This window comes from Homarus americanus, unplaced genomic scaffold, assembly GCF_018991925.1.
Source record: "Homarus americanus isolate GMGI-L3 unplaced genomic scaffold, GMGI_Hamer_2.0 scaffold19318, whole genome shotgun sequence".
NCBI lineage: Eukaryota > Metazoa > Arthropoda > Malacostraca > Decapoda > Nephropidae > Homarus > Homarus americanus.
In genome coordinates this window covers 3976481-4048569 of record NW_024732238.1, presented here as the reverse complement: position 1 = coordinate 4048569, position 72089 = coordinate 3976481, and the positions used below count along the sequence as shown (strand labels likewise).

The following is a 72089-nucleotide window of genomic DNA, read 5'->3' as shown; positions in this document are numbered from 1 at the left end:
ACACTGTATATGGTGCCATTACGCTGTTTATAGTACCATAACAACAATGAAAATAATACACTAATAAAAATAAAAACGACAATAATAATAATAACAATGATAACAAATAACAATAACAATAACAACAACCACAATAACAACACCACCAATAACAACACCACCAATAACAACACCACCAATAACAACACCACCAATAACAACACCACCAATAACAACACCACCAATAACCAGGCATCTTGCTCAATATAAATACCACCTACCTCAGTGTTCACGAAAGATGCTCCCAGTTCCCGCCTGACCAATGGACGCCATACATTCACCCGCTTGCTTTATCGCCTCGTAAAACCGAATTAAACCCACTTTGTTGGAAGGTAGGAAGAGGCGCCAACAGCAAATGGTGAAAGTATGTAGGTGTAGAAAGCGCAGGAAAATAGAAAGGAGGAGAAGTTAGGTGTTTAATGGGTGTAGTTAAGGTTGATGGAGGAGCAGGGGGAGGTATTGTGAGGCTGGTGTGGTAGTGGTGTGGTGTGTGGGGGGTGTTGGTGTGTGTGTTGGTGGGTGTGTGTGTTGGTGTGGTGTGGTGTGGTGGGTGTTGTGGTGTGGTGTGTGGGAGTGTGGTGTTGGTGTGGTGTATTAGATCCCTTAAGGCTGTCAGGCTCGTCTAGATGTCCTCACTAATATCAGAATAATCTTCGTCTTTGTCAAATTCTAGATATTATTATCACAGTGATTTTAGGTTAGATTAAATGTCGAAATTCTTGTTTTTTTTTCTTCAAATTTTAAGTGTTATTTACGTAGCTCTCTCTCTCTCTCTCTCTCTCTCTCTCTCTCTCTCTCTCTCTCTCTCGCCTCCTTCAGCAGGACAAACGGCAGGACGTTGAAGCTAAGAGGACTATAATGGCCCTCTAATTGTGCTCGGGATTTACACTAACGACGTCTCTAAATTAGATTGTGTTCTATAAACCTCTGACGGGGCCGAGTCTGCCTCCTGTCACCCCGCGCGAAAAATAATACCGATAAGGAATAGAATGTCTTATCGGTGTGTGTGTGTGTGTGTGTGTGTGTGTGTGTGTGTGTGTGTGTGTGTAAGGGAAGTTTTAGCTAGTGAGGTTCTGTTCATTTGATTACGGTAGAATTTTGTCCAATGCGATTTTGTCCGCTGGGAATCTGTTCTCAGACTGATTAAGATTTAATTCCCTTTGAAAATCCAGCATCTGTCTAACCCCATCTGCTCCAACGAGACGATCCTCTAAGTCCCTCCACCCGGCCAACACCGACTCGAAACACACACCGAAACCTGAACGAATTTAAGTGAAAGAAACGGAAAAAAAATTAAGAGAAACATCCGCTCACTTCATCGTAAAGGCTATGACTCCCATCCTAACATTGTCGGTAATGTTGTTATCGGCTCATGTAACCCCGCAGGGACGTGTTTCTAATCTAGGAACCGTTTGTCTACAGCGCGTCAACAGATGGCCGCCATCAGCCAGTCACAGAAAACGGGCGCGTCTGGTGAATAGAGAGAGGGGGGGGGTGACTATGGTAAAAGTCCGCTTAACGCTAGTTTGTCGCAGGGGATGAGTAGGAGGGAGAGACTAGAGGGTAAGAGGGCGACTAATGGACGGTAGATAGAGGGATGGGTGGGAAAAGGGGAGTGAGGATAGTATGGGATGAGAGAGAGAGAGAGAGAGAGAGAGAGAGAGAGAGAGAGAGAGAGAGAGAGAGAGAGAGAGAGAGAGAGAGAGAGAGAGAGAGAGAGAAAGAGAGAGAGAGGGAGAGAGAGAGAGAGAGGACATTAGATACAGTTAATTTGAGTGTTGGAGGGTCTAGTTGGAAAAGTCATTTGGTGTGTAGTCAAGTAGGAGAATGTTCGTGTGTCTTATTTTATCTAACTATCTATCTATCTATCTCACAAATTAATCAGTTTTAATGATACATACATACATACATACATACATACATACATACATACTACATACATACATACATACATACATACATACATACATACATACATTACAGTAACTATTTGTAGGGTCACTGTAATTGAGTCCGAACAATATTATTAGCCTTGAAAATGTAATTAAAATGATCTAAACGTCATTACGACCACTAATAACCCCGCAATTGAATCGTGGACCTATACTGAGATTTTCAACAAGATTTTAAGGGCTTTAACTAATTAAGTACTTCTAAAATAACACAAAAACAGCCAAAATCTCACCTCGGGAATTCATAGTTGGCGAGTACTGTAATTAGCATTGAAAAATATGTCATTAATCATCACGTGAAATAATCTGGTGCGTTTATCTTCAGGTTCTTCGATTAACGTAAGACTCAAGGAGACTTCATGTTCGTGGTAGAGGAGGAGGAGGAGGGGAGGGGGTGGGAGGGAGGTGGGAGGTGGAGGTGGAGGTGGAGGAGGAGGAGGTGGAGGTGGAGGAGGAGGAGGGAGGGGAGGAGGAGGGGGAATAGGACGTGGAGGTTAGATGGAAGTAATGGAGGAGGTTAGGTGTAGGTAGAGGCAGCTTGGAGGAGATGGAGGCAGAGATAAAGGTGGAGGTGATGGAGGCGAGAGGAACACACATGTGGTTCAAGGACCCCCAGTGAGCAGTCCAAGGAGGACATTAAACGAAAGGAGTGTCTGGGAAGGAAGAGAACCAGGGGAGACCTTGACTTAAACCACTCTTTCTTTCTCTCTCTCTTTGCTTCTTTCACTCTCGCTCGTTTGCTTCTTCCACTCTCTTTTGCTTCTTCTGCCTATCTCTCTTTCTCGCTTTCTCTGCCCCCTACTCTTCTTCTTTTCTCTCTCAAGAACATCGCTCCATTGAGAGCTTCACTTCACCAAAAGAAAATCGCCTTTCTGTAAGATTCTTTACCTTGGTGAAATATATTTAAATATAAATATATCTCCTGAAGGAGGGAGATTCTCCTCTCCACCTTGAACACACTCCTCCGCCGTCCAGAGCTGCACGAGCGAGTGAGTGAGTGAAGCCACCCAGGTCAAGAGGTTCGTTCAGTCAGTGAGTTGGAGAATGAGTGGGCGCCTCCAACCAGCAACCATCTTCTTTCTTTCGTCTCGAGCAATTAGTGTCGACTATTGTGTCGAAGAGTTCGTCTCGAGTCTTTCAAGATGAATAGTTTGTTCTGAGTTGATCTTCTTGAACAATTCGTATCGACCCTCTTTTGTCGTCTCAAAAAGTTCATTTGGACTCTTAACTATTCCCCTCGACAATTTGTTAAAAAAAAAAAATCGCGAATAATTTCTTTCGACATTTTCGTCTCATTCAGTACATTTCGTCTCAAACTGTTCTCTTAATTCTTGTAAATGTAACAGATAATTCTGAGTCCTTCATCCGATGGTCCAGATCATGAACAGCTTGTACAGGGCGTTTCCTTTACCAGTGACCAACAAACTATCTCACAGTGTCAAAGACTCATTATCAACCTGAGATTCTGGGAAATTCACTTGACTCTCCCTTATGATGTTTATACCACAACTAGACCAGATATATTCTTCCATAGGTTAAATTTGGTCACAATGGCAATATTTTGTGAGTTTACTGATAAAAACAAACTTGTCCATAACTGATTCACCGAAGAAAAGATATGAAGGATGCGATTAAAACCTAGACGAAAGTGTGCCGACAAACTACTGTAGCGAGATGAACTATTTTAGTCACTCGAGTAAACTATTAGCAGACATCTTGTAGAATATTGACTCCTGGATCCTGATATTTAACGAATGTTACGTTATTCTCCCATAAAATTATAATCTTAATGCCAGTCTGACGCTTTAACAAGTCCAGATGAATTTGTCTTTATCTTACGAACCTTTGAGAATCCTGATACCACGATATAAGACAAACAGGATATTACATGACAGAAGGATACCCCGAGGGAGGTCCTACTAACACGGGGGAGGGAGGGGGAAGAGGGGAATTTAACTCCTACGTAACAAATATTCACAATTGCTCAGGAAAAAAAATACACACAACAACAACGGAGGAATCTTTTGAGAATTCAGGCAAGGTATCGCGGGTAAGGACTCACTTGGGGGAGGGAGTATGTTGCATTAGAAGGATACTTTGGGTAGGTTCCTTTGAGCTCCGGGGGAAGTTTTAGCCTAGCTGGCAAGTGGGTCCTCTGTGAACAAGTTAGTTGGCGGAAGCTTGGGTTAACTTCTCCAGTCGTTTCATATGCGGGGGTCGTCCTCGTCGTAGTCGTCAGGAGAAGAGGAGGAGCTGGATGTATCGGGTCAGGAGGGGGGGGGAGAGACAGGGAGTAGGGAAGGAATGTAAGGAAGAAGGGAGAAAAGACTGACGGATGAAGAAGAAGAGGTGGTAGGGACATTAATAATCACCAGAACACTCAGCATTACCATCCTCGTCAACGTTTTACTGCCAGACAATAAACTCTCTAGACCTTACGAACCTATAAATGCCTGAGAACTCGAATAAGAACGCCTAAGAATCCATTAAAAACATCCCTCAACTCACAAGAACGCCCGAGAACTCACAAGAACGCCCGAGAACTCACTAGAACGCCCGAGAACTCACAACAACGCCTGAGAATTCACAAGAATGCTTAACAACACAGAGTAAAGGCTGGGGACGAGGGAGGGAGAGGGGTCATCTCACGAGGCCGCGTTCTTATGTGGGTGTAGTTTTAGTGTCTTAATTATCATGCGAAAGGAGACGAGCTGGCAGAGATCTTAATGGAAAAGGACAAAAATGAGGTGGAAAAAAGCAGAGAGAGAGAGAGAGAGAGAGAGAGAGAGAGAGAGAGAGAGAGAGAGAGAGAGAGATTATCACGTAAGTAATCGGCAATGTATGTGTCTGTGTGTGTGTCTGTGTAGGTATGTTTATGTTAATCGATGTAGATATGCCTGAATGTGTGTGTCTATATATGTGACTGTATGTATACGTACGAGTCTGGTATGTACATATTCATACACGCCTACACATGTATATATTATCCACCCCTACTCTCGTATGCACTAACAAACTCCCATCAAAATAAACAAACTGGGCGACACTGCAGTATTTCATCCGCGTCACCATTTCTCTCAACACCCAGACATTTAATTTACACAGTAAGAGCATTTTTCTCCCGACCATCAACTCCACACTCAAAAAGATACGGTGACCTTCATGTCTCTCTTTATCCAGGGAAAACTTCACTCGGGGGATACGAACCAACGATCTCTGAATAAAAAGAAGAAAAAAATCGTCGATGAGAAACAGGTATTGAGCCATTTTGTCGGACCCCAGTTATGATTTGCATATAAAGATGTGTCAACACCCTGAAATCATCTCTCCCGTTCTCTGCTTCCTCTTGTGTATATGGAGGGACAAGGGGACGACTGTACATTTTTCTCCCCTTCCTATTTGTCGTACGATCTCTCTAACCCCGCAAAAATCGCTTTTATTTTTAGGCTTAGCAGTCGAAAAGAAAATTGTGTGCTTTCCCTTATTTCCATGCAATCAGGAGCGTTCGACTGTAACGGCTGGAGAATCTAATGTTATTTAACTTGATTCAAAACACTTTCAAATATTAACAAAACATCCTGGTTGATTTCTCATATCATTCCAGACAGATGTGTTCCATTACTTGGATATATTACATCACAGAACGAATAAAATCTTGACCAACATGGAGCTTATGCGGGAAATCGGACAAGTGACCTCGGCTCCAGGCTAGAGACGCGTCACACCAGTTTGCCGTCAGATGGGGAGAGTTTCACCATGTTTCGCCTTTCCCACCGCTATGTAGACGTGTTGACATTTGGTATATTTTGTTTTAATATTCATTTAAGTTAGCCTTTAACTTATCATGAAAGAAAAACATGAATAAAATTTTAAATGTTTTGATGGTCAAGGGATGATCTATGTACAGTTAGTTCAACATTGACGGGAGATTAATACGTATCGTTGAGTGTATTTTGTTGATCCATTTCATTTTGTTAGCCGATACTCTACAAGCCTCCCACCGCCTCTCACATTTTGATCTACATACAGAGTCTAATACGCCCATGCCTTCTCTGACACAAGCCTACGGTCTCTCATACGCCCTCGCTGACACACCCCAACGATATTTGACACACACGCCCATGCTCTTTCTGACACTTTCATTGCTCACAGTCTGACACGAGACTAACACTCTGACACACGCCCGCACCCCGGACACACGCCCACATCCCTCCACCCACTCCCCAGTACACGCCCGCACCACGTCCCGCGCCTTTATCAGGTCGTGTAATGAACCATCCCACCCATCGTCTAGTTCGGGCAAATTTGCAATTTTTATGTTGATCATTGCGTGAATACCAGGTGGGGGGGTAGGGGTGAGGGGGGGGGGCTATGCAGGATGTGTGGGGCTGTGTTCGGATAGGTGAGGGAGAGTGTATGTACATATGTTTTACACACACACACACACCTCACCCCTTCTTCCCATTTTCTAACACATGTATGACTCGTCTATTATTTTTCTCTCTCCCTCCCTCTACCCTCAAGTGAGACCCCGACACACCGATGTACTACAATTCTCTCCCCATCTCCCCTATTCCCTCTACCTTAACTCCCCCCCCCCTCCCCTCTCCCGGTTTTTTGGAGGGTGTTTCAAACTGGATTTACAGCGACGCCCCACAACCCACTCCCCATCTACTAACGTTGTTTATCAATATGGATGACTATTGTATTTTTTTTTACTCTTCTTCGTTTTCCTGAAGTGAAATAGAAATACCGATTTATTCCCCACATTTCCCTTTCTTGTGTGTGTGTGTGTGTGTGTGTGTGTGTGTGTGTGTGTGTGTGTGTGTGTGTGTGTGTCATTAATCTCTTCAATCTATCGCGCTTATTTTTTTTTTGTCTCGTGAAACTTATATCATTAGCGACATCAATTAACTTCAAAGACTGAAGGATAAGATTAACACACACAGACACACACACACACACACACACACACTAGTTAATTCCTTTTACATATATTTACTAGATATGTAAAAAAAAAGTAAAATGTATATATCTCAATGATAAAAACTGATACATGAATTACAGTACAAAATTAAAAGGGAAACTGTGATATATTTCATGAATTTCCACCGTTTTGCCACTGCATATTTTCCCCGACTCATGACTCAAAAAATAAAAAAAATCCTGAAATCACACAGCTCATAAAATAACACTGCTATAACACAACTGAAAAAAATAACAAAAATAACGTCTAACTCACAAAAATAACGTCTAACTCAGAAATATAACGTCTTAACTCACAAAAATAACGTCTAACTCACAAAAATAATGTCTTAACTCACAAAAATAACGTCTAACTCACAAATATAACGTCTAAACCCACAAAAATAACGTCTAACTCACAAATATTACGTCTAAACCCACAAAAATAACGTCTAACTCACAAAAATAACGTCTAAACTCACAAAAATAACGTCTAAACTCACAAAAATAACGTCTAACTCACAAAAATAACGTCTAACTCACAAAAGTAACGTCTAAACCCACAAAAATAACGTCTAATTCACAAAAGTAACGTCTAAACCCACAAAAATAACGTCTAACTCACAAATATAACGTCTAAACCCACAAAAATAACGTCTAACTCACAAATATAACGTCTAAACCCACAAAAATAACGTCTAATTCACAAATATAACGTCTAAACCCACAAAAATAACGTCTAATTCACAAAAGTAACGTCTAAACCCACAAAAATAACGTCTAATTCACAAAAGTAACGTCTAAACCCACAAAAATAACGTCTAACTCACAAATATAACGTCTAAACCCACAAAAATAACGTCTAATTCACAAATATAACGTCTAAACCCACAAAAATAACGTCTAATTCACAAAAGTAACGTCTAAACCCACAAAAATAACGTCTAACTCACAAATATAACGTCTAAACCCACAAAAATAACGTCTAATTCACAAATATAACGTCTAAACCCACAAAAATAACGTCTAACTCACAAAAATAACGTCTAACTCACAAATATAACGTCTAAACCCACAAATATAACGTCTAAACCCACAAAAATAACGTCTAACTCACAAAAATAACGTCTAACTCACAAAAATATCGTCTAACTCCTTCATTCGTTGCTATCTTCCTCCTCTTCCTCGTCATCATCATCCTCCTCCTCTTCGTCTTTTTCTTCATCTTCTACGTCTTCAACTTCTTGTTCGTCTCCACCTCCTCCTTCTTCTTGTTCGTCTCCCCCTCCTTCTTCTACTTCTTGTTCTCCTTCTTCTCCGTCTTCCTTCAATCATCATCTTTTTTCTCATACCCAATAATCAATTCATCGTCTTTCCTTCAATTTAGGATCAACTAATCAAGCAATGACGTATTGTTGAACTGCTTGTTGTTGACCTCTTGTTATTGTTGTTATTATCGTTATTAATCGTTATTATAGTATTTAATCGTTATTATCGTATTTAATCGTTATTATCGTTATTATCGTTATCGTTATTATCGTTATCGTTATTATCGTTATTATTGTGAGTTTTTGTCGTTATCGTTATTATTTTATTATTATTACTTTTTTTTGGTATTTCCATTCACTTATCATCATGGGTGGACTATATTGGTCGCGGGGTCAAACAAATCCACTTACCGTTTCAAAACAACTGAATGCCATTTTAAAAACTAAATTTTCCCCGCATCAATGAACTGTGTGCTGTCGTGTGGATATTTTTATGACTAATTTATACTAGTGAGTGTTTTGAAAAGTTTGGTGCTGGCGTTAAATGGCTTGTAAAGTATATACTGTAATAAACTAGAAATATGGCGCGAAAAAAAAAATTTCGTTTGTATAAGATTTTACGCATGAATAAGTTAAAAGTTATTATATCTCCTTAGTGAATGATGTAAAAAAATTCTGTGCATACTAAATATACACACAAAATATAATGTATAAATATATGCAAAACGTTCATACAGCTCAATTAAGAACTCCCCAAAATCATTTAATGAAGAACAACTTGTATAAAACATTTGTTGATGTCGCATGTTTAGTGTGACGTGTAATCAGCTGATTTATGTCAACAACGAAACACCCAAATCTATGTACATAATTTTTTTCCCCATCGCTCACACAATTAAGGTCAAGTTGCAATACATAATTTTAATGCAGGAGCAATTAGTAGGTATTGATAGAAGCCCAGGCCTCACATTGTCCCTAAACGAGCGTGCAATGTGTCAACAACGGGGCGCTTACAACACAATGCTCGCGGGAATACCAATACTTTATTTTTTTTTAATGACGGGAAATTAAATGTGGCCTGAAAGTCTCTCTTACTAAAAAAAAAATCCTTAATGGGTAAAAATTTTAAAGTATCGTATAGGATAAATCCCCAACATATTATATTCGCGTTTGTTACCAACTTACCACCATTAGTTCGGTTGTCCTTTTGAGGTGAGGTAAAAATAATGCTTTGGAACAGTGAGTTATATCAGCCCTTTGTGGACGATAGTTTTACCCTTTGTGGACGATAGTTTTACCCTTTGTGGACGATAGTTTTACCCTTTGTGGACGATAGTTTTACCCTTTCTGGACGATAGTTTTACCCTTTGTGGACGATAGTTTTACCCTTTGTGGACGATAGTTTTACCCTTTGAGGACGATAGTTTTACCCTTTGTGGACGATAGTTTTACTTTTTGAGGATGATAGTCTTACCCTCTGTAGGCGATAGTTTTACCCTTTGTGGACGATAGTTTTACCCTTTGTGGACGATAGTTTTACCCTTTGTGGACGATAGTTTTACCCTTTGTGGACGAAATTTTTACCCTTTGACGATTATGGCTTTAAATATTCTTTTCTATGAGTTACAGAGAAGCGAAATTAAACCAACAAATCTCAGACTGGTTTCTAAATCTGTTTCTGCTTTTACTTAATAATTCTGCTTCACTGGTTCGTCTGTTACTGCTGGTCTCTGAGTCTATTTAACCTATCTCTCTTAGTCTGCTGGTGTCCGACTCCTCTCCCTTCCTACCCCTCCCTTCCTTCCCCTCCCGTCCTCTCCCGTCCCTCTCGCCTCAGCTGTTGGTCGGTGTTGTGGCCCCCTGGGACAGCAGAACCAGTAGTAATACCCTCAAGACAATAAATCCTGGTTATCGAGGCCAGAGGTACAAGTACATCCACGATTTGTCCGTGTGTGTGTGTGAGGGAGGCAGCCGTGACCACTGGCCACCTCCGCAATGAAGACAGACCGACCCGACCAGCCAACACCAAGATGTTTTTATTAATATTGCAGTTGGCTTGTTTTCTTCCCACAAAGATTCTTACGATGAAATATTCCTCGTAAGTGATGAGGTAAAATATACACTTGATTGGTTGACTTAAGACGAACATCACAACTACACCGAGACTCTACGTAGATACATTCCCTTATTATTTGTGTTGTAAGCGACCATTTAACGCGTAATTCCTTCCTCATTGATAAGATAAAACGATACTTTAACAATATCTTACGAACCTAACCTAACCTAACCATATATGTATTAAGTCATATTGAAGTCTTGAACGTGAATACTAGACTGAAGTTAATGCATGAAATAATTATCAATGGGATGTCACTAAAGATCAAAATATAATCACTAATTATGACAAAATTCTATAACCAGGTAAAGATTAATCTTCCATCTTGTTTTTATTTTTAATATTTAGTTCTATTTTATTAACAAGACCGAAATTAATTAACGAACGAAACTTTCTGAAAAAAATACATAAGACTTAAGCTTATTCTGGCTGTGAGTTATTAGAGTATTATAATGTTATGAATCTTTTATGTATTTATTTATTCAACAAACGCACGAGAATAAATGATGTCAGTGGACGGCCATAATGATCAGCACTGTATGATGTTACAGCGATCGTCTTTTGTTTTTTAAGGAGGTACAGCAATCGTCTTTTGTTTTTCAAGGTGGCATAGCGATCATCATTTGTTTTTTAAGGAGGTACAGTGATCGTCTTTTGTTTAAATCTTCTTTTCAGTGAGTTTTTGTCCTGCCTCTTGGTACACCCTACAACAGTATGCTTCCCTTATAACATCCCTCCAACATTTCAAAACAACTTCCTTCAAAATATCTCCAAACCACTCAGCAGAAGGCTCCTCGGTGAGTGTATCTGACAAAAGACACTCGCTTGACCTCTCCTTATGCGATATTGGTTAAAATACTGTAAGTCAAACGTGGTGAAAAATGTGCTCTCTCTCTCTCTCTCTCTCTCTCTCTCTCTCTCTCTCTCTCCGTTTGGTTTTATACGTGTCCTCTGTGGTCAACTTTTAAGCCTGTCTGTGTGCGTGTGTGTGTGTGTGTGTGTGTTCGATGCCCCTTGACCTCTGACAGTTGAAGTACTATATAGACTCGAATATAACACCACAACAGTAACACCACCAACAATACCACCACAACTAACAATAACACCACTGACCACCATCGACACCACCTACAATGACAACAACAGAGAGAGAGAGAGAGAGAGAGAGAGAGAGAGAGGGGTGGTAAGGGAATAAGACGGATATAATAATAGACTATAGGTCCGTATTCCTCGTAAACACTGATGAATGAGGTCAGCAAGAGAGGGTTAAAAGACGTCATTACTCGGATCACCTGATGAACGTAAACAAACCAACAACACGTCCAACATATGATCACCAGATGCGTAAAATTTCCACATCAACCAAAAAAAAAATCTTAGGGTAAAAATTTCCTCCCAAACTGTAATATTTCGACGCATTTCATTGTTTGAGTTACTGTATGAAAAGTGAGTGAAAATGGCGTCGAAATCATCCTGAGACTGTAACTAGATGCGTTTTGTGATCTTCAGTTAGAGAGGAACAAAAAATATATGAACGAATCTCTTTTTTTTTTTCCCCTCGTGAGGTCTGTCTGGCTCCTGGTTACTCGTGTCATCATCAACTGATCCCAACCGGCCGCCCAGCTGATCCGGCCAGGGGGAAGGAAGAGAGAGGGGGAGGGGGATGGAGAGCGGTCATTACAGAGGGAAGGGGAAGGAGTAGGGAAGAGGAAGGAGAGGAAGAGGGGAGGGAGGAGGGGGGTTGAAGAGGGTCATCGGGGAGGTGAGTGGGGAGGAGAGGAAGAAGGAGAAGAGACCTATAAGTATGAAGGAAAAAGAGAAGCCCATGGGGGAGTGAGGAGAGGTAGTGAGGGGAGGGGGGGGGCAAGGAAGGTTATGGAAGGAGGGGTAAAAGGCAGAGGTTAAGGAGGAAGGGAGGAAAGGTTTGGGGTGAGAATTGGAGGAAAAGGGGTTGAGGTCTGTGTAAGTCAGAAGTGGGGTGGCGTGATGGAGGAATGAAGGAAAGGTGAGGGAAGGAGGAAGAGATGAGGGAATGGGGAAAGGTGATGGAAGGGGGGGGGGAAGAAGGAAAAAGTAGAGTAAGGGACCAAAAGTGAAGAAGGAGGAAGGGAAGAGAGAGGAAGAGAAGCCCTGCTGACGGTCGGTGGGCCCTTCTCCTCCTCCTCCTCCTCCTCTCCAGACAACTATGAGCTGCTGCACAGAATTAATGGATAAACTTTTCTGGTGTTTAGCTGTAAGAAGTGTGTTTTATTGGGGTGGTCAGGGGGGAGCCTCGGCCAGCCCTGCTTCAATTACACCAGCAGGAATGGTGCTTGTGGAGCCGCCCGTGTCGTCACCAGGAAAGACACCACCACATCTGGGCTGGTGGATATTGACTATAAAAACACCCGCTTGTTAAGACGTTTCCAGGAAGATGTATACAGACATATTGGTGCGGGTTACGAATGTTTTTGGAAGATCTGTATAAACGTGTTTTGTGTTAAGACCATTTTCAAAAGATGTTTGTTCGGACTTAAACGCTTCCTCAACTTGTGTGAGGACCTGTTTGTGTTAAGAGCGTATTTTAAAAGATGTTTGTCCTGGTTAAGACGTATATAGACACTCTGTTTGGGTTAAAAAGTTCTCGGATTAGACTATGCAGTTACTTGTGTTGAGGACGTCTATTTTCTTAAGAGATGTTTACAGTATTCGGGTTGAAACATTTTCTTTGGATTAAAACGTTTTCGAAGACGTATACGTACAAGGCTGGTGAATTATGACCTATTCTAAACATATAAAGAATTAATTTTAAGTACTAGAACAACGAGCGGTGGCTGATTAATACAATTTATATATTGGGTTGAAGAATTACCCTGAAAAGATCCAACTTTCACCTGATATTCGATATTGTAGAAACAAAAACATAAAATATAAAGCTACACCCCAAGAAAATACATTAGCCCTACTGACCATCCCATATATCTCCTCCACAACACCAGAGAGACATAATGACAAAATGTAGACGAACAGCAGATCGACAGAGTAACTTATAAGCACTAGTTAAGTCTCCCCTGGGCCCATAGATCCTCGTTTTCTACAGTACAGCTGATGACCCCCTAGCGGCCGGCCCTTACACTATTATACGGCTCAATGATTCCTGCCCATTGTTGTCGTCCTGTGTGTCATATTCTACGAGGGTCGTAAGGTGAATATTCCTCGTAAATGGAGTTAGCTCCTGCTTCACTACTCACTTGGTTAGCTAATGGCTAAAATTGGTCGAAAATGACTCACTGTTTACTATTGTTTGCCTGCACTGTCTAGGTATATTGTCTGTCTGCTCGCATTGTCCAGGTATATTGTCCCTATACCTGCATTGTCTGCATATTGTATACTTGCATTGTCTTAATAGGATCCATGCTGAATGTAAATCTATATAATGATTTTACTGAAGAACTATCTATCTACCCATCTGTATACATTTTTGGCACGATTTACATCTAAAGTCGCTTGAAAAAGGTATTATGCTTGGATCATTTTTATCCCAGAACTGCTGTCGAGTTGTAAATTTAAGAATATGAATAATGGGGAGAAAATAAGAATCACCAAACAAAACAGAGAGCGCAAAGAAAATGAGCATTAAAGAAAATCTAAGAAGAAAATGGAGACTCGCCGATGAGTGAAGGGGATACTCAGCTATATATTACGAATAAGGAAGCAACAGACTCATAGTATATTGTACGTGCTGGTGTTGTGTATGTAATAGAGAGTCCTACTTCCTACACCTCCCCAGCCCTCCACACTCCATCACCAACAGAACCAATTCCTGATACTGTGGTGGTAGTGGTGATATACCGGGCTGGACCTGTTTCAATCCTCCGTTTCGATTATTCTGAAGCTCTTTGATGCTGTGTTTTTCGTAATTACTTGTCCCTATCTGTTTTGTGTTTGACATCGAGGCCTCGGGGGCATGTGTGTGTTTTTTAAACCTTTGAGGACATGAAAAAACACCATCGTCCTCAAAGGGTTAGTTAAGCTATCATCCTAAAAGGGTTAAACCATTGTCCTAAAACGGTTAAATCATGGACCTATTTTTTTTAAATCTTTGTCCACAAGGGGTTAAACCACCATCCTCATTCAAAAGGGTTAAACCATAGCCCTAAAACGAGTTAAATCGTCGTCCTCAAAAGGTTTAAACTTGTCATCAGAGTTAAACCTTTATCACCAGAAGCTTTAAACCAGTCATCAGAGGGTTAAAACATCACCATAAGAAATAAACCATCATAATCAAAAGGTTAAACCAAATTCCTCAAAAGGGTTAAACCATGGTCATTAAAGCATTGAAAAAAACCTCAAATGGTTTAACCTCCACATTCAAAGGGTTAAACCATCGTACTCAAAGGGGTTAAAACGTTTGATGTTATCTCCATTATTTCAGGGTATCACTTTAAATGTTTGTTTGTTTGTTTGTTTGTTTGGGTTACGTGATACTGTAGTTTTTATGTTTGTTTATTTATGTATACAGTAATGTCTTTGGTGTTTTTGTTTCGATGCTGCCCGTGTGCGTATGTATGTGTGTGTGTGTTGTTGTGGACACGTGTATGTATACATGTACGTAAGTGTGGACAAAAGTATGTATTGTATGCATGAGTGTATGTATGATTTTATGTATGTATGGTGTTTGTGTAAGGTCCCCCCACAACAGTCTTTTCGTTACAATACCAGACACAATAATCATCGCTCGTGGCCACTCATCTGTCGCCATGGCAACTCGCCTCTACAGTAACTGGCCCAGGTATTGTGTTGTCAATGGATATACAATTTTCATCTATACAGCGCAAAAAACAGCAATTTTCTGGTCTCTTTGTTGTCATAGAGACTCACTGACCGTTATTTTATGGCTTTGTTGTCAGGCATTAACGATCGATGCTGTTCTTTTAGGTTTATTTTTGAAAGAAATATATATATATGTATATAAATATATATATATGTATATAAATATATATATATGTATATATATATATATCCTTACTCCATTATATCCTTACTCCATTATATCCTTACTTCATGTTATATTTGGTTGAATAAATCAGAGTCTTTCCTAACGTTCACTCGATCGCCAATTTGCAATCAGTGAACGTTTTGCGGGTCCTGGAGGAGAGAGGAGGAGTGGGGGGAAGGTAGAGGGGTGGGGAAGGAGTAGAATTGGGGGGAAGGGGGAGAGGGGAAGGGAGAAGAAGAAGGGGAAGGGAGAGGAAGAAAGGGAGGGAGAGGAGGGAAGGGAGAAGAAGAAGGGGAAGGGAGAAGAAGAAGGGGAAGGGAGAGGAAGAAAGGGAGGGAGAGGAGTAGGAAAGGTAGAAAGATCTCAACTCTCCCTCTCTCCTCACCTTTCTCACTTACCTCCCATCTTCTCTCTCTCCCTATTCACCTTTTCTTTCTTTCTGTCAGAGCTAGAAGGCGGTGGGCAGGCGAGGCGGGGTGGGGCAGGCTAGGCGGTGGGCAGGGCGAGGCGGGGTGAGACAGGGTGAGGCGAGGGACAGAGGCGGTAAGAAGAGCAAAGGTGACAGGTGAGGCGAGGTGGCCAGGCGAGGTGGGGTGGGGCCAGGCGAGGCGAGGTGGTGGTAGGTGAGGCAAGGGGACAGGAGTGAGGCGAGTGTGGGACAGGCGGAGGGGTGGGACAGGTGAGGCGAGGGGTGTGAGGCGCGGGGCGACGGGGCAGGTGAGTGCGGTGGGGCGAGGTGGGGGCGAGCTAGTGGGGCGGGTAAGGAGCTGGGGTGGGGCGAGCTGTGGGGCAGGGTGTGGGTGACCAGACAGGGTGGGGATAGGTCTGAGTGTCAGAGGACGTCACCTTAAGAGAGATTTCTGACAGCGAAAAATAAATAAATAGAAAATATTTATTCCTCGGCGAAGGTGACCACCGCACTGCCCCCATTAGTGAGGGGCGGTGCTGACGAGTCGTGTGTGTCGTTTAGTGGGTGAGAGGCGGTGAGGGGTGGGGTGAGGGGTGGGGCGGGTGAGAGGTGAGGGCGGGGTGAGGTGTGTGAGGGGCGGGGTAGCCTGTAGGTGAGGCGTGGGTGAGGGGCGTGGGTGAGAGGCGTGGGTGAGGGGTGTGGGTGAGGGGCGTGGTAGTTGCGGGATAGTTGGTAGTATTAAATGGAGCAGTTAGGCCATTAACACGGTTGAACTACCTTCACTTCTTCCTCCGTAATGTTTCCGGACACATTCTCAGCTGGATGGTCTAGAGGCGCCTCGGACAAGAACCAACGACCTCTAGGATAGGAAGCGACGCCTCTATCCACTCCGCCACCACTTCCCTAATGAAGAGAGAGAGAGAGAGAGAGAGAGAGAGAGAGAGAGAGATTAGAATACAAGTACAGTGAAGTAGGAAGTGATAGTAGTAATAAAGATAAGGAGCAAATAAAGGTAAAGGAGAATAATAAACTTGAATAAATATGTAACTAAGGAATAATGGATGATAATATACTATTAAAAAATGGGGTAAAAGAGTAAGAGGAAACAATGAAGAGATGAGAGAGGCAAAGAGAAGAGAGAGAGAGAGAGAGAGAGAGAGAGAGAGAGAGAGAGTCTAGCTAGCTTCAGACTCTAGTTGGTTGGTACTGGCGCTGCTGCTGGTGGTGGTGGTGGTGGTGGTGGTGGAGGAGGCTGTAAAATGTTGCCAATTCGGCGTGTGTGCCCCAGGGGTCCCGTAAGTCGTGGCTGGCCCGGGCCTAGGGAGCGCCGGGCTAATGTAATTTTTCACTGACTTTTGGCTACACACACACACACACACACACACACACACACACACGGTAGCTGCTGAGGGAAGGGGAAGGGGAAGGGGGTTGATAAAGGGGATAAATAGATTAATGTGTGGCTTGGTGAGGGTTCGAGCCCCCACAGGTTATATGGGGTTTTCATGTAGCGAGACAAAGAAGACTAGTTTTTATTTATATTTTTCATTTATATATTCATGGCTAGGACGTACTCATCTGCTGAGGAGGAGGAAGAGGAGAGGAAGAGGAGGAGAAGAGGAGGGTGTGCTGTGATTCTGTGTTCGTGGCAGCGGGTGATCTTGTTGTGGGATTTGATACGTGTATGTGTATGAATTATGGAATGGTTCTTTCCTATTATTTCTACCCTCTGTGTTGCTTGTGTATGGTTATGTGGGAAGGGAGGGGGGGTGAGGAGGAGAGGAAAGGTAGGGGGAGAAGAGGAAGGAGAGGGGGGCGCAGGGAGAGAAAGAAGACTGCAGGGGGGAAGGGAGGGGAGGGAGGAAAAGGGAGGAAAGATAAGGAGAGGAAGGGAGGGGGAGATGAGGGTAGGGTAGGTAAGGGCAGGGGAGGAAGGGCAGGGGAGAGAAGGAGAGGGGCCAAAAAGGAAAAGGAAAGGCAGGAAGGGAAAGTGAGGGGAGGGGAAGAAAAAGGCAGTGGAAGAGAAAGTTGTTTACTAATATTTTAACCAGTTTAAGAGTGCTTGAGATACTTAGTCCAAGCTCATATACATCTCAGTAAGTAAACAAGTAACACGTATTATTTCTCAGTGTGTTTCTTATCTATGTACAATTCTATGCATTTCTTTGTCAATTTGGTGTGACTTCTAACTTTGCCAGACAATTTAAGAACAGGACTCCTTCAAATAACTTTCTGTAAACACTCATGAAACAAAAGACAAACAGCATATACTTCCACTTATATCCGAAAACAAAAGACAATCTACATATGCTTCCTCTTATACCCTGAAAGAAAACAGCTGAGCATCACATAGTCGGCTGAATGCGAGAGGTGACCGAGGTGCTGCAGGGAGTTGGACCCCACACAGCGCTCCACTTGTCTCGCTTTTAAATGTTGCGAATAGATTTTAACGCTGTTTCCGCTCTGTGAAATCGAGTTTAAACTTCTATTCTTGTTAGCTGATGTTGTTCTCTAGCCTGTGTGATTGGAGACCTTGTTGTGAGTGTGTATGTGTGTGTTTGCGCTTGCGTGTGGGTTGATTGTGTGTTAGTGCTTTTGTGTGAGTCGTGTGTTTGTGTGGTGGACGGAAGAGTTGTGTGATAGTGATTGTGGTTAATATTGTCCTTCTCTCACTCCTACACAACACCACAAGTCCATCCCTCACTCCTACACAATACTGCAAGTCCTTCCCTCACTCCCACACAACAGAGCAAGTCCATCCCTAATACCTACACAATACTACAAGTCCATCCCTCACTCCTACACAATACTTCAAGTCCTTCCCTCACTCCTACACAATACTACAAGTCCATCCCTCACTCTTACACAACATACCAAGTCCATCCCTCACTCTTACACAACATACCAAGTCCTTCTCCCACTCCTACACAACATACCAAGTCCTTCCCTCACTCCTACACAACATACCAAATCCTTCCTTCACTCCTACACAACATACCAAGTCCTTCCCTTACTCCTACACAACATACCAAGTCCTTCCCTCACTCCTAAACAACATACCAAGTCCTTCCCTCACTCCTACACAACATACCAAGTCCTTCCCTGCAGAGTTAATCACCATCTATTAAATCTGATTCTTGTTTTTCATTCGACTTCTGAACTGTAATAAATTATGGTCACTGTAAACTCCAATTCTCTGGTAGGTGTTGCCAAGATATATGTTAAACTTTTCCAGTGCCATAAGCACAGCCACAGCTTCTTTCTCTATTGTAGAGTAATTCCATTGCACCAGCCTCAACATCACTGGTAAAACATAAATTTTACTTACGAACCATTCAAAATCCTGTGTCTGCCTCATCCAGTTCAACACGACTTTAGTCCATCTGGCAGCCGAACCGGAGGCCTCCATCATCCACAACAGGTACCTTGCCAGTGAGCCACCATACTGTGTTGAATACAATATACACCAGTGTCAACATTAGATCGGGTCAAAAAGGGCATACATATTTTAAATTGCAATTTAGAATTTGTAATAGTCTACAAAAGTTGCTCCTATATAAAGTTTATCAAACTCCAACGTATGGTATTAGTCTTGTATTATTACAGTAAAAGATGGCACCAATTTGCAGCCCTTTACTAATACTATGTAGATCTATCCATACTGTTAATACTGAAATGTGCTCCTTAATTTGGGTGTACAACAGTTTACATTACCCATCATCATCTCTGACGTTTGCCTCGAGCTGCTGGAGGCTGCCCACCATCCCTGCCTCCTCACTCGCCTATTTTATTTTTCTAAGTCGCTCATTTTCACCTATTAAGGCGCCAATTCATGATATAAGTGTTAACAAATTATGTTTGATGAATATTGTTTACTTCTTTGATAACTGCCCTGTTCACACGGCACGAGAGATGAAGCGCTGGTCAGAGGAATGGTCGAATGAAATTGACCTTTTGGACTGGCCATCTAAATCTCCAGGTCCATATTCAATAAGTTTCTTTCAGTTAAACAATACAACTTTTCCTTTACCCAATAGAATAATAATGTTGTATTTTTATTGAAACCTTTAATATCACAAATATAATATTGTATAGGGTCATTGCTTGTGTTAAGCGATTAATATGACTGTTTGTGAGTGCTTCCGAGACCTCAACCCTATACAGTAGAGACCATTTGGACCCAGATAGTGAACGCGTGGGAACCTGAAGACAAGCTAAACACTGGTCCCGACTCCTCCTACACACCCAGGACGAGTGTGAGCAGTTTGTGAGGACCAACTACCTATATAACCTTGTGTCTCAGTCCCAAGAAGGCTCCAGGGGGCTATATAAAAGGGAGGCCATTGGACAGGAAGAAGTAGATGGTTTCTGCCCCTTGCTTGTCTGCTGCGATTCCAGGTCTGCTCTCGACGGGATCGCATTTGGATCAGGGGAAAATAAGGACCTCATCCTCCGAATACGAGGGTTAACATCCACACTTCAGGATGCAGGCCGTCCTGTGACATTCCTATGGATACCCAGTCATGTCGGTATCTTGGGGAATGAGGCAGCAGATGTCCTTGCCAAGACTGGCTGCAACAAGGCCACACCTGACTACGTTGTTCCTCGAACACTTTTACAGCTCAGGACCCAAATTCGCCGCAAACAGAGAGAAGCTCGGGAAGCAGCCATCCCCCTGGCCTCCCCGCCCACCCACCTGGTACGATGTCCTCCGTAAACTTCCTGACCTCTCGTATGTCTATGGGAAAGGGTCGCGGAAAAGGGACGTGATTGCTGCCCGTATCATCATTGGGTATGACTTTGCTTGGGAGATTGGTATCCCCGCATCCCCTGAGCAACGCTCTTGTGCATTATGCAGAAGACCCGACAGCCGCACCCTTATCCACTACCTCCTAAGATGTCCCCACACACAACGCTTCCGTGACGCCTGCTGGACCACCACTCCACGACCCTATGACGGAGACACGATGATCCTCCCCATACTGGCCAGATATTATGTAAATAACATTGATTATGTGTTAAAGGAATATCCTTCCTTCCATCCTTAGGCTTTAGCAAGCCCCTTTATAATATTTATACTGGATATACTTGTGACACTTGCCAGATGCTTCTGGTGTCATTGTACAGGGGTACCTAGTGACAGCACTTGGATCCCGCTTCCTCTATCAAGGAATAAACAATTGAAATTGAATTGAATTGATCCAAGTGACGCGCTAGGTATTAACACTATCACGGGCAGATAATTATATTGGAAATGTTGGTTAGTGATCCCATTACATAATTTACTTCAGCAATAGCAGCATATGGGCCCGGTGACGATACCTACCACTCTTACCCTAGCAAAAACTTCAACTGAACAAGGTGTTTAACATGACATAACCAGGCCGATAACCCTCATGTATGTATGTATGTACAGTATGTATGTATGTATGTATGTATGTATGTATGTATGTATGTATGTATGATTTTTACTCAATAAATTCATACAAAATCAAGGTCCCAGTACAGGTGGATAAGTACCCCGCACTGCAACAACAATGTGCCGATACTAATTCTAGGATTTTATTCATATATCCACATATTAGCTAAGGTTAATAGCCATCTTAATTGCAGTCTTATGTCTATCCACATGATAACTTTGGTTAATAGCCATCTTAATAGCAGTATTATCTATCTATCCACATGCTAACTTTGGTTAATAGCCATCTTAATAGCAGTATTATCTATCTATCCACATGCTAACTTTAGTTAATAGCCATCTTAATAGCAGTATTTTCTGTCTTTCCACATACTAGCTTAGGTTAATAGCCATCTTAATAGCAGTATTTTCTGTCCGAGCCACGGCATCCACAACTCCTGTACACACGGCGGAGAGCTACACTACCTCTCCTCCTCCCTGCCCACAGTACAACAACACAACTTGTTATCACCTTACCTTCACTCAACTGCTAATAACCATAACGTAGAGTCCTGGAAGTCCTCACGACGCCACAAACACGAGGTAATCCACAAACAGCAAACGTAAAACAAGGAAATAGCGATCAAATACTGTATGACCACACACACCCATGTTGCCGTCACCACTGCAGTACCTCTAATGATCATTGGCGAGTGGCGAACCCGAGGTGCTTCGATTCCTTAATTCATTGGTTCGCTTTACTGATTCATATGAAAATAATCGGCTGGACGGCGGAAAGAACACCATACACGATTGGTCCGTCATCTATAATCTCATTAATTTTCTTAAATCACTTCTATCCGCCATTAACTAAAATAAAACTAATAATTATTAACGAAAGATAGTCATGAGTTTCAAAGCTTCGTCAACGATCCGCTCTTACGTCACTGAAGCAAACAAGCAGTTGGCTTCCACGGTTAGCATAAGCGTAATACTTCCATTAATATTTTTATTATTATAACTATTATTATTATTATTATTATTATTATTATTATTATTATTATTATTATTATTATTATTATTATTATTATTATTATTATTTGGGGTTTTAGGCCGTGAGACGTGAGTTAATGTTCGACTTATGACTCGCTCTTTGCTCATGAAGAATATCAAAATCATCAAATATTAATTAATTTTTCTTTCTAGGGTGTGTAGATGGGAGGAAGGGTGTGTGGATTGGAGGTAGGGTGTGTGGATGGGAGGAAGGGTGTGTGGTTGGAGGTAGGGTGTGTGGATGGGAGGTAGGGTGTGTGGATAGGAGGAGGGGTGGGTGGGAGGAAGGGTGAGTGGATGGGAGGGAGAGTGTGTGGATGCGGGGAAGGGTGGGTGGATGGGAGGGAGAGTGTGTGGATGCGGGGAAGGGTGGGTGGATGGGAGGGAGAGTGTGTGGATGCGGGGAAGGGTTTGCTATTTATTTTAGATTGTTTGGCTCTCTGAGGCTGGCTTGAGGTTTACGGCTGACTAGCTGAAGTGAACGGCTGGCTGGCTTAGGTGAACGGCTAGCTGGCTGAGGTGAATGGCTAGCTGGGCTGAGGCAAATATCTGGCTGGCCAAGAACTCCACCAAACAGATCCTCAATGCCAGACAGGCTGCATGTCGTCATTGGCAAGTACTGGGCAAGAACAGGCTCCAGAATATATCTGCACCTGCGCCAGTGTTGGTCAAGTCTGGTCTTGAAGGAGCTCACTCTCGGTGCTGTCACACTCTCTGGCAGAGTGTGCCAAGAGTTTACAAACTCAGAAAATGTTTGTCTTGACAATTTTCCGAACTTGTGGTTTCTTCAACCATAAGCTGTGACCACCCGCTAGTGGGGCACGTCCCCCAGCTCCAGGTATGAACCCTCGACTGAGTAATGCCCTCTGAGTTGTTTATAAACTTCAATTAAGTCGCCCCTTGACTACCTGTAGTATAAGCTAGGCAATTCCTGTAGGGGGAGGGATATAAATTTACCCCATTTAAGAGTTTGATAAAAAACAAACAAATATGAAGCACTGTGAGTGTATTGTATGTGGAGATTAAGGATTCACATGGTATACTGTGTGTGTAAACTGAGAATATGAACAAGTACTGTGTGTACTTGTACTGTAAAGTACATCGCTACCAGACTTACAGCTAATACCATCCCATGCAAATACGTGACTACTAATACCAGGTGTCGAGGGATTCCCAAAACGCACACGACAGCAATATCATCCGACACAGGTAGCTGCTGACCCGTCATTGCATTTCGATCCTAAAACATTTTTGATAATTTCCCGCCAAATATATCAGGTAATGGAGGCAGCTAACTGGTCATCATACATCGACCCAAAAACGTTTGTGATAATATACAGCCAAAAATAGACTATTAACTGGTGGTGATAGCTAACCCGCCATAATATTCTCCACCAAAAACGTTTGTGAGTTTGTGATATTTTCCCGCCAAAAATATCACCTGATGGAGGTAAATAATGGGAGGGAGGTGATGGGGGGTCATACTTGATTCGGTAAAATATATATATATATATATATATATATATATATATATATATATATATATATATATATATATATATATATATACACCTGTAAATATATAAATTAATTAGCAAATAATAACCCAATTTAAATATTATTTATAATTTCTTTCAGAACCTTATGATTCGTTCTTAAAATATCATTCTTATATATTTTTTTATTTTCAAGTATAAGTCGTTCTTCAGCACTGAGCATTATCTGCAGAATAGAATACTAAGTGAAGGCGAGTCATCTGAACGCGCCCTTCAGAACTAGTTTACGATTTTTCTCCCATTTTTCCCTCGCAAATAATATACCGTCATTATATTCTTGAGACGAGTGGCAGTCTTACCTTGCCTTTGATGTTATTTACCGGCTTTTATGTAAGAAATGGGGGGGTTGGGGGTGGGCTGGATTCTCAAAGGTCCGTACATTAATTTCTCTCGGTATCTGGAGAATGTTGAGAACGCATTTAAATGGCTCACTTAAGAGATGGTTGCCAAAAATAGCGTTGGAACCGAACTTAGAAGACTTTTAATGTACCCGGGTGTATTGTGGTGTACTATGTTAAAGGCGGAGATTATTATATTGTATACCAGTCTCTGTGAATCGTGACTTGGGGTACACAGTGCTCTCTTTCTGTGTTTGAGGAGAGAGAGAGAGAGGTTGAGAGAGGGAGATAGAACGGTTGAGAAAGGCAAAAAGAAAGAGAGGGAGGTTGAGAGAGGCAAAGAGAAAGGGGGAGGATGAGAGAGTAGAGAGAGAGAGAGAGAGAGAGAGAGAGAGAGAGAGAGAGACCCTCACTTTACGACCCTTCACTTACAACTAAAACAAGAGAGAGGGACAAACTACCCATCTGATAAGTAACTTCAATGTCATTTTTAATATCAAACAATATACAGAATTAAACACATCTATAATTTCGCTCTCTGCTTGGGGATATATAAGCCTTTGGGAGCAGTAAGTGCTTGTATGCATTTATATATATACGTGTAATATAGAGAAACTGCGAATGCTTGTCTGGATATTATATGTAGAAACGTCAACACAGATTCCAACTCTCTCATTTGTCACTGAAAACATTGCATCATGCCAGCGTAAATACGGGAACAAATACGCAAATACGGACGTGATAAAATACGCCTTTGACAGCAACAGGAGGTATATTAGTTGAAAAAGATTACGTATTGACGTCAGCTACCCCCGATAAGAATGTCCACGTCATGTTAACTTATCCACGTCATGTTAACTTGAATCCTCCTGATAAGACAGTGTTTACGGTGTGGAAAGTCATTTATAAAATTTTGATAGTAAACAGCTGCTGATGTTATTATAATCAACGCTTCCACACATTGACTGATAAGAATATTGTCACTGATATATTAGTGTGTGTACAATTAGATATTTTATAAACAACTGTTTTATCAACTCTACAATATAACCCTGACCAAATACACTGACTTCCCACCAACACACTAATTCAGGGTCTAAATTCTCAATACTTTTCTCGTTTTGTCTCTCTTTCTTAGAGATACGAGAACTCATTGGTTAGATTACCTTAGAGTCGATTGGGACTGAGGCCCATTTGACCAGCCCACCACCTTTACGAGCGAATTAAGTCAGCTCAGGTTAAAGTGATTTAGATTAGGTTTGGTTAGGTTACGTTACGTTACTATAGTTAGATGTATTCTCACATCTCTAGGACCAGGAGGAGACGGAGAGGGGTAATAGAGTGGGGTGACGGAGAGGGATAGCGGTGTAGTGGTAGCATAGATTGGTGGTGGAGTGAGTAGGTTGGCAACTTGGCGGAGAGGGATAGGATAAAATTTACAAACTACGATCCTCTGATAATAATTCTCCTCATGCTTATTCTCGACCCCCTGGAGCGTGTCTCCTGGATAATTATACCAATAGAATACTGGTGTTTCTCCCGGTGTGTGTGTGTGTGTGTGTGTGTGTGTGTGTGTGTGTGTGTGTGTGGAGGAGGAAAAAACTCGTGATCTTGTCTAGTTTTTCTCAGTGTGGCTCTTGAAAGTCTTTGTGTCGGTGAGTCTCTGTCCTGTAGAGTCTCAGTCTCATTCTCTCTCTCTCTCTCTCTCTCTCTCTCTCTCTTTCTCTCTCTCTCTCTAATAATGTCACACAATCCCTCATTCTGTCCTATCCACCTTGCACAGTCACCCTTCTCTACCTCCCACAGTCTTCCTCAGTCTCTACCTCCCACAGTCTTCCTCAGTCTCTACCTCCCTCAATCTCCCTCAGTCTCTACCTCCCTCAATCTCCCTCAGTCTCTACCTCCTCAATCTCCCTCAGCCTCTACGTTCCTCAATCTCCTCAAATCTCCCTCAGTCTCTACCTCCCAATCAGTCTCTCCTCCCTCAATCTCCCTCAGCCTCTACCTAATCTCCCTCAGCCTCTACACTCTCAATCTCCCCAGTCGCTACCTCCTCAATCTCCCTCAGTCTCTACCTCCTCAGTCTCTACCTCCCACAGTCTTCCTCAGTCTATACCTCCCTCAATCTCCCTCGGTCGCTACCTCCCTCAATCTCCCTCAGTCCCCCCCCAGCCTCCTCCTTGTTCCAGAGCCCCCAGCAAAATCAGGCAATTATTCAGAAAATGAACCTGAGGCAGAATCTAATCACTGGCAATCGAGCAGAAGATCACGGTGTCTTAAGATGCCCCTCAACTTTACATCTTCCTTCGGTTGGGTATAGAGGCGATGACTGGAGTTCCGGAGGGACTTCCCTTCCCCCCCCTCCCGCCCCGCCCCCGCCCCGCCCCCGCCCGCCCCCGCCCGCGACCTGCCCCCCTCCCCCACCCCCCGCCCTCCCTATCTTCTCTTCTTCTTCCCCTGTGGTTCGTGGTGCTTGGTGGGGCGATACATAATCTCTCTCTCACTTAACGATCGTCTTATCATTTTACCTCATTTATTCCATTAGCGTGGACTTTCTTGAGGTTCCTGAAGACAGAGGCTAACGAGTATTTGGTTCCGCCTCGTTAAGCCCTTCAGGACGACCCCTCCCCCTACCACCCCAAGTTTGTGCCGGGGTGGCTCTCAGGAAAGGTACATGGTTAGTTTCTCTTTTCTTCGCTTTGGTATCCCTCTTTTTCCTCTTCCTTTTCCTCTTCCTCTTCTGTGGTCTTCTTTTCCTCTCTTCCTCCTCCTCCGTAGCCTCCCTCTCTTCCTCCTCTTTCTCCTACTCCTCCATCTTCTTCTCATCTTACTCCTTCTTCTCCTCTTTCTCCCTCTTCTCCTCTTTCTCCCTCTTCTCCTCTTTCTCCCTCATCCCCTTTTCCTCCTCCCTCTTCCAGTCGCCCCTCTTCTCCTCCTCATCCTTCTTTGACTATCACTACCATCTCATCACCACCACCACCACCACCCCTATCACCACCACCACACTTAAGCTAACCCCCAATGCCATGCCACCATCACCACCTCTGCCACGCAATTACCACACCACACCATCAGCCCCCCACATCACCATCATCACTACCCATCACCATCTCTACCACACGCACAGGGCACCAGCAACGCACCAATCAGGTTATTTCCACCAACCCGGATTTATCGAAGTCGTAAAGTAGAGAACGATGTCGTAAACATTAAAGTAACGTCATCCTAGTTCCGGGTTTCACAAAGGTTCGTAAGATAAAATTTAGGTTCAGAGTCTTTGTAAGAATTTTGAATATTTAGTTTTGTCTCTGATGTTAAGTGAACGAATCTTAAGTTGGAGTCAATTGTTAGTAATGTTTAGATACTGTATTTAGGACTTGGTATGTTTTTACCTTAACTCTTTGAGGACGGACGTACTCAAAGGGTTAAGATATCGTACTCAAGGTTAAGATATCGTACTCAAGGTGGTTAAGATATCGTACTCAAGGTGGTTAAGATATCGTACTCAAGGTGGTTAAGATATCGTACTCAAGGTGGTTAAGATATCGTACTCAAGGTGGTTAAGATATCGTACTCAAGGTGGTTAAGATATCGTACTCAAGGTGGTTAAGATATCGTACTCAAGGTGGTTAAGATATCGTATTCAAGGTGGTTAAGATATCGTATTCAAGGTGGTTAAGATATCGTACTCAAGGTGGTTAAGATATCGTACTCAAGGTGGTTAAGTTATCGTACTCAAGGTGGTTAAGATATCGTACTCAAGGTGGTTAAGATATCGTACTCAAGGTGGTTAAGATATCGTACTCAAGGATTGGCAGTTGTGGTTTATGTTTGTAATTGGAATTTATAGTTTGTTTATGTGCTTCGTCGTAACTAAGGATTTGGAATTCCATCTATGTTGAAGATTAGAATATGTATTTTGTTTCCTTGCTATGTAGAGTACCATGATTGGAGGGGGGATGGCGGGGGTGATTTACTTGTTACGTCCAAGTTTGTGATTAGAATTTGTTTTATTTATTTTCCTGATTTGTCATGGGCAAGGATTGGGACTTCCTATTCCATGTTCCTGATTAGAATGTCCTATTTTTCCGTACTATGATTGGAACTAAGGATTGGTGAACTTCTTTATACTTACTTAAAACACTTTTACACCCCTCTTTAAGTATTTTCACATTCCACTCTTACTTAAACTTTCATCCGTCTGACGCCCTTTTACTTAGAGCACTTTTACACCCCTCTGACGTAAGTACCTTCACCCCTGCTCTCATCCCTCTATCTCGGTCTTAAACCTTCGCTCCTTTCTTCCTAATGAGGGAATCTGCTCCCTCAAGACTCATCTCCTTCTAAATGGCTTCTAAAAACCCCTCACTCTCCCCTTATTCCCTTACTTGTATCCTCCTTACCCTCTCTCCCTCCCTTCCATTTCTTTCGCTTGTTATCTGTCTCTGTTCCATCTTCCTTTCCTTCTTACCTCCCTTCTTCTCGTCCCTCCATCCCTCCTCCTTCGCTCTCTTTCTCTCCTACTTCCTCCGTCCCTCCTCCGCTCTCTTTCTCTCCTTCTCCCCCCGTCCCCCCTCCTTCCCTCTCTTCCATCTTTTTTTCCTATTTACCTCTCTCCCCACTTCTTCCACTCACTACTTTCTCACTCCCTCCCTCTTTCTTTCTCCCTCCCTCTTTCTTTCTCCCTCCCTCCCTCCCTCCCTCCAACAACCAGGACAAAACCACCATCATAACAACGGCCATAAACGCCAATATCCTTGACCATTTCGCGACACCACCACCATTACCACCGTCACTGCCTCCCACCACCACAACTGGCCCCCTCCCCACCACTGCCCCCCTACCCACCACCATCACTACCACCATCACCAGCACAGCCGCCAACACCATCACCAATAACAATCACAGCCTACCACAAGAATTGCCATTAACATCATCTCAACCCCCACACTTTAACTTGAGAGATGAAGGAGATAGAGAGAGAAGAGAAAGAGAGGCGAAAGATAAGGAGGGACAGAGAAGAGGGAGGTACACGTGGATCGGAGAGAGAGAGAGAGAGAGAGAGAGAGAGAGCCACATATGTATACCAATTCATACTCTGGTCCATCCATCACCTTTCACAACCTACCATAAACATCTCCCCCAATAGTCACTAACTTGATACTCTTAACTTTGCTACCACTCTTACTGGTGTCCTAAATCCCTGAAGCACCTCCTCTTACCAATGTCCTTAAACCCCAAAGTGTCCCGTTTGAGTGATGCCCTAAAATCTGGAAGTGTTTCTCATCTGTTATTGGCGTCCCTAAGGTGGAGGATCCGATGGTGTTCTCTGCCTCCTCCTCCCTCGTGTTTATAGGTCTTTATGCGTGTTATCTGTCTCCTAAATCCCGTGTTATTTTCTTTTAATACTTTCTCCCAGGATGTAAAATGTCATTGGAATTCCTGTTATCAAAATGTAAAAGTTTGTTGCATTTTTATCTCTCGTTGCGTATGTGTACTGTATGTGTGTGTTGGGTGGGGGTGTATCTGGCGTTGTGGAGGGTTGTGGGTGTGGGCGTGTGTATGGGGTTGTGGGGAGTGTGTGGGTGGGGGAGGGATCTGCAGGTCTCCTATGCATCTTCCTTCCTCTATCATCTTCTCTCTACCTCTTGCCAACTCTCCCGTTCCTTATTCCTTCAACCCTCCTCATCCTACACTCCTCCTCCTCCTCCAAGCCTCCACTACTTTAAACCTTCCTCCACTAACCTCCTCCCCCCCCCCGCCCCCCGTCCTCCAGCTCTACCTCCCAGTCGCCATTCTCCTTATTCCAAGTTTTAAATGAGCAGCAAACTTGGCTAAATATCTCTTATGGGACGACCAAGGAAAAAAGTTAGCAACTCTTGAGCCTCAGAGTAAAGTTCCTTAGTAGGACCTGAAGGTGGAGGTGTTCAAGGTGGAGGTGTTCAAGGTGGAGGTCTTCAAGGTGGAGGTCTTCATAAACACACACTGTTTCATCTTTTCCTCAACCTAACCTAACCTAACCTAACCTAACCTACCTCCACCCCTCCCCAAACACATTCCTTCAGCACTCCTCCCCAGGTGGAAGAGAGGGTGATTAATTAATATCATGAGTTGTAATTAAATACTTTTCCACCACCACATATTTAATTACTCACATATCTGTGTTATTGGCCGAGTTTTGCCCTGCACAACACACACACTTTTTCTGTAATGGATAAGTTTTTATTTTTTTTATTTTTTTTACTTTTTATTTGTCTGCCATTTATTTTTTTACTTTCCATACATACATACATACATACATACATACATACATACATACATACATACCTGATCTCTTCTCCTCCCATTCTTTATCTCTTCTCCTCCCATTCCTCATATCTTTTCCTTCCATTCCTTATCTCTTCTCCTCCCATTCCTTATCTCTTCTCCTCCCATTCCTTATCTCTTCTCCTCCCATTCCTCATCTCTTCTCCTCCCATTCCTTATCTCTTCTCCTTCCATTCCTTATCTCTTCTCCTCCCATTCCTCATCTCTTCTCCTCCCATTCCTCATATCCTCTCCTCCCATTCCTCATCTCTTCTCCTCCCATTCCTCATCTCTATCCCATTCCTCATCTCTTCTCCTCCCATTCCTCATCTCTTCTCCCATTCCTTATCCTCTTCTCCTCCCATTCCTCATCTCTTCTCCTCCCATTCCTGATCTCTTCTCCTCCCATTCCTCATCTCTTCTCCTCCCATTCCTCATATCTTCTTCCTCCCATTCCTTATCTCTTCTCCTCCCATTCCTCATCTCTTCTCCTCCCATTCCTCATCTCTTCTCCTCCCATTCCTCATCTCTTCTCCTCCCATTCCTTATCTCTTCTCCTCCCTTGCAGTTTGTTTCCCTTTTACCAACAGTATCTCTCCTCCCATATGCAGTCTCTTTCCTCCTATGCACAATTGACGAGATTACTTTCCATCTCCCCAGGACAAAACTGTTGAGGGTGTGGGCTTGGTAATTGATGGGGAAGGGGGTGGAGATTGACGAGGGCGTGGCTGTACAGGGTATTGTGTAGTTGGTGTGGGCACATATTAAGGGGGTTGATATGGCTGTGGATGGACGTGACTGTTGCCATGGGCATTGATATAACGTATATATATTAACGTGGGTATTGAGAAAACCTCTCTCTCTCTCTCTCTCTCTCTCTCTCTTTCTTTCTTTCTTTCTTTCTTAGGTAATTTCCAGGACAGGGAGGGAGGGTTAGGAAATCGTTTTTTCGATGGAAAGATTGTGAATTGGCTGGCAGGCTCCGACAGTGAGGTGTAACCAATATCACGGGGGAGGTGTTGGCGACGCTGTTGGCTACACCTGTGTCTGTCTGGATGTCTTTTTGAATGTCTGACTGGGCTAGATTGGGAGTCTGTCTCTTATGGGGCATTTGAGAGGACGTGGCCCTGGACGTGGCTTTAGACATGGTCCTGGACGTGGCTTTATACGTGGCCCTGGAGGTGGTGGTGTACGTGGTGCTGGAAGAAAGTAATTGAGTCAGGCAGGAGGCGCAGGACTGCGGACTACCAGTAATTGGTGTGATAGTGTCCCTCACCCAGCCCCCCCCCCTCCCAGGCACGGCACTCACTCGGCACTGTATGCTGGCATACCTGCTGGATGTTGACTGGAATATCTGGAACGATTGGCACTATTCCCACCGAAGGAGAGTTGGAATAGCCATGATGATTGGCACTATTCCTATTCAATGTGGACTGGACTATTGGAACGATTGGTACTATTCCTGGCGGAGGAGAAGTGGGATATCTGCCACACCTCCCCTTCACAACCTCACAACACCACACCTCCCCTTCACCCTCACACACCACACCTCCCCCTTCCCCTCACAACACCACACCTCCCCTTTCACCCCACGCCACACTTCCCTTCCACCCCACCCACCACACCTCCACCTTCCCCCTCCACAACACCACACCCCCTTCACCCTCACTCCACCACGCCTCCCCTTCACCCTCACACCACCACCTCCCTCCACCCTCCAACACCACACCTCCCCCTCCACCCCCACAACACCACACCTCCCTTCACCCTCACAACACCACACCTCCCTCCACCTCACAACACCACACTCTCCTTCCCCCTCACACCACCACACTCCCCTTCACCCTCACAACACCACACCTCCCCCTTCACCCTCAACACCAAGTGACTATTAACGCCCTACTCTCAGCTTCATCAAGATACTACAAACTCCAATTTAGTCTCCATTATCGTCAGCTTAGAGCAGAGAAAAGGAGAAAAAGTTTAATTTCATGAAGGCAAAGAGAAGTCCCATTGTTCTTGAAAGCAGAAAGTAAGCTTATTGTCCACGGAGGAAGGAAGATTCTGGTGTTTTGGAGTCTTCAACCAACAGGAGATACTTGAGACGGCGCTCAGCTAAGTGAGGGTATTCCAAGCGATGCATTTTTTGACCCTCGTGTGTGACCTTGACCTTGAGGAGCTGTGACCCTGGTTTTAGGTCTTGATGTGAGGTTTAAGTTATTTTTTTGTGGTTTTAGTGAGATTTATTATTTGTTTGTTTGTTAAATATTTATGCTGATGTATGCATACGGGTTTATATATTTTCATACATGTGTATATACATAGATATATCATATATGCGTATGTAGCTCTTACGTCCATACATTCCTATTGTGTGTGTGTGTGTGTGTGTGTGTGTAAACAGGAGGAGCTGACATTTTACTTGTAAATATTTTTCCTTTACAACCAAATAATATGTGAAGCAAAACTCTCTCTCTCTCTCTCTCTCTCTCTCTCTCTCTCTCTCTCTCTCTCTCACAACACAGTGATAACCTAACATTAATCATCTCTGTCCAAAAGCAATGTGGATATTTCCTTCACTCTCCATTTACTTCTAATGGTCAGCCCCAGCGTCATTTTCCGCAATAGTGACGGTGTTTCGGGTGGGCGAGGGACGGCGAATTTACTCCCATAAATAAAATTGAAATACTAGGAGAGAGAGAGAGAGAGAGAGAGAGAGAGTGTGTGTGAGGGAGAGAGAGAGGCTGTGTGCAGGTCCCCTATGAGAGACGGCGTGTGGGCTTCCCTCCCCATCCCTTGAGAACAGCACGGAAATGGATATGAAATTGCCTCACGCGAAATTCAAAAAGGAAATATATACACAGACAAACGTTCACAAAATCAGAAAAGCAAAAAGCAAATGAATTTCTATTTGGCTTTGTGTCGTAGTCGAGGGAGCAAATCGTCAGGTTAGATTTGTGGACCCCCGCTGTGACGTGGGGAGTCAATAATTCCGGTGCGTGATGCTCCGGCCCCACAAGCGTCAGTCTTTTAAAAAGTAAACAACATAGGTTCCAGCAATACTGGGGACTGGCCGGCTATTGAGATTTCCTGTATATCCAGTTTATATATAAATGTTTTTTTTCTCCTGTTTGTTTATTTGTTTGATTTATACATCGTTGTATTTGTTTTCTATATCCAGATACTCTGATAGTTTAGTTCCTGAATGTATTTATATCTCATCAGGTTAACCGAGACGCCACCTTGTATTCTGGGAGGCATCTCAGCAGAGAGTAATTATGAACATTTCCTCAAAAATTATCACTAAGGAAAAGTTTTCACATGTTGAAGACGATAAGTGTTTACAATACCATGTTTATCCACTGAGAACGATAACTTAACTGTTTTAGAATAAAGATTATCGTCCTAAACCTGTCAAAATCACCGTGTTGAGAGTGAAAGTCAGAGGTACTCAAGGGGATACCTCCCAGTACTCAAGGGGTTACCTCCCAGTACTCAAAGGGGTAAACTCCCAGGGATTAATAATTCCATACATCACCACCTCAATCATCCTCTAAAAAAAACCCCACTTATATTTCCTATTAACTGACATATCTCCAACACGGTCACTCAACATTTTATTCCTAGGACGCCAACCAACGTAATGGCTAATTCAACATCGAAAATGAACCCTCTGAATATGACGCTGTGTTTATCATTGGAAATCCAGAGGTGAGAGCAATGAGGGGTGGGATTTATGTGGCTGTTATTACATCGTGTGTTTGTAGTCGTTTCTGGTTATTGTTGACTAAAAGAAAAGATAGTAAAAGCTATTAAGTAAAAAAAAAAGAATAGGTATTAAAAAAGAATAGGTATTGTTATAGTTATTTTGAGGATCACCTGAAGATTCTGTTCACTAAGTTTATTTTACCTGATGATTAACCAACCTAATCCTAACCTAACCTTGACCTAATCTGACACTAACCAAACCTAATTATAACTTAAACTAATCTAACTTAGCCGGTAACATTTGGGTTGATTATACTCTTCAGGGGATAATATGCTGGGGGGAAGCTAATCATTATGTTATCCTATTTTATATCGTACTCTTTACAGTATCGGAAATCCTTTTAATTCTTCATCACAGGGTTTCCAATAGTAAGTAATAAGTTCACAATGACGGGGATGAATTTCAATGTTGATTTCCCGCCCAGCAAAATGAAAATGAGTTGGGGGGGAAAAAAATACGAATTATTTTTTTTATTTCTTATATTTGTCAAGTTTTTTATTGTATTTTATTTTGTGTTCGTCATTCATTGTTACTTGCATACTATTAATTATTTTTTTGTATTCCCGGATATTTTTATTTTTATTTTATTTAGTTAATTTGGCGAACTGGAGTGTGGGTTTGTGGTCATGTTATATGGTAAAAGACGACACTGTGGAGGTTCAGACATTACTTAACACTTTCGATTTATCTGGTTTATCGACACACACGCACATACACACATATAAATCACACGTAACGCACGCAAATCACACTCACTCACCCACCCACCCACCCAGTAGAGTACCACCTTAAACCCCTAAAATGACACCTTACTGTAAACTGATGTAACACTCGACCATTACAGAACCTTACCAGTAACACACAGGCTGAGTATATACCAGTATTTTTTTTGGGGGGTGGGGGGGGGGGGTCCTCCTGTCAAAAATTTTCCCCAAGTGACTCAACAGAAAGTAGTCATGTGTGAAAGAGTAATTGAATAAAAAAAAACAAAAAATACGTCCCTGTACAATTTGTGTTGGAGTAGTATCGTGTCGAGGCCATCAAATGATATTTTTTTTTATGGAATCATTGACATGTGGTAATTGGCAGAACACGAGGTGGAATATAATTTTTTTTGGGACTCGTTTGTTTACACTCGACAGAATTTTCCTCTAAAAAAAAAAACCCGGTGTATTTTGAGTTAGTGTTTCTTATTGTGTTTGTTGTTTGTTTTGTTTACACACACACACACACACACACACACACACACACACACACACACACACACATCTCAGAAGACACTCCTAATAAGAGGCGATGATTAAGGCACCACCCTACGCCCCATGGTTGAATAGAGGAACAGACGAATGAATGGATAGACAGATAAATAGACAATTGAGAGACAGAGGGACAGACCTTCCATATTCATCATGATCAAGTCTGAAAGCATAGATGGAATGATGGATAGACAGAATGAATAGACGGACGGATAGACCTGTCAGTAGGGATGGAGGCCCTGTAATAGACATCCTGAGAGAGACATCCTTCTCGTCCAACATGATCAAGGCAAGAAGGACCGCCAGCCTACGATACCTCTGGGAGTCGTCCGCCTCTCTTCGCCTTCGTCTGCGTCCTCCTCCTCCTCTTTCTCCCCTTCCCTGTTCTACTTCTCTTCTTCCCTCCTCTACCTATCTCCTACTCTCCTCCGCCATTTTCCTAGTCCCCCTCCCCTACTCCTCCTCCACTTCCCCTACTTCCCTTCCCCTACTTCCCCACCTCTTCCCCTACTCCATGCCCCTCCACTTCCCCTACTTCCCCTCCATTTCCCCTACTCCCCTTCCCCTCCTCTTCCCCTACTCCCCCTCACCTACTCCCCTTTCCTTTACTCCCCTTCCCTACTCCCCCTTCCCCTACTCCTTTTCCCCTACTCCCCCTTTCTCCAATTTGCCTCAGTAACGTTAGGTTTCACAGTGATGGCCCACCTGTGTCTCATTTGTACCACACCACCACCACCACCACCACCACCATCACCACCATCATCACCACCACCACTACACTGCCACCACCACCACCACCATACTACCACCATCACCACCACCACCACCACTGCCACTACCACCACCACCACCACCACCACCATCACCACCACCACCACCATCACCACCATCACCACCACCACCACTACTGCCACCACTGCCACTACCACCACCACCACCACCACCACCACCATCACCACCACCACCACCATCACCACTATCACCACCACCACCACCACTGCCACTAAGACCACCACCACCATTACTACCACTATCACCACCACACACAACACCAACACGAAAAAGATCCATTTACCGTTTTTAATAATCTACACAATTTCGTCAAACCTCCAATTGAATATATTTCACCCCTCCTACCCTAACCTCCTCCCAGCCTCCCTCTTCCAGCCCCTCCCTTCTCTTCCAACCCTCTCCCTTCTCCTCCTTCCCCCCTCCCTTCTCCTTCCTCCGCTAATTTTATCCTCCTCCCTCTCCCCTTCTCCCCTATCCTCTCTCCCTCCCTTCTGCCCCCCCCCTCTCACTACCCCTATAGACATTAATATATTTCAGTATATTTTAATCATGAAATAATATGATGACTCTTTTTAATACAATGATCAGATTACTGTAAGTGATAATCGCTCCAAAGTAATATTAATATTTCATGAAAAATATTGGTATTATTATTATTGTTGTTATTGAGAGTTGTATCATTACGAAATATTGCCTCTAGGATTACACACACCTATGGTCACGCCTGTAATCCACGCCTGTAATTCACGCCTGTAATTCACGCCTGTAATTCACGCCTGTAATCCACGCCTGTAGTCCACGCCTGTAATCCACGCCTGTAGTCCACGCCTGTAATCTACGCCTGTAGTCCACGCCTGTAATCCACGCCTGTAATCCATGCCTGTAGTCCACTCCTGTAATCCGCGTCTGTATTTAGCATCATAACAGTCCAAGAGATGATCGGTAAAATGGTTTTTTAAATGGGTAGAACTAAATGGTTTAACCCTCTGAGGACGGGAACAGAGGTGGTTCAAATAGTAGTAGTGACAGTGAGTTTTGTGAGTGTATTCGTGTGTGTGAGAGGTGGGGAACGCGGAACAACAATTAGTTTTTAATCAAATTACGACGAATGTTCCCCCTCCCCCTCCCCCCTCCCTACAGTTTCGCTCACCCTGGCAATGGCTAGTACCAAATTTATAGAAGACGGGCGAAACATGTTGAAATGTGATTGCTTGGCAAAATCTTCATATTTTACCTTGAATAAAACATGTAATTTGCTGGCCCACTGCCCTCCTCCACAGGGGATTACGGCGCGCATATCAACTCTGTTCATTTCCTTAATAATAACGTCAGTATTTATGTGTTTGTGGTAAGTATTTCTAGTGATATTATATCTACTAAATCGAATTCTTAAGAACGTTTTATATATTAGATATTTGTCGACTACGTAACTCGTTCAATGTTAAAAGAAAATAATTTAACCTCGTCTTCTCTCGTCCCCATTGCTGTTTATGGGCAGCTGAGCACAAGTTTGTTTACATTTTATAATTTGGCGCGCAGGCATGATGTGATGCGTGTCTTAAAATCTAAGAAATTCGCTAAATAATTCAAAATTTGTGTGTGAAAAAAAGGAGTGATATTTTGATGAATGCCAAACATGTAAACACTGAAAACTAAAACTTGCTCGTGGTCTCTCGTTTCAGTCTTGTTTACGTGGGCAGGTGAGCGTGTGTTTATATTGTGTATTTTGGCGCGCGGCCTCGAGGTTGATGGTGTGTCACGGGGAATATCACCCTCGTACCAGACCAGTAGTTCTTCTAGATTAGATCATTTAATATTTAGTAACGGGTAAGGGTTCCATCTCCCAGGAATCGCCTCTTGGGAGGAAGGTGGAGACGAGAGGAGGAGGAGGAGGAGGACGAAGACGAAGAGAGGAAAAGGACTAGGAGAGGAGAAGGACTAGGAGAGGAGAAGGACTAGGAGGGAGGGGGACGAGGAGACTAGGGGGGCGAGGAGAAGTGGGACGTAACCCATTTTCCCCCCCAAAAAAAAAATTGTCGACGACTTACAAGTTTTATTCAAGAGGAAATTTGTAGCGATTCGAAAATTGTGAAACTTGGCAATAAATCAGGAAAGTAAATATTGTCCACAAGTTGAAAAAGTATACAGATGTAATGACGTATTCTGAGCTGTAACACACACACACACACACACACACAAAACAAACATAGCAGTGAGCCTCCTTCAATCAAGACCATGGACAAGGAGGAGAGACCCTGGGGCGTGTTTACTAAGGGACTGAGCTGTGTTGATGGCTTTTGTCGAGAAACTTTAGACCGCCTGTACCTTGTTCTCTCATCTGGTTTTATTTACTAATTCAGACACAACATTACAGGTACAGGTGAATATAAAGATGAAAGTACAGGAGATATTACAGTTACACACGCACACACACATGTAAACAGGAGAACCATACGTGTACATCATCCACGTCAGGAAATCGTATGGTTTATAACTTGATGGCGGCACAGAAGGAGTGTAAACCCCCCAAAGAAGGCACTGGGGAGGGGGTGATAGGGAGGGGGTGATGGGGAGGGGGTGTAGATACGTGAAGGTGTAGTAGTGTGCGTAGTGACAGTATACAGTACACCCTACACCCGCTAAGATGTTGCTGGGTTGGCGGGTTTAGGTAACTCTTTGATTAGCTGTATATGAGAGTCTTTGTGTTCCTAACTGGATGTGAAGGAACGGGGGTCAGCTGTACTCTAAATGTTTACATGGTGTAGTTCGTATGTTGCTCACTAGGGGGATTTCCTTGAGGGGACGAGCAGTTTTTCCTCCAGTTTTCCCCAAGACAGTATCAGGGTAATGTTACGTCTTGAGAGGATAATTTCCCCCCAGTTTTCCTCAACGGCAAAATCAATGTGGGTTAGTGGATAATTTTCCTTCTTTCCATTTTCCTTTTAGTCAGCTTTGAGGAAAATATCAGTTTTATGAGGATAATTTCCCTCCATTTTTCCCCCAAAGGTCCAAAAATTTCCTAAGGAGACGATTTTTCCCTCACCTTCCTCAAAGCCGACATTGAGAATAAACTTCTTTGAGGAACTGAGGGTCGGCAGCCACTCCTCAAGAGACCCGCCTGGTGGCCTTCAGACCCTGAGACCGATTCAAGAGGAGGAGGGAGAGGGGGAGGGGTTAGAAGGAGGGGGAGAGGGAGGGGATGGGTTAGGAGGAGGAGGAGGATGTCTTCTCTGTCAAAGTGAGAGAGAGTTAACGACGCCAAGTTGCCAGGCCTCGGGAAGAAGTGTGTGATGGTTCTTTCATGTGACCTTTGTCTTTAGCAGTTAGTTCGTTCTCTCTCTCTCTCTTTCCCCCCCTCTCTCTCTCTCTCTCTCTCCCCCCCTTTCTCTCTCTCTCTCTCACTCTCTCTCCTTTTCCTTTCCCATCCTTCGCTCCCTTCTTTCTTCCCTTCCCTCCTCTTTCCCCCTTTTGACTCTCTTCACCCTTCCCTCCATCTCTCCTTCCTCTCTCTCTCCCATTCTTCCTCCCTTTCCCCTCTCTTCACTTCTCCTACTTCAACCCCTCCCTCTCTCTTCACTTTCCTCACTTCTCCTTCTTCCCTCCCTCTCTTCCTTCCTCCCATTCTTCCTCCCTCCCTCCCTTACCCTTTCCCCTCGCAGTGCCTTAAAAATGGTGTAAAATGACCTTCACTCGAGAGGCTTTCAGATAACAGGTTGGCAACAAGAGGTCACCGTCCCCCTCCCACACCCTCGACAGATTTGCTTTTAGGCAGAAGATAACTTGACGGGATTGGTATTATTAACGGCTTGGATTAGTACCTCACTTGACCACTTGGGGGGGGTGAGTGGTGTGTAACCTAACCTAACCAATTCACTCACCGCCTTTTAACACGGAAGTCAGATCATTTGCCGCCGACTCCCCGAGGAAGTTACTTTGGAGTTTACAGAGTCAATTAGCTTAGTTTAGTCAGTTCCATATTATACTGATTCCAAGGAACTCGCTGTGTTAACCTCCCAGTCGTCTTATTATTGTTACCCAAGAGAGAAATTCAGGATTCGGTATTTTATTTTCGTCATTTTCGCTATTATTCCAGAATGACAATGAAGGTCTTTTGTTATATATTTAACTATAACAAAGCCCATAAATCAGTCATATAAATAAGAGACCTTCATCATAAATAGTATCTGTACCTCTCCTGAAAATTGCTTGGGAGGGCACCCTAGGGAGCCGTATTGTGATCCCGTGTGACGCCCCGACAAAAGGTAAACAGGAAACCACCATTTGTAAACTGGCGCCACGCAACCAGGCCCTCCTCAACCATTAGTTCCGCTTTGTGTAATGGTTTTATTACCTCTGTGGCCTGTGGTTCTGACTGTGCCCCTTTTTTCCCGCCATTTACCGTGAAAAGAGCGGAGTTTGGCGTCGTATTTCAACAGCGTGAGTAAGGAGGGAGGGTTAGACGGTGGTTGAGGGAGGGAAGACTACGAGTGTGAACTCAAAGTGACTCTTGTTCTGACGGCCGTAAGCTTTCATTTTTACGTGAATATCCTGAAGGAATTTATTTATTTATCTTTTCATGAATTGTTATCTATGGAAAATTTATTATTCATTTATGTATTGCTAAAGTTTGAAAATTAAATTGTTTGTTTTACTGTTAGGTTAGGATACGTTAGGTTAGGATACGTTAGGTTAGGTTAGGTTTTTTGTCTCTAAATCAATGGAATTATAGGAACTGTGTCACCATACCCGGTCGTTATGATGAGAGTCGTCACCATCACGAGGATATAATGACATAGACAAGTGACAGTGATAATGAGGGGTGTGGCGGTGGGTGTAGAGGGGTGTGGCGGTGGGTGGGTGTAGAGGGGTGTGGTGGTGGTGGGTGTAGAGGGGTGTGGTGGTGGTGGGTGTAGAGGGGTGTGGTGGTGGTGGGTGTAGAGGGGTGTGGCGATGGGTGTAGAGGGGTGTGTTGGGCGACACGTGGTAGGGTCGTCAATAGGATGTTGGAGGGGCGTGTGTAGAGAATGGCGTGTGTAGGGTGTTGCGGAGGGCGTGTATAGGGTGTGGCGTGTGGTGGGAGAGGACCACGCCCTCCGCCCGCCTCGTCTACGCCTCCCCTGGGAGTCTTCTGCCGTCTGGTTGGCTCGTCTCCCTCTCTTGTTTCCCTGAGTCGTTGTGGCGGTGGTGTAGCGGTGGAGGAGGTGTGGTGGAGGTGTGGCGATGAGGGTGTAGTGGGGAGGTGGTGAAGTGGTGGAGGTGGTGAAGTGGTGGAGGTGGTGTAGTGGTGGTGTGGTGATGAGGGTGTAGTGGGAGAGGTGTAGTTGGTGTCCCCGTTGGCTATATACATATATATATATATAGGATGTGTGTGTGTGTGTGTGTGTGTGTGTGTGTGTGTGTGTTCCCCTACAACACTCTCTCAAGATAAACCAAACTCTACCACGTAATAAATCCATCAAAACGAAGAGACAAAACTTAAAGCACTTTCTCTGCATCCCGTCTCTCAAAACATCCCTCAATGAGTCACAGGAAAAAAAAACACAAGAAATGATGAATAATAAATCATGGAGGAAGGACAGAAGACGATAAAAGGCATCAGAAGTAAAGAAACAAGGAGGAGCTGGATGACGATGAAGAGGGAGGGAGGGAGGAGAGTCAGAGGCTCCTTGGGGATCTCCACGCCTGTGAATATTGTCTTGTTTACTGTTATGGTGCTCATAGGTTGGACACGGTAACTACCTTCCTCTGTTTGGCTTCCTCTTTCCTCAGTGTTGGAGGGAAGGGGCATGAGACGAGCCTATAGTGTGATGAGGCATGAGACGAGCCTATGGTGTGATGAGGCATGAGACGAGCCTATGGTGTGATGAGGCATGAGACGAGCCTATGGTGTGATGAGGCATGAGACGAGCCTATGGTGTGATGAGGCATGAGACCCGCTGCAGTTTCCTCCATTCTTATGTTCTTATGTTCTCTGCACTGAGTAAATTTTGACTGCAGTGTAACACGGTCTTGTTCTGCACTTCATTATTATTCCTTTCAGTTTGTTCGACTCGTTGATTTCTTCTCTATTCTGGTTTTCAAAGTTCCCAAAGTTCTGTGCCTGGACTGACCCTGTGACGTCACGTGTAAACAAATCAACACGTGCCTTGCATTGTGGGAACTGAATGGGTTGAAATCCGTGATTAATCCAGAATGTCAATACAACCCTCACAGTGTCCAGGGCAAGCTGTTGTGTCCACCTTTGTTCCCAAAAGGCAAAAATTCGAGAGGAAATTTGAGCCAGCGTCAGCAGGCCCTGAGTTCATTGCCTTTGGGAGCAGATTTCGTTGAAGAATATCACTAGGAACGTGTAGCCGAAAACAACACCCGCCATGACTGTTGTTTGAGTTTTCCGGCAATTAGACCCACAATGCACTTTGGTAAACATGTGACGTCACCTTGCAGAACGACCCCAGCCTCGGATTCCCAGAAATTAGTACGTCCCCTCCCTCACACTCTCCTCACCCCTTAACCCTTCACCCCTCCCCCTCCACCCCTTCCCCTCCATCCCTTCCCCTCCACCCTTCCCCTACATCCCCTCCCTCCTCTCCCTCCACTCCCTCCCCTTATACCCTCTCCCTCAGCCTCTTCCCCCTCACCATCCCCATCCTTTTACTCCCTCATTATCATCCCCAAACTCCACCTCCTCCCCTCACCCTCCACCTCCTCTCCTCACCCTCCCTTCCTCTCCCCCTCCTGTTCCACCCTCAGCCTCCACCTCCTTCCCTCACCTTCCTCTCCCTCACCCCCACCTCCCCACCCTCCTCTCCCCCTCACCTCCTCCCCCACCAGAAGGACACAAAACCCCCAGATTCCCCTCAGGAAATATGGACAAGTTTACCTCTTGTTACCCTACAATTAGGTGCACGTGTTTTCCCTTCCCTCCTACTACCCCCAATACCTGTGTTGGGTCCAGGTGTCTGTCTGTCTCATTAATGGGGTCCCAGGAGAAAGGGGGAGGGGAGGGGATGGGGGATTAGGGAAGAATTGAGACCATAAGGAGAGAGGGTTAGGGGAGGTTTATGCCTACATACATACATACATACATACATACATACATACAATGACACAGCATCTTTTAGCATGTCCAGAATATATAAACACAGTATTTACTTACGAGTCCAACCATCTTCTCACCTCACACGGGTCTCCACCGTTACAGATGTCTCCTACTGTACATAGTCTCCACTACTGCTGTTATCTCCTACCTGATATCCACTATTACAGATAGTGGTCTCCGCTTACCATTACCACAAACATCTCCTCCTTGTTCCTGTCCCTACCTTAACTTTGTGTGGTCTCTCCTCTCCTCTCCTCTCCTCTCCTCTCTGAGTGAATTATAGAAAGAAATATGGTATATGAAGTGAGACTATAAATAAATATTATGACAAAAAACCCAACAGCCCCCTCCTCTAGCCCCCATCATCAGCTAGGCCCCTCCCACCAGCCCCCATCATCAGCTAGGCCCCTCCCACCAGCCCCCATCATCAGCTAGGCCCCTCCCACCAGCCCCCATCATCAGCTAGGCACCTCCCACCAGCCCCCATCATCAGCTAGGACTCCCTAGCCCCCGAGGGAATCGCATGCTTCTTCCTGACAGCCCCCTCCCCCTCTTCTTCCTCCTCCTGCTCCTCCTTTGCCCTCACTCATTTCTTTGTACACTCTTTTCCTATTCTTGTTTTATGTTTTTATTTGTTTTGCTTTTGGTGATTAATTTTTTTGTTATTCGTCTCTCTCTCTCTCTCTCTCTCTCTCTCTCTCTCTCTCTCTCACCATAGTTCATCACAGCGTTCGTGTAAGCGTTCACCTCAAGTATGTTTTTAAATCCTCCTAAATCCGTCCCTGAACGCGATTTATCATACTTAAATTAACTGATAGATAAAATGGCGACCAAAATGCCCTAAGACTGTAGAGTGAATAGAGGCGGTGTCTGACTAGTACCCTTTCTTACCTGGAGAAACTACGCCAGACGAAGGATCGCCCGCTATAGGATGCTTGGGTATTGATGAATGATGTGGTTTTGACGATAGAAAACAGAAAGTGGTATTAAAAGTATAGATTTCTTGGATAAAAAACGAATTTGTGACACATTATAAACATACTATGCATACACAACCCTTCAACCCCCACCACTACAAAAAAAAAACACCCACAAAAACAATACTGTATTACACGTTTATTTATAGATTAAAAAGCGAATTCGTCACTCGATGGACTGCTTAATTTCTATGCATACTCAATTTGCATTTTTCCGCATTCCGAAATGAAAATGTTGGTGTTGGGGGAAAAACTCACGTTAATAGGGAGGACATTATTCACTCGTATCCCTCGCCTCAGTGAACATTCATATATGCTAAACTCTTTATCGCTTTTGACAGCACTAGGCCCGATGTTGTGTGTGTGTCCTCGGGGGGAGGGGTGGGGGTGTCTCCGTGTCTCATTCTCTCCCTATCTCCTGGTCTCATTATTTCTGTCTCATTCTCTCTCTGATTCTCTCTGTCTGTCCCTGTCTTACCATCTCCCTCCCTCCTCCCTATCTCCGTGTATCATTCTCTCCCTGTATCCTTTCCCTGTCTCTCCCTCCCTGTCTCATTCTCTCCCTGTCTCACTCTCTCCCTATTTCCCTCCCTCCCAATCTCCCTCCCTACCTACCTTCCTTCCTTCCTTCCTATTTACCCGCAATTTAGATGCTTTTGAATTAGAGCGACTGAATTAGATATGATTTAGAGAGATATTGAGGTTAGATAACAGAGAATTAGAGAGAAATAGAGAGAGAAAGAAACGGAGAATAGAATCTGAGAGAAACTATTTAGAATTTAGAGACAATTAAGAATTTGATATAAAAAGAGTATTGTTATGGTGGTGTGGTCTCGTGACATCTCTTTAGTCTCGTCTTTACAACATAAAACCTCGCTGTATTTTGTCTATTGTTGAATTTGTTGTATAAAAAAGTATGAATATTCCATTAAATTTACGCTTTTATAGTTCTGTTTGTAAAAAAAAAAAACAAATTATGCAGCACTATTATTGGTTTTACACTATGATTTTATTTACACGAGTGAATAGTTTTAGCGTCAGTGTCGTGTTTACTAAAAATGATAAACAAATTATTTTCTAGATCCCATTCACGTTGGAGCGATAGTTACGTCAATTGGATTTTCGTAAATGAGAATATCACAATATATCTGCCACTTAGGTAGATTAAAAGTAATACAAAACTATTTAACATCGGGAGAAAGTTTTTTTTTAAATATTAGATAAAGTCTGGGAGTTATTACGAGAGAATCATAAAGCCAACATAACCCGTAAATAAGTAGCTTCATCACGGTGCCTCCCTCACTACCCTTAGTTTTTAATATTTTCTGACTGTGTGCTAAAACAGCTATAAAGCTACGGGTGCCACAAAGGGCCACAGGGTACTACTGAAGTCTATAAAGTGTTCTGGAGGGCCACACACAGCCAAGGAGGGCCATATAGGGCCACTAAGAATGACTGAAGGCCACTGAGAGACGAAGTGGAACAGAAAGCCAGGAAGGAACTGAATAGATGCTGGGTACCTTATTATTATTTAGAGGACTATGGAGGGCCACACGAAAGCCACAGATGGCCACAAGGTACCACAGATGATCCCAAGGTACCACACAGATGGCCTCATGGTACCACAGACGGCCTCATGGTACCACAGACGGCCCCAAGGTACCACAGATGGCCCCAAGGTACCACAGATGGCCACAAATACCCATGGAAATACAGGGCCATAAAAGAAACGAACACTGGGCCCCACAGGACCTAACCACCTCGTTATCAGTGTTAATAAGAAGATTTACGGCCATACAGACGACCACAGACAAACCTGCAGGGCCACATAGAACCTCGCAGGGCCACATAGAACCTCGCAGGGCCACATAGAACCTCGTCACCTCTTTATCAGTGCCTATAAGACCATATACGGGCCATAGATAAACCCGTGGTGCCACATAGGGCCTCGGCACCTCACGTTATCAGTGAAGGGGGGGGCCAATATCTCCACGCATCTCCGGGAAGTGGCCTCTTGGGTGTCCCTATCTCCTAGAAGGGCAGTAAAAAGGGCCTCCCCGCTCATCATTTATCGCGGTATTAACTAAGAGGACGTCAGGCAAGATGTACTTTTTAGGTGAGAGGTCGCTGGGTCAGTGTATTTTGAGAGGGAGAGAAAGTGAGAGACAGACAGACAGACAGACAGACAGACAGACAGACAGACAGACAGTCATTAATCTAAAACAATAACATTCTATTAACATTACAATGCGATAGACAATATTTAGCGATTCAATATTCGTCATTTATTGGGTGAAAATGTTTTTAGTATAATTTCAAATCCGCTTATGGCAATACAGTGGAAATAATAGAACTAAATACTCATTAATTATTATGGCTGCTCTGTTTTTTTTTGTGATGGGTTTTTTTTTTGTTATATTGTATTTGTTCACGTGTTTATTTTCTTTGTTTCTTGTTTATTTTTTTCTTGTTTAAAGGTTTAGTGTGTTTGTACCGGGTCTTTAGTTACTTGTGTGTGTGTTTGTGGTTCTGACTTCTATGTGTTTGTTTAGATATTTTTTTTTGACTGACTGATGGATGTTTATCGAGTGTGAGGGATGTTGCTGTAGCTGCATGTCGCCTTAACTGATCTTACTGATGTATGATTTATCGAGGTTTAGAGATGTTTCTTTATCGTAGAACCTCTGTTTAATTGTGAAGCCATACTTCAGTTTTTTGTGTGTGCGTGCGTTTGTGTTTTAGCTTAAGGGAAATAATTATCTTACGAGACTTTAAAACACTAGACTATGGAGAAAAGGGGGGAGGAAGAGGAGGAGGAAGAGGAAAAGGTGGTGGGAGAAATGGAGAAGGAGGAATAGGAGGAAGAGACGAAATGGAGGAGGAGGAGAGAAATGAGGAAGGAGAAATGGAGGAGAAGAAGGAAAAGGAGGAAACGGGGGTGGAAACGCAGGAGGAGGAGGAGGAGGAGGAGGATACTGCAGGAGACATTTCAATAATCCTACAGGAGTTTGTCACAAATGAGAGACATTACTCCAAAGTGTCAGAATAGGACGGATGGGTTGTGTCACCTATTGTCTCTCTCTCACCTGACACGTTCTCAATTCTCACCTGACACGTTCTCAATTCTCCAAGATTTTTACATTATTTTTTTCCCGTTACTAAGAATAAAGACAAACTGATGTTGTCAAGTCATCGTGATATATTGTTGCCATATTTCACTGCTATCGTTCACTCCCCCCTCCCCCTCCATACCATCTTCCCCCTCCCCCTCCATACCATCTTCCCCCTCCATACCATATCCATACCATCTTTTCCCTCATCCCCTCCATACCCCCCTTCCCTCATACCCCCTCCCACATCCGCTCCCCCTCTACGTTCTTGGTGAAGTATGGAAATTTCAGTTGGAATATCAAGTAGAGTTGGGAATCGTTGTTGGGAATTTGGTGAGAAGACCTCCCCTACCCCCTCCACACCCCTCCCCCCTCCACCCTCCCCCCCACCCTTGAGTTGTTTGTATGGGGGGGGGGCACAAACTGTTGTTGTTTTTGACGCTCCCTGTGTTTTTTTGGCGCTGCTAGGTCTTGTTTTGGAGGCTTTGTGTGTGTGTGTGTGTGTGTGTGTTTGTTTGGAAGATTTAAGTTGTTTGTATAGATGTTCTGTGTTTGTTTAGGGCTCCCAGGTCTTGTTTGGAGGATAAGTGTGTTTGTACAGTGTCTTTAGTTGCTTGTTTGTGTGTTTGTTTGGGGCTCTGACTTGCTTGTGTTTGTTTAGAGGTTCTACTGATTTGTGTTTGTTTTGTGTCCTTGTTCCGTTTGTTTGTTTAACATCCTGTGGGACCTTGGTTCGCAGTAGCTAAGGGAAGTGATATATGAGCGGGTCTAGTTCCAGTCACGTACTTATAAATTGAAGGGGATTGAGAACACCAGGTAATGAAAAGACTTACCTGGAGAATCATTGAGAATCCATTAACCTGAGGGTGTTGAGAGCGTCCAATCGCGTCATCTTAACTACACCCAACCAGCCAGGGTTAATATACCAGTAATAATAATTCAATTCTGAACATGAGAATTTGGCTGGCAAAAATCCATTAAACAAAATCCTAACACATTATTCACTTACGTCTGAAGCTGAATAAATAATGAAGGTAATTATAAAAAGGTGAATACGCCCCACAAACACTCCTCTATTGACAAAGGCGCGTGAATTATATTTAGTAATATATAATTCACATATTCCTTCACAAAAATACTGATTGCCTATTTACATTTATCCTACCTCAGCAAGTCCAATTTATATTTCTGCTCCCTGTGTTTACACTGGACTTCACAATAATCTGGTAGAATTAGCTCATGATCCCGGCGAGAAAATTAGTTGGCGCTAGAGTTTGGACCGCGAGCAAATCATTCAGCGTTTCCCAGAGTCTGTAAATATAGTCTTGGCGGTCCTGGTGGTCCTGCTGGCCCGCTTGCCGGCGAGTCTGTCCGTTTGCTTGTCTGTCTGTCTGTCTGTCTGTCCAGTCGACCTCCTCCAACTGCTGCCGACTGACTCTCACACACGAAGGTACGTACGTGTTTACCGGGGTCATTGGGTCCTACTTTTGACAAACTTTGCTCTAGGATTTCTTATTTACTGAGATACATAGCCAAGATTTTTACACAGTACTATTACTGCTTACCTGCCACATACAGTTCATTAGTCTATCTATAAAACTAACGTACCTAGAGTCTGTAAAGTCAGGTCCACATTGTTTATTTACAACAACAACAAAAAAGATAATGCAAACATCAAAACAAGAAATAATGAATAAAGAAAAAAAGTGTGAACTAGAGAGGCGGACCATATCTCACCTGGGTGATAATGGTCCGAATCTGATTGTCAAATATACCAAAACTACAAGAGCTGGAGGTTTCTGACAGTTCCACGTTAATGTAGAGGAAATAAACTATACATGATGTACTTTTCGTAATGACATCACCATTCGTTTTGGCGTGACATCAAAGTTCGCCGCTATTCTGTTTCGGTGCGATTTCGGTCTTTTTTTTTTCGTGTCCTCAGTCCTCAGAAACATTGTATTTTACGTTCATATTTACACTGGAAATATGGAATTGGTGTTTCTGTTATACTGTAAAGTTGGAATTGGAATGTATCTTTTAATTTTCTATTTATTTAATGAAAACGGGTGATGGACTGAATCACCCTCGGTCGACGCAAAATGTTGTTTTTTAAATCACATTCACAAATTGGAAAAAGTGAGCATAACAAAATATTTACTTTTCATATTAATAATAAAAAATAATAATTCTCACTCTCCAATCTGTGCCATTAAGACTTGACTCATTAAAGATAAAGTATTATTGCAAGTCAGAAGGATAATCTTAAATATTGTTTTTCCTAACCAAAAATAATCGAAATTTAGGAAAGACTGTGACGAATTATTATGTGTCGGGAATAAATAAATAAATTAAATGCTGTTGCGAGTTTTACAAGTGTTTTTCTTTTTACAGATGAATAATTAACATAGAATAAACAAATAAAAGTTGTTATTCTGTCAAAACTTCCTCCAAATGAACGCAAGTCACGGAACGCTACCTACCAATCAGAGCAGACGATGCACCCAGTCTTGATTCGACATTATAAAGTGAATAAATCTATATTAAAGGATAGATAATTGCGTGTACAGATAGAAAATTGCGTGTACAGATAGAAAATTGCGTGTAATAGAGAGATAGACATACCACAGTACTCAAAAGACATGAAGAAAAAAAACTCAAATGTCATCGATAATGTGAGTAAATGGGGGAAAAAAACTACCCCTCTCCTTAACCTCCCATCCCCTCAGGTACCCTTCCACCACCCCCCCCCCTCCACCTCTCTCTCCTCCCCTTCCCGTCCCATACATATCCCCGTGGGACAGTCCCGTCTCATTACTCTGTCCATACTCAACACAACAGAGCGTGGCTGGGAAGGGCTCCAGGGACTACACCGCCGTACTCTGGCTAAGGGATTATCGACCTTTGTGGTGAGCGGCGGTAAGGGCAGGAATAGCCTGCTAGGGTGTAAACGGGTGTGAAAAATGGCCGATTGATTAACTTATACGGGAGAGAAATGCCATTCATTATACACTTTCATGATCTGAATTATTATACACGGGACAGATGAGAAGTAGGTGTATCCTGTATGATGTTGGTGTGGATGGGTGTTCAGTTATATGAGGGACATACATACATACATACATACATACATACATAGATGAGGAAAATGACGATAAAGAGCTTAATGGTTTACTGATCATTATTTTAATTGGGGTTCATCCTATTATTAATGTAATTAATCTCTTGTGTAGTTAACTATTGCCTAGAGTGGGTTTTTGATCGAGTATAAAAAAGTCCCCTGATCTAGTGTAATAAAGTCCCCTGATCTAGTATAACAAAGTCCCCTGATCCAGTGTAATAAAAACCCCTGATCTAGTACAACAAAGTCCCCTGATCTAGTGTAATAAAGTCCCCTGATCTAGTATAACAAAGTCCCCTGATCTAGTGTAATAAAGTCCCCTGATCGAGTATAACAAAGTCCCCTGATCTAGTGTAATAAAGTCCCCTGATCGAGTATAACAAAGTCCCCTGATCTAGTGTAATAAAGTCTCTGATCTAGTATAACAAAGTCCCTGATCTAGTGTAATAAAAACCCTGATCGAGTATAACAATCTAGTGTAATAAAACCCCTAGTATAACAAAGTCCTGATCTAGTAAACAAAGTCCCCTGATCTAGTGTAATAAAGTCCCTGATCTAGTATAACAAAGTCCCCTGATCTAGTGTAATAAAAACCCCTGATCTAGTATAACAAAGTCCCTGATCTAGTGTAATAAAAACCCCTGATCGAGTATAACAAAGTCCCCTGATCTAGTATAATAAAGTCCCTGATCTAGTGTAATAAAGTCCTCTGATCTAGTATAACAAAGTCCCCTGATCTAGTGTAATAAAAACCCCTGATCGAGTATAACAAAGTCCCCTGATCTAGTATAATAAAGTCCCTGATCTAGTATAACAAGTATAACAAAGTCCCCTGATCTAGTGTAATAAAAACCCCTGATCGAGTATAACAAAGTCCCCTGATCTAGTATAATAAAGTCCCCTGATCTAGTGTAATAAAGTCCTCTGATCTAGTGTAATAAAGTCCCCTGATCTAGTGTAATAAAAAACCCTGATCTAGTATAATAAAGTCCCCTGATCTAGTGTAATAAAGTCCTCTGATCTAGTGTAATAAAGTCCCCTGATCTAGTATAATAAAGTCCCCTGATCTAGTGTAATAAAGTCCTCTGATCTAGTGTAATAAAGTCCCTGATCTAGTATAACAAAGTCCCCTGATCTAGTGTAATAAAGTCCCCTGATCTAGTGTAATAAAGTCCCCTGATCTAGTATAACAAAGTCCCCTGATCTAGTGTAATAAAAACCCCTGATCTAGTATAATAAAGTCCCCTGATCTAGTATAATAAAGTCCTCTGGATCTAGTGTAATAAAGTCCTCTGATCTAGTATAACAAAGTCCCCTGATCTAGTGTAATAAAAACCCCTGATCGAGTATAACAAAGTCCCCTGATCGAGTATAATAAAGTCCCCTGATCTAGTGTAATAAAGTCCTCTGATCTAGTGTAATAAAGTCCCCTGATCTAGTGTAATAAAAACCCCTGATCTAGTATAGCAAAGTCCCCTGATCTAGTGTAATAAAGTCCTCTGATCTAGTGTAATAAAGTCCTCTGATCTAGTGTAATAAAGTCCCCTGATCTAGTATAATAAAGTCCCCTGATCTAGTGTAATAAAGTCCCCTGATCTAGTGTAATAAAAACCCCTGATCTAGTATAACAAAGTCCCCTGATCTAGTGTAATAAAGTCCCCTGATCTAGTGTAATAAAGTCCCCTGATCTAGTATAACAAAGTCCCCTGATCTAGTGTAATAAAGTCCTCTGATCTAGTATAACAAAGTCCCCTGATCTAGTGTAATAAAAACCCCTGATCGAGTATAACAAAGTCCCCTGATCTAGTATAATAAAGTCCCCTGATCTAGTGTAATAAAGTCCTCTGATCTAGTATAACAAAGTCCCCTGATCTAGTGTAATAAAAACCCCTGATCGAGTATAACAAAGTCCCCTGATCTAGTATAATAAAGTCCTCTGGATCTAGTGTAATAAAGTCCTCTGATCTAGTATAACAAAGTCCCCTGATCTAGTGTAATAAAAACCCCTGATCGAGTATAACAAAGTCCCCTTGATCTTGACCAGTTCACCTGGCCCATGTGCCCACATCCACCCCCAGAATGACACTGACATCCTTCCACTCACTGCGCGATGTTTTATGTGTTTCTCGTGGTAGCGTGTGTTGGGGGGCCGCCAGCACTGCCTTGCCTCCCACTGACCTGAACACCGTTTCATCGGTAAATATAATGGTTCTCCAGTATTCTTCTCTATGTGGAAGGTGTTCCAATGCAAAACCGAATCGACACTCCTTGTGAGTAGGTGTTAGCCACCCTTTGTGAGCTGGAATATGGCAGTCGATCCCGGCTTCAAGAACCCCTTACATACGATGACTTAACTCCCTTAATATGATGACTTAACCCCTTGAATACAATGACTTAACCCCTTGACTAAGATGACTTAACCCCTTGACTAAGATGACTTAACCCCTTAAATGTAAAAACTTAAGGGTAACAACAAACTTATGAAGACAAGGTACCCTCCAATAAGGTTTCGTTCTCACGTAATTCACCTAAAAGAAATATTTTACAATCTACAACCCAAATGTAAACTATCTTAAACCCGGGTCACGTTAAGTTACAAATAATAGCCAATTTAGCTTGATGCAAGTAAACAAACATCACATAAGTAGATATTTTCCAGATTAAAAATAAGTAAATCGTGTTTTTTTACGTTAAATTCAACCTTAAATGAAAAATTAAGAACTCATGTAATTGTTTTATGCTACAGTACAAAGTTGGTTGCTGTCAAAATGGTGTCAAAACTGCACTGACACTCAAACATAAATAGTACGTCAAGAATATTGTTTTAAAGTTTATATTTGATAATTTTTGTCTGGTAAAACGATAACGTATCTAGTTAAGGTTGTCAAGTCTCAGTTAATCTTAATATATTTCCTGACTTTATTGTTGTTTTAGATTAAAATCAACTCGTTCAGATCAATTCTCAAGCCATCAGTTAACAGGTACATTCATTTCACAAATCTTGATGAGACTCTGGCCCTGATCCGACATACTGTACCTCCCCCTTCGTCCATTCTCTTCCCAGTTATGCAAGACCAATAACTTCAAAATCTCTCTCTCTCTCTCTCCTGTTTACTTATTAGCCACACATCTTGCCCGTCTCCCTTGTCTTATGAGCTCTGCATGTTTGTTCTCGGATTGTGAAAGTAGATTAAGGAGGAGGGCTCGTTTTCCCTTGTGGATCCGGAGATGTTTACACTAGCGTATATGAAAGTTGCCAGGAATATTATTTGTCTTTCATTGTTCTCCAAAATATTTCGGGGTCTATGTGAGGAAATTTCAGAAAAGGCAAAAGAGTGGAACTGAGAAACTCGCTGAAGACGGAACGGGTGTTAAGAATCCTTGATAAATAAAACTTTAAATGGTAATTTTATAGGATGGTACGAAGTCGTTTCAAGTGATAGTCATCTTGATCTCTGGATTTATGGCCCAAAGTTTGAATGGCGCGTCATTTTTAATTCATGAATAATGAAAATGCAATTCAGATCGGTAGGAGAACGATTAAAAGATATTATTAATCCGGTTATAAAATAATAAATTATCTTTGAATTACGAATAGATTTTTGTCAATATTATCGTGTTTGTGGTACATTAAATGAGGTTCTATGTATATAATTTTGAGTTGTGTAAATTTTGGAGATGGAACAGGGAGCTTTGGAAGGTTCTCAAACGCTCCACAAATTAACATTCACACGCTGGACGAGTATTATCGATCCGTCACCTTGTTGCCATACGCGTGCCGACTCTTTGTGACCAGATTTATAGCCGAGAAATGTTGCAGTTGCCAGTAAGTAAATATTTCACTGGCTATGATCCTCTATGTTAATAATTTCTCTCTCATTTCCGATCTTCCTTCCAAAACCCTCTCCTCTGTTTCTCTTCCAGATCTCTTCTTTCCCCTTCTTTCTCTCTAAAACTTACCATCTACCCTTTCCATCTAATACATCCTTTTCCTTCATTTCTCCTTTCGTTACCTCTCACTTTCTCTACACCTCATTTTATCTACTCTCCTTCTTTTCCTGCTTTTTATCTTCACATCATTTTCCTCTTCTGCTCCTCCTCCTATTCTCCTCCTCTTATTCTTTTCTTCCACCTCCTGTTGTTCTCCTCCTCTACCTCCTATTCTTCTGTTACTCCTCCATCCCCTGTTTCTTCTCTTCTTCCTCTTTATCATCATCTTCCCACACCCCCCAAAACAAATACCTCAGCTCCTTAAATTGATAATTACCTAACCTAACCCAACCCAACCTCACATAACCCAACCCAACCCAACCCAACCTCACATAACCTAACCCAACCCAACCCAACCCAACCTCACATAACCTAACCCAACCCAACCCAACCTCACATAACCTAAACTTGCAATAAGATCTTCACTTACCCCAATCAGCTGCCTCCATCCATAGACCTGCAAGAGACATTTATTAAACACTGTATTGCGTCACAAACGTTTCCTCAATACCAAGACACAAACGCTTACTGATAAGACACAAACGTTTCCTCAATAGCAAGACACAAACGTTTCCTTAATTTACGTTTAGATTAGCACCATCTGTTAACAGCACCGGTGACAGAATCTCCACCAGCTGTACGATACCTACTAACACCATCTGTCCCACCACTTTCAACAACAATACCATCCCAACCATCTGTACCAGGGTAATACCTACACATAAACCAGCTGCACAAAAATATTTTGCAAGTACCATCTGTTCCAGTACCACCACAACCAAGATAACACCAGTACAATGAATCTTCCTTCCCATCCATACTCCTCTAGCTCTCCCCATAATACTACTCCTCTCTACCTCTTCCTACCCCCTCTCCCCCCTGCCGTTCAAGACACAATTACATATAACCATTTATCCTGTGGTGTTCCAATTACACTATCGGCGAGCTATCGTGTGACGCATATACCAGCGGCCAACACCGGCAGGGGGCATACAAATGTGCTGGATATCAAGAGTCCTGGGGGGGGAAGGGGAGGGGAGAGGGGGAGGGGGAGGGGAGGGGAGGGGGAGGGGAGGGGGGGAGGGGAGGGGGGGGAGGGGGAGGGGAGGGGGAGGGGAGGGGAGAGGGGAGGGGAGGAGGAGGAGAGGGGGGAGGGGAGAGGGGAGGGGGAGGGGAGGGGGAGGGGGAGGGGAGGGGGGAGGGGAGGGGGAGGGGAGGGGAGGGGGAGGGGGGGAGGGGAGGGGGAGGGGAGGGGAGGGGAGGGGAGGGGAGGGGGAGGGGCAGGGGAGGGGGAGGGGCAGGGGAGGGGGGGAGGGGAGGGGAGGGGAGAGGGGAGGGGAGGGGGGAGGGGGAGGGGGAGGGGAGGGGGAGGGGAGAGGGGAGAGAGGGAGAGAGGGAGAGGGAGAGGGGAGGGGCAGGGAGGGGAGGGGCAGGGGAGGAGGGAGGGGGAGGGGAGGGGAGAGGGGAGGGGGAGAGGGGGAGGGGAGGGAGAGGGGGAGGGGGAGGGGGAGGGGAGGGGAGGGGGAGGGGAGAGGGGAGGGAGAGGGAGGAGAGGGAGGGGAGGGGAGGGGAGGGAGGGGAGGGGAGGGGGAGAGGGGAGGGGAGGGGAAGGGGGAGAGGGGGAGGGAAGGGGAGGGGGAGGGAAGGGGAGGGGGAGGGGAGGGGGAGGGGGGGGGGAGGGGAGGGGAGGGGGGGGGGGGGAGGGGGAGGAGGGGAGGGGAGGGGGAGGGAGGGGGAGGGGAGGGGGGAGGGAGGGGGGAGAGGGGAGGGGAGGGAGGGGGGGAGGGGGGAGGGGAGAGGGGGAGGAGGGGAGGGGGAGGGGAGGGGGAGGGGGGAGGGGGGGGAGGGGGAGGGGGGGGGGGGGAGGGGAGGGGGAGGGGAGTGGGGGAGTGGGGGAGGGGGGTGAGAGGTTAAGAGTTGGGGTAGGGGGTGATGAGGGAGGGGGTGATGAGGGAGGGGGTGATGAGGGGTATGAGAGGAGACGAGGGGATGATGGAGAGAGAGAGAGAGAGAGAGAGAGAGATATTTGCATCAGTCAACGTGAAAGTTGAAATGAAATCTTTAATTACGTGTAAAACTCTTGACTCTCACTTTTCTTTTAATTCGCTATACAGTGACTTGGATTGTTGCTGTCTGTCGCGTCTGTTGGTCCTGTTACTGTGTGTTTACTGCTGTTGGTTACTGCTCCGGCTGCTACTACTATCACCAACACTACAACCATCACCACTATTACCACCAATGCCTATAAACTCCTGCCTTTACCCTTCCAAGTTTGTTAATTAATATTTTGGGGGACAGAACACAAGAGTTAGGCTTCAGAGAGCCACTAGTGGACCTCTAGAGGGACTGTACAGTACTCAAATCTGGTCACTAGAAAATCCTTATACATCCATGATAATTAATATACATAAAACTGATGAAAATTATAAGTTTATAGGATCTGTGAAACGGAGATAAATGTAAATGCTTAATGAATGATTGACAGGTGGATAGACAGACTGATAGAGACAGGTACACACACACACACACAAATAAACAGACAAGTGGGCTATGAACATCTATGTAACCCGATTCTTCCCTCAGTGAGACTTTTTAAGACTTCCCCCACACACCACCACCACCAGCTGATAACAAAATCACATTTGTTCCAAAGTCATCAATTTGCATACTCAGATACTCCCCCTTTACGTACGTTTAAGATTAAATCAGGGATAGGGTAAATCCTAATTGGGTACGATCGTCGAATTTGTTGATATTTAGTATACAGATTGTCAGGATCAGTCAGGCTATACATGATTAGAATCCAATCAATATATTACAGTAATACCCCGATTGTTTACCGTCCTCGCCTGGGTGTTGAGAGGGACTGTACTTTGCCATGAGATCTGTGCCGAAATATTTATGGATAAACTTTTTACTACTCGACGTCGAGATAGAAAAGGCAACAAACTTTCATAGGGGTGGATAAGGAGTTTTGTATTTGTCCCAAGGAGGGATTAAGGTTTAGATAAAGGGTATGTATTTGCAGGAAGATGGTGTTAAGTGTTGGAAGTCCCTCCAACTAACAGTAGAATCACGCGTCACACGGAAGGTAATGACAAGTCTGGTGTAATCCTCCCCCCCCCCTCCCCCTAGAATGTAAACAAACACTCACTCACTCCCTCCCTCACACGAGATATACAGTACACGCTGAGACTCGGACATCTTTCACTAGCTGCCGCCACCACCACGTCCCAATAACACCCTCCTGCCGGGGTTAATGGCTCACCCGCGCCACCACACGTGCTGATGGGGTGGGGTGGGAGCGCCTTCATACCATTACCCATTAACGGTGGATCTTCTCAGTTCCCTCCCTCCCTCCCTTCGCTCTCAGGATCACTATACATGGAAACGTGGTGGGTGAGGGGTAAGGGAGGCGCTCCTCTCCTTGTATCCATGACTGGTTGGTCCTACCTACACTTCCTCCTCCTCCTCTTATCCAGCTCCTCCACAAACACACAAGACAGATGCCTTCCCTCCCTCTAACCATTACCGACGGGTTCTGCCTCGTCTCCCACACACACACACACACATACATACATACAAATTGAGAATCTTCCCCCATTAACGACAGACACACCTTCCTCCATTCCCCATAATTGGTCCAATGTCTCCTCCTCTTGCCCCCCTCCTCCTGCTATTCTTGCCCCCCACCTTCTGCTATTCTTGCCCTTCCTTCTGCTCCTCCTCTTGCCCCCTCCTCCACCAGATTGCCCTCAGTATGCACAGGGCAAGGCAACACCACCGTAAATACATCCTGGGTTATATTCTTAAGACCGGGCCGAGTTGTCTAATTGGACAGTGGCTGGAGGGAGGGAGGGAGGGAGGGGAGGGGGGAGGGAAGGGAGGGGGAGGGAGGGAAGGGAGGGTGTACGTGTGTGGCGAGGCCGATTTTTATTAGCTAGTGTAATTGAATCTTGAAGCTGGTAGTAATTATGTATAAGGAGTAGATGTTAGGTCATGTCTCCTTGACCTCTTGTGCTATATCTTTAACTTGATGGTAATTTATATCTTAAGAAAATGCTCTATTGTACCTTTAGTTTTTATAGATGAAATTCAATCTTTAAATCAACAAATAAATTATGGGGTTGATTTCATTTCTCTTTATAAACTTCTAACACAATCTTCCAACTTATATTAATTCTGCATAAAGTGTTACATCACTGCCGAAATTACTTCCAACTTGAAGCTAATACTGGAATAATTTTGTACAAGGAACAGCAATATCCTACTGTTTGTGTGTGTGTGTCAGGTGTGTGTGTGTCAGGTGTGTCAGGTGTGTACATGCTGTCAGGTGTGCACATGTGTACTTATTGTGTACGGTATGTGTGAGAGGAGCAAATAATTACAATGTTCTAATTTTTTCTCGGTTTATAATTGAAAACTGAGAATATTTACCAAGTCTAATTCTCCCAACATAAGGTCATCTTATTTAATAAATGCGTTAAATTATAATTCTCTCCTTTGTAACTTAATTCGGTAAATACCAATTAATTCTATAAAAATATTCTGCTCACATTTTTATATTTTCCAGCACAATAATTCTTCAGTGTTTAGTGATTAAATCTCTATTCCCTATTTGGGTTTGAAAACTGAACCCATAAACATTTATGAATGTTGCTTCCAGTTCACCTCTAATCCTGACTCGACAGACTTTATCATCAGTGTTCCTACTGGTAATTTTAACAAAAGTCCTTAAGAGTAATAAAGGGGCGAGAAGACCAGAGGAAGACAGACCCAGGCGGTTGTAGACTTCAACAGCTGTTTCCATTAAAGATAAATATAGTTATGGAGGTGGGCCATGGTCTCCAACCCTCAGATACGAGGCTAGTAACTTCAATGACGGCGTTCTTGTTCTCTGGGTATTTAAGGAGGACCCAACACATGAGGTTGATCCTCGGGTACTTTAGCCACCGAGTGTCTCCAACACTAAGTCTCTACCGCAACAGTGATATACAGTACTGTATTTGTTCACTGGCCAGCTCAGTGGTGTTCATCCTCCCAGACAACCACCACTTGCATCTGTCTCGGCTTCAGGTTAACATCCCAAGTGTCGTGCATGATTTTTTCTTTGTTACAATCTGAGTTTTTTTGGTTCCTCCTCAAGACAGTTAAGAGTTTATGAACCATCAATCAACTGACAGAACTGGTAGGAGAAAATATTTTAGAGTAAAGGAATAAAAACTATGGCAGTATAAATAAATTTGTTTATATTTAACAAAACAGTGAACAGAAACTATTTTAAAATTACTGTAACATAAAATGGTCACTTGCATGTGTAAAACACGATGAAATGACAATTAAGACTAGATTAAATATACTATACTATCAACAACAATAAAACAGCTATCTTTTAAAAGAGTAATAACAATCTTTAACAGTAACAAAGACCCCACAAGGAGTCCTACAATGTCCAATGTTCACCGTTTCATTCGTATTTCCTTCTTAGATTAATATATCTTTTTACATATATAACACAGCGCCCCTCCAGGTGTCTACTGTGTGCTTGGATATCCTCTAATAGTAAAATATATAAATGACTTGATAAAGTATTTTTCCGCTAAATGGTTAAGTTGACAAACTGTCCTACAAGGAGGCGTTGGAGGTTTACTGCATCTCAAGAGGTCTTTTGAGTTCATGTGACTTCAGCTTTATTTTTACACGTCACGACATCAAACATTCCTCATGATAGCAGGGTAACTTTTTATCTTCTAAGGATCTCTATCCAGATATAGTATCCTGAAGGACGAAGTCTTCTATATCCTTCAACAGGATTTCAAGGTCCCTATCCTCTAAAAGACGGCCTCATTGTAAGCCATCATATGTTCACAAGCTCACCGCCTCTATATATAGCCTCCAGAACTCTGGCAGGTTCGTCTTGTTGCTCGTTTTCGAATCCTGCACACCTCTCACCGGCCACAGAGATTCTGTGTACCCGTCTTCCGTTCCTCTCCATCACCCAGGCCTCCATGGTCTGCCTCTTGTGAGCGTGCAGTTCCCCCTCTTCCCAGAACCTAGAAGGGCAAGTCATGTTAAGTTGGATGAAGAAGCAACTAAAACTGGAGCGATGGGTGTATGGGGACCAGGTGTAGAGGTGTGGGCCAGGTGTAGAGGTGTGGGCCGGATACAGAGGAATGTGTACCAGTCACAAAGGACTTTAGTACAGGATTATGGTTGACCCTCAAGTTCGGCCAAAGGTTTCTTCCTTAAGTAAGAAATCCACTATTTACTGATCATTTGACTGAGGTGTTCTGCTAAGCCAGCAGCTGATAGAATTGTAATGTTTCCCCACTAGGCCTTTACTCGACAAAACTAACATGCAGGCAGAGAGGCTGAAGGACAGTGATTGACAGACCGATGGACAGAATGATCGACAGACTGGTGGAATGACAGGACCGATTGCTGTTTTCTGCCCATAGCTGTTCATGAAAAGAACAACAAAAAATATCAGCCTGCAGACACAGATGCCCAGACAGATACTACAGGTGTAAAAGTTCTCGTACTCTAGATGTAATAATGATATTCAGCTCACTCACGGTGGTCACGGGTCTCAACAGTACATACGAAACATCAAGCCACGCAGCATCATTTTCCCTTAAAGGCTTCAACATAACCACTTCCCATGACCACTAATCATCAACTTGCTTCTCCCTTCAACCCTTCCTCCCCAACCCTTTCCGAGACCCTTCATCAACAACAAATAAGCACTACCCACCTGTGGATGCCCTTCTGGAAGAACCTGCTGACGAAGCCTTGTTCATTGACGATGTAGAGGACAAGCTCTCCGGAGGATAGTACAGAGAACCTGGCCTCCTTGGGCTGATACACTGCCAGGCCCTGCACGAGGTAGAACTTGGGTTGCGGTTGGTAGCCCTGCAGAAGGAAGGTGCTAGTGTTCCCGCTGGGATTCTGCATCACTGTGCCGAAGTGGCCTAAGGGTGTTGTTCCATCCTCACTGAACCAGTCCATTCTGTCGAGGATAAGAAAGAATGAATAAAGATGTACTATAGATTTGATGAAAATGTAATAGATGGAATAAAAATCGAGTATAATTTAAAGATAAAAGAAAAATACACAAGTGAATAAAATAAATATAAAATCAAATTCCATTATAGGCAAGAAAAATTAAATGGCATTAAATACAGAATAGTTAAACAAAATGAAATACAAGATAAACTAATGGGAATACTGTAGGTAAAAATACAAATACCTGTACTGTAATAAACAAAACTAACGACCAAGACTCACCTGTAGATGTTGACGGCACCTTCCTGGTCACCCCTAAAGGCCTCCGACACCACCACCAGGAAGAGATCTGTGTAGTGGCTGATCAACTCCACCCAGATTACACTGCGAAGATCCAACTCCTGCAACCACAACAACGTCTAAATTACCATCCATTCTTAGGTGAACTTTTTTAAGACAGTCCTGTGCAGATTCCTCACTAGTAATGACCTGAGTATCAAATCTTATCAATAGTGCCAGGTAATGTTACTAACTATAAATACTTCTAATCCGTTAATTATCCACTAATGTTTTAATTGTGGATTTTTTTTAATTATGACCGTCTGTCAACCCAGGATCATTAGTGAGGTGAACCATTTTAGTGTGTGGTATACAGAGCTTCAGTAAGAGTAATCCATCAACAAGTAATCCCCTGAAATAATTAAATCCATACATTAATCCATGCGAGTAATCAGGCAGATAAGCCAGTGTCCACTCATACACAAATATAAATTTATATCCAATCTGATAAATCTCACTACGAGTAAACTGTTACAATACTATCTGTTACAGCTAATTGATACATCATTCATAGGAATAACTGTACTGAGGGAAATATACTCACACACAAGCACATTCATAATACAAACATGCACCATCATACACAAAACACACATACCTGTATGTATAAAAAACACAGGTACTCGCAAAACAGCCACACAAAATAAGAACATAACATAAAAAAGCAAACACAAACATATATAAAACAATTAAATATACACTAAATACTGTACTAATAATTTACACACACAACACCCACCTGCAGAAGGATGAAGGAGGTGGTGGTGTAGGAGTGGTGGTCACTCCGCCAGATATAGAGAGCTCCCTTACGTTCTGGAGAGTCGCCAGAGTCAGCCACGGCCAAGAAGGTGCAATGGAGGCCGGTGGGGTCTGTGTGCTTGGCTACTGACGCCTGCAACAAACCAGACAGTAACAGACACACAGAAACGCTTATCCAATGGTGACAATATTAAATTAAGATAAAAAGTAATTATAGATATCACAACAATTAGGTCACTGTTGATTATAAAACTAATTAAAGGTGTGTAGTAATGATTATCAAGGTAAAGGTATGAGGAATGATACACAAGTGTCTCACCTTGCGGGGGTTGACAGAAGGTAGTCGGTGGCGCTCCAGGAATTGTCTGGTGGTAGGGTCCTCACACGCCACAACAGTGTCCGTCCCTCGAGCCTCCACCACCACCAGGCACACCTCACCCAGCCACCACATCACCTGTAGTACACCACATATTCAGAGAAAATCCATGAACCCACATAAAAGAAAATAAACCACTAAAAAAATTGTACCAGTAAACATTATTACAAGAATCATATGAATCTAATGACTTGTCACTCAAAAAATCAGTTAAAATATTATCAAGTAAAAGGCTGGAGAAGGTAAGTTAGGAGACCAACCTGTACATCAACTGCACCAGGTGTAGGGAAGGTCGTCACTAGGGAAGGTCGTCTCCTCGCCCCCAGCCTGTACACCCGCACCCATTCATCTCCCACATCCTGCCGACACACCATCATCAAGTGTCAAACAGGTCTTGCTTAACTCACTATTACACCTTCAGCTACATACAGAAATGGATCATGGGGATTCTGAATAAGCGATTTCTTAAGGGACACTTGGATAATACTGTATCATTAAAGTAAAAATATTGAATAGGTGATCGACAGACTCCACGTGAATGATTACAAGATTTCTCTAGTCCTCTACCAGTTACAAATAAATAAAGAAATAACTTTATACGAATGATTAAGAAGACCTAACAGCTCTTCTTTAATACACAGTACGAGGGACTGGCGGATGGCCTCCACTACCTGAGTACCGGCAGAGGTGAGAGTTTGGCCAGGATCCTCGTAGTGACAGACGTGGCCCGTCACGATGAAGGTCTCTTGCTGACGCTCGTACCCCACCACACTCCTGGTACAGTTGCCAGGGATCACCACGCCTGAGGAGGGATGGTGCACAAGTCATCAACTGCTTTCATATGTTCAGGAGACTCCATCCATGGTTCTCGGTGTAAGTCTCAAGGGTCTGGTCCAGTGTTAAGTAATATTTGATGAACTACAACATTATATTAGTGGTAATAAGATCTTCCTGACAGTCAAGAGTTTGGATTATTAAAGGTTCACATGTTAGACAACCTTGTAACTGTTGAATTCATGAGCTGCGTATAATATTTAGCTGCCAGTTGTTAATATAATTCATAAGTTGCGCCAGATAAATCCATTTGATTCCTCGCATGAAGTCCTGTGTGCTAAAACAAGCATCAGTCGTCTCCAATAACAGTTTTGGTGAAGATTCAAGTTATCTAATCTCTAGTTTTCTTTTCAATGTTTCTCGAGTCACTAGAAACCTGTCAAGTAAATCGTGCCAGTACAGTATCTAATTTTACATTACTTAATGATCCTTTAAATTACTTTTCTGCACTTGATAAAAAAATCTTTATCAACAAGACCAATTACGAGTGTTAGATGCTCATAATGTACTGTACATACATATTAACACTACCAACGACAAGAAATTATTCAATAACTTTATACAAAAAATTTTAACTGATCTAAACATTAATGAACATACCAAAGTCATGGTACTGTTCGGTTGTGCTGCTGTACTCCAGGATCTTGGTGTCACCTAGACGAGTTATGAGTGCCAGGTATTTGGAGGAGAGGGCCACAGTGCCATCAACACTGCCAGACTCTGTCCAGTCCATTCTGAGGGGGATGATCTTCAACGGGATCTGTTCAAACTCCTGTACCAGACGCCAACCCCAGAACTCATGCACTCGACCTGGCCAACAGAAGGATTCGCTACTAGGAAAATGAAATTATTATACTGTACAATTCACTGGAACCCAACGACTGATTGTTTTGTTAGAAGATTCGGACTTAAAACGTACAGTATTTTTGTATTAAAACTTAAAAAAATTATATATGCCAGCAGTATTTTGCAACACAGTCTTGAGTACATGTACTTTTTACCACCATGATATCTGTTAATACCAATCCTCTTCAGTAGTAACTAGGAGGCCTGAAACCGACATAAATCTCTAAGTTTCGAGATAAAGTCAACAAACCTGATTCAAGAAATAATAATATATCCTTCGACCTCAAAATATTCATCCTCTTCAGAAAATGCCAACAAACAGTTTCAGGAAAGAAACATTTAACCTTTTCCTCTTTCAGTTTCAACACGACATAAAAGACAATATTGTAACACGTCAACACCAACCCATAACAGCCCAGGAGAGGAAGCTGGAAATACTCTGCAGGTAGAGGAAGGCTCGCTCATACAACCACACACTTGACAAGTCCTCTGCCATCTGGACCAACAACCAGATCACGCTGGTGTAACTTGCATTCCTGAACGTCACATCATTGTTGAAGTTCACTGGATACCAAACATTGTTGATTCTGCCCAAGCGGAACTGAAGGAGGACGAGAATATTTTATTATACTGTACTGTACTTGTCCTCATCATTACTACCATCACAAGAACTTGCACAACAGCTACAATAAACTAACTGCCACCATTACTGACCGTCTGCTCCAGTAACCTCGTCAGATTCTTCTTGTTAAATAACCCATCCTTGGCAGATAAACTCGGCGCCCACAAACTGACCTCTGCAACAATGTATTAAGTCACAATAATTAATCCTCAAAATTTATGCACCTTAGATCTAAGAGATATAAGCGACAAATTTGAAGTGTTCTATTAGTGAACTACTGCTGGATAATCTTAAAAGGCTTACTCGAGGATACTCAGATATTTAAACAGAAGCAATATTAATGGTCTTTGGAATACAATACCACTATATTCCACAAATTAATACACAAGACAAAATCAACTTAAGAAATTAAGAGTTGCTAGACTAAAATACTGGAAAATAAGGAATTTCTACACTCAACAGTGATGAGCAAGTTAGAAATTTTATATTATAATAAATCGAGCATTAAGGTATATTTTAAAAGAACAGTATTTCTTCCGTATAAACTCGTAACAGTGAACACAGGAACTCACCATCTGGCTTCCTTATAACGAGTCTACCTCTCATGACCTGCGTCCCTGAGTGGGTCAGCAAGTGAGCCAAGGTCACCTTGACGCCGTCCACAGTACCCCCCACCACAGCCGAACTGGTGAAGAAAATATTGTATAGTGTTTCCAAAACCTGGCCTCCCGGGGCTGTAACATTATGTCCGTAAGTTTTCAAAGTACACCATTTGTATGTAGTTTATATTTTTGTATAGGTTTTAGATAAAAAATTGTTTTAACAGTAGTTCAGTAAACCCTCAAAGTACTTCTCTACTAAATTGACCAATTATTACTCTGCTAGACAAGGTTAATGTACAAAATTGAGAAATAAGTTCTTGCTGACCTTAAAGCCATATTTACTATGGTCCCCACACGTACTGTAATCACTTGTCTTGAGTTTAGCCAAAACATTTGCTCGGGTGAATACTTACACACCGGGGACGACGCTGACGGAGGTGGTGAAGATGGTGGTGCCGGGGATCCTCCCACATGAAGTCCTGCTCACCACTGACTTAAAGGCTTCCGACACGTCTACTCCCTGTACCTTCCTGCAACCAGAGGGTGAAATATGTAGGTTATGTCAAGGAGACGACTGTAAACAGCTTTGATAACATACGTTTGATCTTTTATCTTGTACCTTTAAATCAATCATTAAATATTGCAAGGCATAATAGGTCTATCACTGGGAATCTAATGAGTTCTGTGAGAATTATCTGCAAGTACTGTAGTATAGTCTTGAGTCAAATATCAAATACCTTCCATATCTGACGATGTGGTCCCCATTGACGACGAGGTCTTGACTAAAGTTCTTGGTGGCTTTGACAACACACGTCTTCCCTACCAGGCAAAACTGGGTCATCCTCATCCCGTTGACCAGCCCGGAGGTCAGCAAGTCACCTGGAGAACATGAGCTTCTTACACGTATAGTACAGGAGTTCACCAAGAGGGACTTAAACCTCCTTTAAAAATCCAAATCTAATTCAAAACAAGAACTACAACTCACCAGCCACATGAACGGTGCCGACGCTCCAGTGATCTGGAATGACCTGACTCCCGCTAACAGTAAAAATGTTCAGCAGATCACTCACAGGACGTCCATTTAAGATTTTAGTCTGGGGGAGGAGATATTTGGAGCAGTCTTATATCATAAATATAATTATTTTCTGAAATACTTTAATTAAATACACTACTGTAACAATGAATGATGACCAATGAATGTTTTGGTTGAGGATGTACAGTATATATGGTGGGAAAACTACGCAGGTTTGTCTGTGTTGTTGATGGTCGTGGCAGTAAATGATGATGGAGGTGATTATGTTGGTGGTGAAAAAAATTGTTCACTGAATTCATAATTTTGGTGTACGAGTTTGGAAAATGTTTATGTATAGAATCAATTTATCTTTTTAACTGTTGACACTATGTACTGTATAGGTACAGTATTGGACAAATGCTATGATTAATCAGAAAATTCACAGTAAAAGCATTTAAGAAACCTTAAGAAAATTTTTAATATTTTCACAAATCTCTAACTTTACCTGGACTCCAGCTGTATACAAGGAGTTGACCGAGAGGAATTCCATGTGGTAGGACCCAGACAGGACCTGCGACCCACTGCAAGTCTTGCGTAGGACCTGGGTACTCAGGCCCATAAGTTCCATGCCGTTGACCTGAAGGACACAGTAGAGTTGGATACAGAAACATTTCTATCCTGGGATCTGATACACGTGTTAGAGGTCTGTATACCAAGACCTTCGGATCACATGATTAAACACTAACACAGCCAAACCAGATCTAACCTAACCTCTCCAGATAGCATTAGTGTGTCTATCTTCACGACATCCAGATATCACTCACCTTAGTTGCCGTCACATGCCGAGCCTCGACGTGGTTCATCTTCAGCGACTCCTGCAGGGTAGTGTCTCGGTCCTTCATCCAATAGTCGTTTAACGACTCACCTGTGATAATGTGATGCTCCAGGTGAACCATACCGGTGGTCATGTTCCTCTTGAAGCTCACTGTACCTGCAAGAGGGTTCCCGAAAACTTAACCCAAACAATTAATACACAGGCGAATTGTTAACTGCAAATCAATTCAGTATTTATCATTAGTTGGTCGCACCTTGGCAGTAGTCAACGTATGTCGTCGAGTGATGACAAATTATCAGAAAAGTACCAATGGATCTAATTCTTAAGAGAATTTTTCTATAACAAATATTTTAAATGCTAACAATAACAATTGCCAAATATTCTCAACTAATCTGAGCCTCAGATCCCTTTACTAGTTCCATATGAAAACTAATTTACATGTTTTCATTTAAGCTTCTTTGCAAAATTATAAAATGGTTCAAGTAACTAATCCCTGTAGTGTACATGTTACTTCACGCACCACTGGCTCTCGTCTGGATATTTCAGAGAAAAACATCAAACCTGTCATAAGAGACGTGTCTTAACAATTAGTACCGTTTTTATTACAACAAAAACCGATCCAATAGTTCTCTTGAAGCTTAAAGCATTATCTACAAAAATCTGACAGTTCCGGATGTTTTAGCGCGGCTCAGGGTCATTATACCACAGCAACTCCTGACAAAGTGGTTTAGTAACAGTTTAATATCAAACTCCCCCACTTAAGAGGTTTGTGACTTCAAGACTAAGCACCGACTACCTCCATTATGAACACGGCTTTCTACTGTGACTCTTTGGCGGTTTATACCCTAAAAAAAATTCGGTCGAGTTGTACACTGAAAATTTTACTCCAGTCAAATTCAACAAAATCTTCCACGTCTTACCCTCTACTGCCAGTTTGTCGTAAGAGATGAGCAAAAGAAGGAGTCAAGCAGTGTAAAGTTTACCTTTGATGAGGAGTTTATCAAACTCCAGGTCACTGCAACTTTTATCAGAATCGACGCCGCTGAGGCCGCTAGCCGCCCGGAAGCTGCCGGTGATGGTGACGGAAGCGAGGAAGATCTTTAAGGAGGTGAAGACAATGTTAGGAGAGCCTTGAAGGATGGCGTCCTCAGACAGGTCCCATCCCTGCACCAGTCCCGCCACCTTCACCCAACTCGCATACACCTCGCCTGGGGGAAGACTCCACTGTTATCACGTCCCTACAATGAATTTTCACCATAATTGAGTTGCGTTTGTAAACATTTGTAGGGGAATATCCTTGTGCCATTTGGGGAGTTTTGAGTGAACAAGCTGGGATGTGGAGTACTAGACAACACTAACTCGACAGTGCTAAGGTGTTCTGATGAAAACCAATACACGTTTAGTTGGAGGCAGGAGGAGCTAGGATGCAGGAGGAGCTAGGATGCAGGAGGAGCTAAGAGAAAGGATCTACTAAGGAAGGTGAACGAGGAGACAAAGAAAGGCCTTACCAAATCTTAATGGAACATGTACGACAGAAGGTTCGTAAACGTGGATGCCTGAGGTGAGGTCCATAATGTCGACCCCTTGAATCTTGACCCCTGGTGCTGCTGTAGCATCCCCAGAGGTCATGCTCGCCAAAACTAACTGACCCGCAATGACCTGATCAGAAGTCGCTAACAACCATCCGTCACTATATGTTGTTGCTGGTACTGCGTCGAAGGTATCTGAAAGGAGTGATTTAAATTTCTTTATGGGTTTCAAAGATAATATTTACCACAATATATGTCAGTCAGGAGAAAGTGAAAATAATCATCTTGAACACTTATGACAGTCCACAGCATAAATAAACGGAAGACTTACACAGGAAGGGGAGACCTAGTGACTTATTTATCAGCAGTAGACAAAATTACATCTAAATCCATATGTCTTATCAATGACCAAATGACCTCTCATCACCTCACCATGTCAGATGACCATTCTCTTCACCTTACCTTTTCCATTTGAATTTCCAGTCAGTTCACCCAGTTAACCTAGTCCATTTAATTCCCTAAAAACATCATTCATTTATTACACACTTGTCTTTCATTATAGATAAATCACACGCCATCGTTTTTATTTGTGGTGTACCAGGTAGAAGAACTCAAGGAAGGTGAGAGAGATAGGAACAAAGACGTACTGAGGAAGATTGAAGAGACCAGAGGATGTCCCGATGGAAAGACCTACCGAGGAAAGTGAGCGAGGAGATGGAGATGGCGCCCTGGAAAAGAAGTCCTCCGGTAATGGTGGCGAGCTGCTCGAGGTACACCACACGCCCAGCCACACTGTTGAGTTGGGCGACAAAACACACCAGTTCATAAACCCCAACTGTTTTAAAGCTTTAGAAGAGGAGACAATCCCATATCACTATTGATGAGAGATTTTTCTTTAGATTAAACCATTAATTTAGTTATATACTGTACACAAGGATTAAATTATTCTGGGATAATTGTGCTTTACATAATATACACTTGTACTGTACAGTCCTTACACAAGAGGACTCGAATCATTTTGGAAATATGAATGTTTACAATATTAACGGACAAAAAATAAAATGAAATCATTCTGGAAGTTGTATAAACTAAATTTGAAAAGATGTAGGTTCGGAAATTATCATTAACACCAAATCATACCTAATCCAGCCTAACCTAACTTAACTTTAACCAAATTAACCCAACCACACTAAATATATATTAAAAATCATTAGGTTCTTGTTATTAATGGAGAGCAAATAAGCTACACCAGAGTCTTATTTTATATCAAGTTTCATAAAACGTATTTAGTGTGTAAAGCAACTATCAAGGAGGTTCACGCGAGTCCTGCCTGGGGAGACTGAAGACCTGGCCAGTCGAGGTTCTGAAATCTTGTGTCGTCAGGCCCTGAAGCACCACCAGCTTCTCCAGCTTCATGGCACCTGTCAACACCTGTACACCACCTGTAAATTAAGTGGGGTTTTATAAGTACTGCATAAACGTAGATAAATTTATACATATCAGCTAAGGTACGTAGAGTTTGGAGTAGTTAGCTACAGTTAAGTGCCAGTTAAATTTGATTAGAGCTTATTACTAACTAAAGCAAGTAAAGTTTGGAGTAAGTGACAGCTAAAACAAGTAGGATTTGGAGAAAGTAAATTACCACCAAAAACTCGGTACAGTATGCTGTCTAACACTGTACAAAGTAGAATTGAACAAAACTTGTACCCAAAACTTAATAATGACAAATTTGGATAAAAACATCACTCACAACATGACTCCCATACACATCTTTTACTAGACAAAAATAAAGAGTTCCTACCTGGATTCTTCCTGAGGGAGTCGTGGAAGAGGGCGGTGACATTGATGCCATTAATGAGGTCCACCTGTAGATCACCTACCTGGACCTCCCCTTCCCTCACCCCAACCTCCAGGAATCTCTTCTCCCCTGCAGCAGAAAATATAACATCTTGAGTTTAGTTTGATGTCTAGTAACCGGGTTAATTAAGAGTCTATATACAGATAATTATACACCCTAACACAGGTTCGAACCCCACTAAACCTAGTATATTATTACCACTTTGCCACCACATCCACAAGTATCCCCAATTCACACGTCTTCATCTTCCACTAACCCACTTCCACCCAACATCCATTCTTCACTTAAAACACAATTTCTCCCTCGACTATTTCTCATTCCCACACTCATATTAATCTCCAAATCCATTTTAAAATCCCCAAACACTTATAATGGGTTCATTTACCTGAGATTACGGCGGTCTCGTTCAGCAGGACCAAGTCATCAAGAGACACACCTGCTACCCTCCCCACCTCACACTCCACCCTGGGGGAAGGGGGACAAGGAACACTTATCAGGAGGACATTACTTTACATTATAATTGAGGTGTATACATTTTTATAAAGGCAATTTTGAAGTAATATAAAGTAATAGAATAATTCGTTACGTCAGGAAGGAGAGGGGGGGAGAGAGAGAGAGAGAGAGACCTTCAGTAGGTTCAGTATTGAGCAATGTGTGCCACTCGACCAAAGAGATGTTTTAAGTACTGTATTAACTAAGAAATATGACCGGGGTGTACACAGCTGTGATACTCCACGTTGCCAAGCGTAACAGAGGAACACTTGGGCACCTGAGGACTCACCTGAGATTGATTGATTGATCGATTGATGGAATTTAGGCTTAAAACCAAGACTCACCTGAGGGAGGAAACGTTCATGAAGGTGACAGGAGTGAGGAACACCTGGGCACCTGAGGATGATATCAGAGCCACAATACTTTTGAAGGCCACCAGGTCAATGTTGTTGATTGTTGAACTGACCTTCACTTGACCCCTGACCACC

General features: G+C 43.0%; 1 protein-coding gene across 1 annotated transcript; it reads right to left on the bottom strand.

Moving 5' to 3' along the window:
* Positions 1-59845: 59845 nt before the first annotated feature.
* Positions 59846-66211, bottom strand: LOC121868214. Its single transcript, XM_042368526.1, has 12 exons — positions 66201-66211; positions 65846-65958; positions 65366-65448; positions 65057-65252; positions 64406-64615; positions 63643-63773; positions 63232-63330; positions 62915-63049; positions 62576-62728; positions 61780-61898; positions 61247-61501; positions 59846-60545 (listed from the first exon to the last, which is right to left on the bottom strand). Exons 1-12 carry the CDS (start codon positions 66209-66211, stop codon positions 60350-60352), a joined length of 1701 nt encoding a protein of 566 aa, XP_042224460.1. The 3' UTR covers positions 59846-60349.
* Between the last annotated feature and the right edge of the window lie 5878 nt (positions 66212-72089).

Bases quoted from the DNA above. Each gene is read 5' to 3' on its own strand.
- LOC121868214 (XM_042368526.1), bottom strand. The intron at 62,729-62,914 runs GTGAGACACTTG...GGTTTGTTGCAG, and splicing joins CTTCTGTCAACCCCCGCAAG to GCGTCAGTAGCCAAGCACAC. The intron at 61,502-61,779 runs GTGAGTCTTGGT...TATCCTCGACAG, and splicing joins GGTGCCGTCAACATCTACAG to AATGGACTGGTTCAGTGAGG.